The sequence below is a fragment of the Callorhinus ursinus genome, unplaced genomic scaffold (genome assembly GCF_003265705.2).
Source record: "Callorhinus ursinus isolate GAN/ISIS: 27379988/994484 unplaced genomic scaffold, GSC_fseal_2.0 scaffold10, whole genome shotgun sequence".
Taxonomy (NCBI): domain Eukaryota; kingdom Metazoa; phylum Chordata; class Mammalia; order Carnivora; family Otariidae; genus Callorhinus; species Callorhinus ursinus.
Window position 1 is genome coordinate 66887729 of NW_027397072.1, and position 72089 is coordinate 66959817.

Genomic DNA, 72089 nt, shown 5'->3' on the forward strand with positions numbered 1-72089 from the left:
CATTGTGGTCTGAAAATATGTAGGGAATAATCCCAATCTTTTGGTACCGGTTGAGACCTGATTTGTGACCTAGGATGTGATGTATTCTGGAGAATGTTCCATGGGCACTAGGGAAGAATGTGTATTCCGTTGCTTTGGAATGGAATGTTCTGAATATGTCTGTGAAGTCCATTTGGTCCAGTGTGTCATTTAAAGTCTTTATTTCCTTGTTGATCTTTTGCTTAGATGATCTGTCCATGTCAGTGAGGGGGGGTGTTAAAGTCCCCCACTAGTATTGTATTGTTGTCAATGTGTTTCTTTGCTTTTGTTATTAATTGCCTTATATAATTGGCTGCTCCCCTGTTAGGGGCATAGATATTTACAATTGTTAGAACTTCTTGTTGGATAGACCCTTTAAGTAGGATATAGTGTCCTTCCTCATCTCTTATTACAGTCTTTGTTTTAAAATCTAATTTGTCTGATGTGAGGATTGCCACCCCAGCTTTCTTTTGGTGTCCATTAGCATGGTAAATGGTTTTCCACCCCCTCACTTTCAATGTGGGGGTGTCTTTGGGTCTAAAATGAGTCTCTTACGGACAGCATATCGATGGGTCTTGTTTTTTTTTTATCCAATCTGATAGCCTGTGTCTTTTGATTGGGGCATTTAGCTCATTTACATTCAGGGTAACTATTGAAAGATATGAATTTAGTGCCATTGTATTGCCTGTAAGGTGACTGTTACTGTATATGGTCTGTGTTCCTTTCTGGTCTGTGTTGCTTTTAGGCTCTCTCTTTGCTTAGAGAACCCCTTTCGATATTTCTTGTACGGATGGTTTTGTGTTTGCAGGGAACTGTACATTTTTAAATGGTTAAAACAGCACATTTTATTTTCTGTGAATTTTACCACAGTTTTTTTAAAAAAGGCACTAGTCCACCTGATCCTCCCTCCCCCCCCTTCCATCCTGCTCAGGTCAGATCACTGCTGGATTCAGATTTGGATCAGGGTTCCAATGGAGAGATCCCTCCCCAAATGTGGGTCTCCTTTTTATGGGTGAAGCATGACAGCATGAGGGCATGGTGCCTGACACCATGTAGTCTGGATTAGGGATTTCAGCAGTTTTCAGGAGTTCTTTGGGAAGGACAACTGCCTAGAAATTGGAGATCTCAGGAACTATGGAAAGTTGCTGTCTCTGCTATCAGAGAAAAGGAAGCTCCTAGTCCTGTAGGGAGCAATGTGTAGGCTCAGTCCTCCCACTGGTAGAAGACAGAGAGCCCCTGATTGTCCATGCAACTCAGAATAAGCATCCAGATCACTTACAAATAATCCTGCTCCTTGCATCACACCTTTGTATGTATGTATTCACATCTCTACAATATATGCGTTGTGACCACAATACATAGATTATCTTGAATTTAATAAAATATTTATAAATGAATAAAAAAATAACTGTAGAGCAAAGACTGCTCAGCTAAAACTGCACCACCAGTTACTTTGGAGCGTCTGGAGGAGAAGAGAGAAAGCACTATTGCCGGAGGATGTCGCACAGTGAAATGCCGGTGACTGTGATTGGAAAGGAGGCAAGACACCGTGTCTCTGATCTTCCACGTCTACCTTCCATTGCTTTGGCAATGGGCAAGAAAGAAAGCGAACTTGCTATCTAACACCCAAAAATGAATATGACCTCCTGCCTCCTGGTCATTGCTGAGACCTAACGTGGAGACTCAAAAGCAAAATCAAAGAATAAACTGTCCATGAGAAAGAGACTATTAGGAAGGCAAAAACTGAAGACTGTGCCATGCTGGCGAGAGTATGATGAAGAGACAGCACAGAGGTGGGCAATACGTTAATCCATCCAACTTACTGGTTGAGTCTTACTCCAGGTCTCCTTCAGTCCAAAGGCATGGATCACAGATGTCATGCAAAGTTCTGTCTTCATTCAGTGGGGAGACACCTATGTTTTTGAGGGGGGCGGGGGATGACCTGTGGGTGGCTATACTTTAAGAAGACAAATTATATTCGGGTGAAGATTATTCTCTGAATTAGGGTGGCAGTAGTGGAAATCCCAAAAGCATTGATAGAGTACATCTTGTCTGCCAGGCAGGCTACACAGTAGATGCTAGAAATGCAGAGTATAAAGACAGACAAGTAAATGCTACAAAAGTAACATGCATCCTGGGGAACAACGGGATAATCAGCTAGGAACAGTTTGTTCTGCTTGGGGTTGGTGGAGGTGGAGCTTCAGAGAGTGTGAAATGGGAGAGGTGTGAAGGTGTGGGCAGTCCAGACAGAGGGTACAGCATGGATAAAGACACAGAAGCACGAATGTGTCTGGAATGTTCTGGAAAGAATGAGTACCTCCATGTGTGAGCACAGGGCATCAGACTGGAGGGAGGCTGTCATACTGAGGAGGCCTTGTAAGTCCTTCTGACGGCAGGGAGGAGTCTTGGGAGAGTTTTCCACAAGGCCGAGGCTGATGAGACTGAGGGGAACCTGCAGAGACCAGTCAACGAACAGGGTATGAGAAGCTGAGGCTGACAGGCCGGTTAGGATACCGTTGCCTGGAAATGAGTGGAGTGCTGTGGTAGTGAACCGAGGAAGGCAGAGGCAGAGGAACTAGGAAACAGGAAACAGATGGAAGAACTAGAATTTGGTGACTGATGGGAGATGGAACACAAAAGTTTCTGACCCCCGGGGTGACCTACGATGCCATTAACTTGAAGGCAGAAATTTGCAAGGGGGAACACAGACACACTGGAGTCTCCTTTGGGCCATAATGAGTGTTCCAGTTATCTACTACAAGACAATAGGCAAGCCCAAACTTAGTGGCCAACAACAATAACCGTTTTATGAGCAGGAGGTATGGCTCACCTCTACTCCCCAGGCTGGGGCCTCTGCTGGAAAGAAAGGTGAATGGCCAGAGCTGCAAGAGCTGCTGCCACGCTTTTTCACTCCTGTATCTAGCTCCCCACTCGGCTCAGCCAGGACCCTGATTGGAATGTCTACATCTGGCCTGCCCTGCAGGGTAGCTTTCGGGAAGTCCTGCTTCTTCCATGCCGACTAAGGGTACCAGTGGACTATGGCTTTTTCTGACCAGGCCTTGGAAGCCTGTTGTCATCGCTTCTGCCTTGGTCTGTTGGTCCTAACAGGAGGATTCAAGGAGGATGGGACATAGACTCCTCTCGATGGGAGAGAAGTTTGAGGTCATGTTTCAAAACCACTACGATGAATTAGAATAAAAACAAGAGGACAAATACAAGACACAAATAGATGATACAGATCTTAACAACTGATTCAATATCATGTCAGGAAGGAAGCCTCAAGGATGAACATACACTCAGAAATTTCCCTCCTTGTAATTGCTAGGATCAGAGGGCAGCCTCCGAGTCAGACTCCGTGTGTTTAAATACCTCTTAACCGTTTGGTCGTAGGCAAATATTACTTAATATCTCTGCCCCTTTTTCTTTACCCGTTATCCCATTTTAATGGCTGCAGTGACAGGAACCTCCTTGAAGGTGTCGGTGAGGATGCTAGTTAAGAAATGTGAAGTTCAGGTAACAGTACCGGGCACCCGGGCCACTCAGCCCATGCTCGCGGGGCTATTGTTGGCAAAGCATTCCACGTGCAAGATCTCATGGACTCCCTAGGACGCTGTGATGTCGTTGTTTGCGTTCTCTTCCTGTCACAGAGGAAGGACCGTGACCCCGAGAGGTTTAGTAACATTCTTGCAGTCACACAGCCGGGAAATGGCAGGGGTGGAAAACCTGCCTGCCTGCTTCCTTAGGCTCTGCTCCTCCCAAGGCAGCTCTGCAGCTCCCAGGCCCCTCCGGTGCTCACCCGCACTGTGGGATTAGCTTCCTGGCAAGCTGCTGCGTTTCTGGCGCTGATGTCGTCCTCCTGGGAGCTGCCTCTGAGGCAGCCTCGGCCCTTGCCCACTATCGGCATGTCTGAAATTTACTAGAAGCAAGATTCCTACAACTGTGACAGCAGGTGGGACTCCTGCAGACACCCGCCTTACCCCTTGAAATGGGCAGACTGTTGCATTTGCTCTGGGATGGGTGTGGGCTGGGGTGGGGTAGGGGTCTAGCCCCTTCCCCAAAGCCAATGGGATCCTGGGATGGGACACATTAGTGCCCCCTCTGCTCCCCCCCGGACGCAGCGCCAGAGCGGATGCCAGGCGCAGATGTTCCTGCCCACTTTCCTGGCCAGAGGGAGAGACCCAGATCGCTGTGTGTGTTGGGGTGGGGGGCGTGTTAACAGGCTGGCTTTTCCCCTCTAAATCCAAGGAGAGCCAGCACCCTGGGGAAGGCTGTCAGCCCCCAGGGTGGTACCTGCAGGCTGGCTCCTCTCAGTCTCTGGGCACCCTGGCCAAGCTCAGTACTTTTCCCAATCTCAACCTGCCCCGTCTTCCTACATGGGGTGCTCAAAATCAAACTAGACAACATTCAGCACAGAGACGGCCTTCCTCTTCATCCTTGAGCAACCTAACACATTGGCACATCTGCAAGAAGATAAATCTATCCACTCATCAGAGACCCTGAAACTGGCTGGAAAGGCACACCCATGTCCGCTGCTTTCTGTTAAAGGGCACCCTTTAGGCCCTAAGGAATTTTTCCTGAATTACAAAGGAGGAACAGATCAAATGCTTGTCATAACACACTTCAGAAAACAAGGAGCAACCAGAAGTTCCCATTCATCTAAGGAATCTTTGGAAAATCCTGTCTTGGGTGGAGTGACATTTGGTAACAATAAAAGCGGTTCACTGGGCAGGCAGCCCGGGGATGGCCAAAGCCGACGGGCAGCCGGTCGCTCCACGGATTGTGGCTCACCTCTCAAGGCTTCTAGGAAGTTCGCAAGAATGTCAGGAACCCTGTGTGGCCTTGGTGGGTCCCAGGCCACCCCCACCCAGGCTTCCTCTCCACCCAAGTCACAAGACAAGGCGCCTCCTTCACAGAACTTTCTTCTTCTGAAGACTGGCGAGGCTTCTGCACCTTTCCCACAGCTCAGGCTGACCACGGTCAGCGTCAGAAGAGTCACGAGGCAGAACTACCCACAGATTGGTGTGTGTCCCACAAGTTGTCTGGATTCCTGCCCAGATCAGATGCTAGGGGTAGAATCCTGGATGGCAAAACCAAAAAACTTCACATCTGCTCTGCAGCAACAAGTCTGAGTTAATAAACTTGCTACTCTTCCTTAGAGGTTTTTTTTTTTTTTTTTTTAAAGCACCAGAATAACAGCTAATATTTGTACTGTTAAAGGAATATGTAAAGTACTTTTTATAATTAACATCTCATGATTTCCTTTACATTCTTACAGAGGTGGTAGGGAATTTTAATTCCTTTCCCTCTTTTTTCTCTGAAAATATAATTTTCACTCTTTTTTTTTTTTTTCTATTTGGTAGCTGGCAGCACAGAAATCTAATACAGGACTAAAGTAGGATGGAATTATTCAGTGTTTTGTGTTGTGTGAATGTACTGACAACAATGTTGGAAGCAAGATGAAGAAGGGAATATCCCACCAGACTACCCTTAGTGGGATACCCTTTATTGCTATCAGTGGGTTCCTTTAACAACTCTGGCAACTTTGGTATTGTTCAAAAACAAAATTCCTCCACATAAACTGAAAGATCAAATTGGGTTTATTCAATAATTCATGAATCAAGCATCATCCCATCCAGCAGGTAGAAAGGAACCCTTTTGAGCTGCAGAAAAGGTTTTTAAAGGCAGAGCGGGAACAGGAAAAAGGAAATTATTAGCAAAGAATGCATTGTTTCAGGCAAGGTCACCCTGGTAAGGGGAACAGAGAGGATCTCTCAGTGGGTTACCTCCTCATGCTGGTTACCTCTTCGTGCTGACCAGGAAACTCCAGCTTGGCCGGTTAAAGGTCACATTCCGTAGGGGGTTGAAACTGCAGTTAGGTTAGGTATTGAGTCTTCATTTGCTGACATGGACCTTAACATAAAGTGACTCAATCTTGGGCCTGTGATTTTCTTTTTAGCAGTGTGATGAGAAATGTCAGTGTCACATTGATTTACAAACTACTCTGTGGCCTAAAAAGAAAACCTTTTTTTTTTTTTTTTTTAAGTAGGCTTCAGGCCCAGCATGGAGCCCAAGGCCAGGCTTGAACCCACGACCCTGAGATCAAGATCGGAGCTGAAATCAAGAGTTGGATGCTTAACCAACTGAGCCACCCGGGCACCTGTAATATATGTGTCATATATATACAGACATATGAAAATAAATGCGCGCAGTAGTGTTCTTTTTCTTGCCTTCAGAACAGTGCTTCGCTGTAACCAAGGAATTATCCTAGTTATTTAAACAACCATTTTTATTTGCCTATTAAAATTTTCACAGGATCAGGACTTCAAAGATAAGATAAAGAAACTGTACACCTGTCTGTTGTTTTACACATTTTAAAACACTTTCAAATAAATTTTTGATTCCAATTTGATCTTTCAAATCACCTGTGATTTAGGCAGAGTGAATGTAACTGCTCTTGGATCATGAAACTGATATTTCTGTGGATGAGCTGACCTGTTCCAAGACCTGCCTTGGGGTTAGAAACCAGATTTTTCAGCATTGGGCTCAGGTTTGGTCCCAGGTGCCTCCTTAGAGATTTCCAGGATTTTTTTAGCCTCCTGAGAAGGGATTACTGTTAGATGATAGGAGTCCAAATGTCCATAAATCTAGGATCATTTCACTTCAGATAGTCATACAGACACACACCCTACACAAATTTTTGAAAGTTTTGTCTATGTCAGTTTCATTTTACTTTTTGGTAAACTGAGGATTTAAGTTCTTATTCTGAGAGGAATATTGTGCTGTGACCCGGGTGATTAAAGGTTCTCGTGGCCAGGTGTGTGTCCTACGCATAAGCTGCACAGCACCACCGTGAGCAAGGGCCAGGAGAGCGAGTGCGTAGCCCCTGGGGAAGCTGCGACTTGGGTCTGAGAGGATGCAAGATTTTCAAAAATGTTGGAAGGACAGTTGGGCTGGATGTGATGGAACTGCCCTAGTGGGGTAGAGTTTCAGTCAGATTCCCAGGTGAGGCAGGGTGCACCAGAGAAGGGTGCCCCACGGCTAAGGGGACACCTGGGCTGGATCTTGGGACTCTGCTGAGCAGGTCCTACGTGTGGGAGACAAAGAATGTGATAGCCAGGAAATGATGACCCACTTCAGAGGGAAACCCCCTGACTCTGGTCCCCTTCCTGGTCTGGGTCTGGCAGCACTACTGGTATTTTATTTGAAACCAGCCATGTATTTAAAATGTTTCTGAATTATGATGTCTTTAGAAAAGGCCTGGACTCCTTAGTTTACTCTAGGTTCAAGCACTGCTTATTGCCTTATTTTTAATAACTTTATTAATATATACAGTTGACCCTTGAACAACATGGGTTTGAACTGAGTGGATCCACCAATATGCAGATTTTTGGGTAAATATAGTACAGTACCATGATTCTTTTCCTTATGATTTTCTTAACATTTTCTTTTCTCTAGCTTTATTGTAAGAATACAATATATAATACATATAACATACAAAACATGTGTTAATCTATTATTAGTAAGCCTTCCATCAACCAGTAGGCTATCAGTTAAGATTTGGGGGCATCAAAAATTATACGTGGATTTTAGACTGCACGGGGGGTTCGGCACCCAATTCCCCCGCATTGTTCAAAGGTCAGCTGTAATCAACATGCAATAAAATATACTGTTTTAAAGTGTGGAATTCAGTAGTTTTTATTACAAGGTTGTGCGTTGATCACCACTGTGTGATTGCAGAACATTTTTATCATCTCAGAAAGAAACCTTGTACCCATTAGCAGTCACTCCCCATTCCCCCTCTGCCATTCCCAGCCCCTGGCAACCACTGATCTTTAGTTTCTATGGATGTGCCTATTTTGGACATCTTCTACACATGGGATCATACAACTTGTGGCCTTTTGCATCTGGTTTCTTTCCCTTAGCATAATGTTTTTTCAATATTTGCTCTTACTGCTGCATAACCTTCCATACTATGGGTATGCTTCATTTCATGGATTCGTCTATAAATTGGTGGACATTTGGCTGGTTTCTGCTTTCTACCTATTAAAAATAATGCTGATATGAGCATTTGTGTGTAAGTTTTTGTGTGGACATATGTTTTCTGTTTTCTTGGGTATATTCCTACAAGTGGGATTACTGGGTTGTATGTTTAACTTTTTGAAGAACTACCAAACTGTTTTTACAGTGGCTGCAGCATTTTATAATCCTACCAGCAATGAATCAGGGTCCCAATTGCTCCACATCCTGGAAGACACTTGTCGTCTTTTTTGCCATCCTAAGGAGGATGAAGCGATTATTCACTGTGGTTTTCATTTGCATTTCCCTAATGTCCCTTGATGTTGGGAATTTTTTCATGTGTTTATTGGTCATTTCCTTAGAGAAGTTTGTTCAAGTCCTTTCCCATCTTTAATTGGGTATTTTAATTGTTGTGTTTCCGAGTGGTTTATATGTTTTGGATACAAGTCTCTTCAATGCTTTGCAGATATTTTCTCCAGTTGGTTGACTTTTATTTTTTTGACGGTGCTCTCTGGAGCACAAATTTTAAAGTCCATCTTACCAATGTTTTCTTCTGTTTCTTGTGGTTTTGACATCATACAAATCATTGCCTAATCCAAGGTGATAACTATTTACACCTATGTTTTATTTGTAAGTGTTTTTTTAGTTTTCACTCTGACATTTAGGTTGTTGATCCATTTTGAGTTAATTTTTGTTAAATGTAAAGAAGGGGTCCAACTTTATCCTTCTGCATGTGGTTATCCAGTTGTCCAACACTTTGGTGAAAAGACTATTCTTTCCCCGTTGAATGGTCTTGGCACCCTTGTTGAAAATCAATTGACCATAGGTGTACGAGTTTATTTCTGAACTGTCCAATCTCCACTGATCTTTATGTCTCTTTTTATGCCAGTACTACCCTATCTTGATTCACCATAATCTTGTAGTAAATTTTGAAACCAGGACGTTTGAGTCCTCCAACTTTGTTCTTTTTCAAGCTTGTTTGGCTGTTCTGGGCCCCTGGCATTTTCATAGGAATTTTAGGATCAGCTTCAATTTCTGCAAAAAAGGCACCTGGGATTTTGAAAGGTATTGTGTTGACTCTGTCAACCAGTTTAGGGAGCGTTGCCAGTTTAAAATTATTTGTTCCAATCCATGAACGTGCTCTTTTTATTTATTTAGATCTTCTTTAATTTCTTTCAACAACATTTTGTGGTTTTCAGTGTAAAAGTCTTGCACTTTTTTTTGCTATACTTATTCCTAATTATTTTATCCTTTTTGAGAGTAGGATGGGAACAGGGCAAGTTAAAACACCACAAAGCTTACTGTTCTCACAGAGACTGAGTCATTTTTATTGAATAAATGCTCTTCCAATTGTTGTAGGCCTTTGGTTAATTTTCGGAGTTTTGAAACATTTGATTTCAACCATTTTTGCCCAGTGTTCTCATTTCTTTTATGGAGGAGTGGATTTTTAGAAGACTTTTCTCTGATGTGCCAGAAATCAGAACTGCCCATTGTTTATACCACTGTCTTTCTTAGATCATCTGCCTGGTCTCTGAGGATATTTGAGCTATAGAAGCAAGTGACTGGCAAATAAAGAGGTATGATACAGAAATTCATTGGGCCACAGGGCATCTTGGTGGATGTTATATATCAACAGGTATACTGGACCAAAATTCTCATCACTGAGGTCCCAGGGAGAGTGGTAAAACTGAGGTATTAGAAGTTGTTCCTCAGTGACTTAGAAGTGAGAGAGCAATGAAGTGTCTGATAATAAGGCACATTTTTCATGTTTCTTGGTGGAAGCTCAAACCAGGAGGAATATTGTTAAATCTCAAATCTAGGAATGACAACTATATTTCAAGTGTCAACTTGAATCAATTCATAATAATAATCTGGAGCTCAGTGTTGCGTTAAGAAAATTCTGTGATCACATGTGGCCTTAGTGCCAATCACTGTATTGGTCAAGTCTAGCCAGGAAATAGTGGCCAGTCAAATCAGGTGAATGAGGAGAATTTAATAAAAGGATTATTTAGGAAGCTGTGGGCAGAGTTGAAGTCTATGAGGGAGCGGTGCTGGATATAGGACAGAAATTGTGATTCCCACTTCCAGGCCTAAAGGACCTTTAATAGGATTGATTGAAGAAATGAGAGTTTTAGTGATTGATCTAGAGTTCTTTTGGCCATCTTTTAGTACCATATGTGAGATTACTTGTAAAATCAATATGTCCTTAAAAATTTCAGAAGTTCTTAACTAAAAATGTTTTGGAACATTTTTAGAGCAAAACAAATACAATTTATTATTAACTTTTATCAAACATTTCAACTTTAATATGGTGAGAGAATCCACATTACCAAGGGTTTTCACTGTAGATGTCATTATCTTACCTAATTTTCACAAATAAATCCGTATTGCGAGGTTTGAGAATCCCCAAGCCCAGCCTGACTTCTGACATCAAATTTGGGGGTTGTCACGACCACCCTCACATTTGTTAATTTGCTAGAAGGACCAAACTCACTAAAAGCTCTTATACTCACAGTTATGGTTTATTACAATGAAAGAATACACACTGAAATCAGTGGAGAAAAGAGGCACATGGGCAGAGTCCAGGAGAATTCCAAGCATGAACTTCCATTTGTCTTCTCCCAGTGAAGTTGTGAGCAGTGCTAACTTCTCTCAGTAACATGTGATGATACACATGGAATATTGCCAACTAGTTTGCCTTGCTGAGTTTTGGCGTCCAGAGTGTTTAATTGAGCTTGGTCCTATAGTCATGGTTGACTGCCAACCTGGCTGACCTTAGTCTCCAGCCCCTCCAGAGGTCAAACTAATACTGTGTGGCCCAAGACCTCTCCCCCCACCAAAAATTGCACTGTCAGCATAGACTTTCTGGCATGGCCCAGGGTCCCCAGATAAACAAAGACACTCTTATCAAGCAGGACATTCCAATGTCTTAGAAGTTACCTCACAGAAGTCAAGGGCAAAAGCCAGACCTCTCTTTGGGCAAGGTTAATCCTTCACTACACAAGCATGTACTAAGGTTATAAAAGCCTAATATAAAAACAGGATGGAGGAAATCCTACAGGTAGGCAGACATCTGATAGGGATTTTCCTTTTGTCCCATAGCTCAGTGATATTTTTTAGTGTATATAAGAATTGTATACAAAATTTTGTATACTGGACATCATGGACTATATAGGGGACTTTCAAAGGAATTTTGACTTTATAGGCTGGTGCTTAAAAATACCTTCTCAAGGGGCGCCTGGGTGGCTCAGTCATTAAGCATCTGCCTTGGGCTCAGGTCATGATCCCAGGATCCTGGGATTGAGCCTTGCATTGGGCTCCCTGGTTGGGAAGAAGCCTGCTTCTTCCTCTCCCACTCCCTCTGCTTGTGTTCCCTCTCTCACTGTGTCTCTTTCAAATAAAAAAAAAAGATAAAAAAAAAAATACCTTCTCAATATTCCCAACTCCTTCCAAAGTGAAACACACAGACTCATAAAACAACAAAAGCAAAGGGGCGCCTGAGTGGCTCAGTCGGTTAAGTCTTTGCCTTTGGCTCAGTTCATGATCCCCGGGTCCTGGGATTGAGTCCCGCATCGGGCTCCCTGCTCACTGTGGAGCCTGCTTCCCTCTCCTCCCTGTTTGTGCTGTCTCTCTCAAATAAGTAAATAAAATCTTAACAACAACAAAAAAGCAAAGCAACAAACAATAGCACCCTAAAAAAATTAAATTGTTTTTACAGAGAACTTAATCTGGAAATGCAGTTTCTTTTACTGCCACAATTAAAATTCTAGCATGGAAATTGTGCCAGGTCATACATTTTTTTCAAATCATTTGCTTATGATTGTGAAGCAAATTGCTGGGAACTCTGGGGACCATTTTTGGGGTATCTCTTTCTGATGCAAGGTAGATAGAGAATGGGAAAATTGTGTGAGACCTATAAAATTAAGAGTAAAACCTTTGGCTTTCTTAATCTACAGCGTTAAAAAGTTTACAGAGTAATTTGAAGAAAATTTTATAATAGTTATTATTACAAGTAAAACGTAACATATATTCTCTATTCCTCACAAAATTCACTCCTTCAGAAGTGTTCTATGTGGTTACCCATCTTTGATTTTGGTGGGCATGTAACAGCACTGGGCTCTGCCTTCTGGGCTGAAATATTGTAGATCACCTTGATATAATTTAACAACAAAAAGCATTTTCTCCATAAACCTTAATAAGTTAGCAGTGAGTTTCTGTGGTGGAAAGGGCTTTTTTTCTCCTTTGTTACATTTTGATTTATAGCATGGCCTTCGAAGGAGCCATGTTTGAGGAAAATAGCAATTCTCACTAATGGTTACATGCAGGCTGTCCTTCTCACAGAATGAACACAAATAACAAAATATACTAATACCATTAAATATTTTTTTGTATGACACACCAGTAATTAACTTTGCAAATTTGCTTTAAAAAAAAAACACACACACACACACAAAACAAAAAGCCTTTGTTGCACAATAGATCAATGGTTGCCAGACTATGATTTCACAGACTAGGAAAATTACCAAAATTTTGGGGGAATTGACATAGAGTAGCCAAATATTTTCTTTTGCCAAATAAAGACACTACAAGAGGAAAAAGTCCCCTAGAATCTAATATCAGAATTATTTCATGAAATAACATTTTTGTAGTCAGTGTGAGTTGATCCAGAGGATTTGCTGATTTAGTTTTCTTGGTTTTCTGCTTACATCCTACTTGTTCTGTCCAGGTTCCATCAGTCTTCTGCATGGGATCCTCACCCAGGGGCTGTGCTAGTCTTCTCTGTATCGTTCCAGTTCTAGCAAATATGCTGCCAAAGCGAGCACCATACCAATCTTTTAAATGATTTCAGTAGTGATCTCACTGAAGATCTGTGAGTAAAAAACTCTATTCTATGAGTGATTAAAACCATGGAATCTGAAACAGGATGCCTGTGCTTGAATCCCAATTTGGCTACTTACCAGTTGCGTGACCTTGGTTGAGTAACTTAACCTCCCTGTATCTCAGTTTCATCATCCTTAATATAGTAATATTAATAGTATCTACCTCAGAGGCTGCTTGTGCAGATTACGAGTAAAAATATATAAAGCACTTAGACCAGTGCCTTATAAAGTTGCATTATATAGGTACTTGCTATTATTGCTAAAATGTGTATGTCTGGCAAAGTCCATATTTTGTCCTCATTCTTGACTTATAGTTTAGCTAAGCACGGAATTCTATGTTGAGCATTACTGCCTTTCAACATTTTCAAGGTATTATTCCATTTTCTTCTTGTATCTCTCATTCTGGCTGAGAAGTTTGTCTTTCCTTATGGGCAACAATCTCTTTTCTCTCTGATTTGCTTTTAAAGTTTTTCTCTGTACATTTGATGTTCTGTGGTTTTATTATTCTGTGTCCATGTGTGGATTTAATTTCATTTTTTCTAGCTCAAAATTAATTTCACTCCCTTAAATCGAAGACTCCCATCTTTCTTTAATTGTAGAAAATTCTCAATCAGAAGTTACAAATAGATTCTGCTGCAAGTGGTTTTAAAAAACAACTCTAAATCAAAGTGGTTCCTACAAGATAGAAGTTTATTTCTTTTTCACATAGATGAGGCTCTCCAGGTGGTGTTTGATAGTGTCAGGGGCTCAGGGACCCTTTTATTTTATTGTTCCACCATTCATTCTCAGCAAGTAGATTCTCTAATCAAACTTAAATCATACCGTCTGCATTTGAGCTACTAGGAAAGAAAAAGTAGAGAGAAAAATCCTACTTCTTTAAGGACATTTCTGGAAGTTGAACATGCTGTTTTGGTTACATTCTAGAACACAGTCATATAGCCAATCCAGGTATAAGGTAAACTGGGAAATATTGTCTTTATTCTGGGCAGCCTAGTTCTTAGCTAAAAATGGGTGATTCTATGAAAAAGGCAGAGGGGGAGACTGGTTATTGGGAACAGGTAGCAGTCTCTATCATAGCCGTTTTTGTTGCAGATTTCTCTCATATTCCCTCTATTGTGTCCTTCTGGAACACTTAGTAATGTTCTATTTTCTCTGTGCCTCTTTCTTTTTAATATTTCTTTTTTATCTTTTTGTGTTTCATTCTGTGAGATTTCAACTTTGCCTTCCAACTTTCTTTTAAGCTATGTTTAGTCTACTAAGTTTTTAAATACTTTTTTTAATCTACTAAGTTTTAAAAAAATGATTTACTTTTTATCTTTGGAATTTATATAGCTTATATCCCCCCCTGAAATATGCCTCTTATTTTTTATGCTGTTCTGGTTTTTCTGTATAGTTTTTATTCCTTTATGTCCAGAATCATTTAAGCTTACTTACTTTATAGTCTCTTTGCTCTGTTGTCTGTAATTCTCAGGGCATGAATTGTGCTAACTCCCTCCCCTGGAAGATAGGTGATTTCCATCTCATCTTTAGGTATTTCTTTCTACCGTGTCTCATGTCCCCAGGGTTGTGGAGTGTGACTATGGGGCAGTAGTGTATTTGTCTATACTAGTGTCCTCTGGGTTTCTCTGATTCTTCTGGATCTTTGATTCTCAGGTTTTTCTGTTGCCACCTTGGTTTGCGTTTTCTGTGCTACTACTCAGGAATTCACCTGTGGCTCCTACTTTGTGCACAACTTAGTTCGGAAAGTGTGTTGTCTGGGAGGTAATCAGTTTGCTTCATCCCCTAATTCTCAGGCTAATGGGAGAGAGATTCTAGAATCCTTTTCACAACAGCTGAGCTCCAGCTCCATTGCACGTGGGGCCTCAACTCCCATTGTAGCTCCTAAGCTCAACTTCTGATTGTACTTCTCCAGTTGCCTAGTTAACCTTACCTCTTGATCACTACTTTTTAGTGTTCTTTTTTCTGGCACCTGAGGATTTTGCTTTCTTGTTTTAGTGCTTGGTTGTGTATTTCGAATGTTTTTGTTTATTGAGCCTTTGTCGGTGTAGGTATGATAGGTGCTTCCCACAACAACTTAGACCATCATAGTGATAAGAAGTCTAACAGAGAGTACTTTGAATCCCAAAAAGCAGTAAAGTGACAATCTCTTAATAAAAGTTTTGAAATTGCTTTTATACTCCTTAACCTTGTTTTTTTGTTTGCAATGGGCCAGCATTGTCCTGTGCATTGACATTTGGGAATGAATGGACAGAGCACTGAGAAACTTAGGTTCTGGCCCTGGTTTTGTTGCTTGCTAACTGCCAACTTGAGGAAATTATTTAAGTTCTCTGAGTCTATTATTAGCTGGAAGATTGACATACACAGTATTATTTTCCCTGCTCCATAGGATTATTGTAAAGATCCAATGAGATAATAGATTGGAAACTGCTTTAAACCTTAAAACACACAAAGATTTATGGTATTAATAGCAATGTTAAGGACTGAAAACCATTAGCTCATTCATTAAGGTATTTTTTAAAATATTGAATTTTATGAAGGACTTTTTGTTTTGTTTTCTTTGGTAAACAAAATAATCCTCATCTTGGTAAAAGCTATAATTCTAAGGAAATACCTAATAAAGGGACTACTTGAAAATATTCAAATATTCTTGTGAAATTTAAGAGCACTATTTGTACCAATAGGCAGTTATAACTTTAAGAGACTATGGAATTCATTGTGGAGAGACACACCCTTAGCAGTTAAAAAAAACCAGAGAATTGAACCTGGAAATCATCACTGCATTTTGTTATTATGTGTTTTCTCAAACAATGGATACTAAAAGTTTAATTACACTTTGTAAGGAATGATAAACTCTTTTTAAATGCAGAAAACATGTCCTTATACTTGAAAACGTTGAGAACCACCAATCTAGCCTATGGTACTAGTCCACTAACTGGGCTGTTTGGCCCCAGACCCTCCATCTTTCACTAAAACACATTCCCTAAGACAGAAGGACTATGACAATTCTTACCTAATGTCTGCCAGTCAATTGTGAGGTCTATTGCAGAAAATCTGTGATTTACTAATGGCCACAGTACTAAGTTTGCAAATGATTTACTTAAAAGAAAATTAGAGAATGATTCACAATGGCAGACTGGTTATACACATCTACCACTTACTGCCCACTGAATCTCACAAAAATACCTGTAAATAGATATTGATAATAAAATATAGTTTAATAGCATTGGAAACCAGGTAAACCTACTATCAGAAGAAATAGATTTTTATTAAGTTCTGAAAGATATTACCAGAGAACTCTACTCTACTTGTTCTCTACTACCAGAGAACAAATGTTTGGAGGAACAAAGCTAAATAAAAGAAAAACCGAGGGGCGCCCGGGTGGCTCAGTTGGTTGAGCTTCCAATCCTTGGTCTCTGGTTGTGGTCTCAGGGTGTTGTGGCACCAAGTCCTGCATGGGGTTCTGTGCTCAGTGTGGAGTCTGCTTGTGATTCTCTCATTTTCACTCTCCCTTCCCCTCTGTTCCTCCCACAACTCATACACACTCTCTAAAATAGATAAATAGATGAAATCTTAAAAAAAAAAGAAAAAGAAAAATCCAATGCATGTCTAGAGATGTCTGCTGTAGAGGGAGGTTGGATAGAACTACGAGCTTAGAGCTAATGGATATTAAGAAGTGGAAGGGGGTCAGGGGCATTTATCAATTTGAAAAATTAGGGAACTGCATGTAGAGCAGCAAATTAGTAACCCCTCCCTGTTCTGCATGTGCTAAGCGCTGCGCAGCTGTGGATGAATTGACTCATTCACTAGGGCTAGAAAAACAGGGCAGTGCTCAAGTAGCTACTGAACTCCATGAAGGTCAAAATCCCATCACACAAATCATCTTCAGATCCTGTCTGACTCATATCCTAACCCTGTCCCAACAAAGTCAGGTGCAGCAGACAAAAACAGTTTACACTGATAGGGATCTGAAAATCACATAATCAAAGAAGAGTATACAACCAAGAATCACCACACATTTGAGGGAAAAAAGTATAATACCAAGAAATTAAGGCATCATGCTCAACAAACAAAAATTAACAGAATTAAGATTTTAAGCTTTATTATGTTCTAAGAATGATAAGAGAAACTATCATATCCATAATATAGGAAGGATCTAATGTATTAAGGAAGCATTTATAGATCTTAAAAATTAAAAAATAAAATTCTAATAAAAAATGTTTTCCATAGATGGCCTGGTATAACAATTGACATGGCTGAAAGGCAAATTAATTAGTCAGAAGAAAATTAGTGTCAAGGGATTCTTGCATCACTTAGTGGTAAAGTACCATGAAAAAGATCATGAGAGAAAAGTTAGGACAGATAGAAGATAAATCTGAGGGTCCATCATTCAGCTGGGAGCTGTTCCAGAAGGAGAGAAGAGGATGGAGGGAATAGAAATAATAGAAAGGCTACAGAGTAAAATTTTCCAGAATGAAAGAAAGACAAGTACCTTCAAGTTGAAAGTATTTAAATTCTACTACCTCTAGTTTTGAGGTTTAACCATTCTCTTTGTTATACTGCAGACTCCTACTCAGTTTGGTTTTCTTTTTTGTGATCTGTAATTTTTGTTTGTGACCTTACCTTTAGCAGGGACTGTTTCTTCTGTGGATTGTGGAAATCTCTCTCCAGGGGGTTTTTGCATTTGCATTTTACCAGCAGGACTAATTTTTATGTTAATTTTGTGGCCTATAAGATGTTCTGCATGTAAATTCATATTCCAAACTGGAATGTGGCACAACCTTGAGGTTTTACTTTCTTACAAAGATTTTAACCACTATCTATAGCTATAGGAAGATGCAAACTTTTTTGCTGTCTGCCTGGTTATACAAGTGAAGTTCTTCTAGTCTGCCTTGTACCAAGATAGGCCAATTATTTGAGGGTGCTAGCTTTATGTAGGTTTCAATCTATTGATTGAAACTCTATTTTGGAGGCCATAAGGTTCCATCTCTGTTCCACTGAGGATTGAAATTCAAGAGGCGCCTGGGTGTCTCAGTCATTTGAACAGCTGCCTTCAGCTCAGGTCATGATCTTGGGGTCCTGAGATTGAGCCCCGCATCAGGCTCCCTGCTTAGCAGGGAGCCTGCTTCTCCTTCTCCTGCTCCCCCTGCTTGTGCTCTCTCTCTCTCTCTCTATTAAATAAATAAATAATCCTTAAAAAACTTCAAGTCCTTAGCCTTTAAGACCTCTTTCCATATTTGCTATCAAACTTCCCCCACCCTTTCCCACACATACACTGAAGCTTGCATTCTTTGTGCTTCAATTCTATAGTAGATCTATACTAAGGAAGATTATGCAGCTCTTAAAATAATGAGGTACTCTACACAAAAGATCTTTAAGGTGTATATTGATACACAAATAAGCAAGTTCTTATTTGAGAGTTTCTCTGTTTTGTGACCTTGGCTATCTATTTATTTGTTGTTTTATTTTATTCAGCATTTCAAGGTGTGTGTAATGAAAGGGGTTCACTATTACCCTTAATCTGCTGTATTGTAAGAACTGAAAGTCCCCAATACACAAATATATAATAATGGCATTCATTCATTTGCAGTCTATTAAAATTTCTTTAGTGGAAAAAAAGGGATGAAGACACACCTATTGTCTTATCAACACTACAGATAATGGTGTGCAACTGATATATTGCCATGGAAATTTGCTGAGCATATAAATACTCTTTTGGCAGCAGAGAGATATTCCACCTACTCCACTTGTGTGCAACAGAACACAGACTCTGATAGATACATTTTGGCACACCAAATGTGCCAAATAGAAGAGCTGGTAGAATTAACCACACCAAACTCTTGTAAAAAGCAAAGATTGAGTTAGTGCTAGAAATGATCTAAGTAAAGTAGAAAACAACTTAGGAAATATTTTTATATTCTAGGTATCCATAAGTCTTTGAATTAAGAGTATGTGTGTGTGTGTGTGCATGCGTGCACATTTGTGTAACTAGTACCAGGAGAAATGTTTTCAGATTTTTCACACTCTTAATTGTATACAGAGGGACTAAAAGTTTTAGAATGAGGAGGAAAATTTAAGGTTATAGGAGAACATTATTTTTAAATTGAAACTTTAATTATAGTAATAGTGATAATGTAATCACATTGGTTACTTATTAATCAATGTACATAATCTCATGCTCACTAACCTTGGGAAATCGCTATTATCCTGATTTTACAGACGAGGAAACTGAAGTCTAAAAAGGTTAAGTAATTTACCCAAGGTCACACAGCTCATAGGTGTAGAGGCAAAATTCCAACCCTGCTTTGATTCCAGAGAATGACTATCCCATAGGGCCTCTCATAAAAGTTTTATATTGTTATTATGTTCATTTTTGTGCAAAACAAAATTGTTTGGTTTATAAATAATATGACTTAGAAATACGTCTTATTATTTACCACTCATTAGAGACCACTCTTAAATTTTTGGTGCACTTTAATTGTCTTTTTTCATTTTCCCATTTATGTAAATTGAATTTTTTGAGGTTATTGATAACAGAAAAAGCAACTGTGATGGTTTGTATGATTCTGCAATTTCTCTCCATTCCAAGGATTAGATTTTTATCTGAAGAAGGTAATTTATCCTGACTTATCCTGACTCTTTATTGGTGGATTGAAATGATCATGCCCGGAGAGAAGAACGTTTACTGCAGTTACTTGGAAGATGTCTGTGACCCTCTCCTTTCTCTCAGGACTTCGGGGGCATGCCTTGGCTGCCTCTCTGACATCTGTTTCTGCTAAGGGAGTTTCAGTGTCTGACAGCTCTGGGGAATTTTGTCGGCAGAGACCTGGTGAGATCATTTTGCCTTCCGCTGAGTTTCCTTTCTCTGTTTTTTTGGACACTTCTGATGAGCATGACCCTGGAGCATTCTGTAATACCTCTATTCCTGTAGGAACTATTGGCCTACTCCCTGGTTTTATCTCTGTCTGCACAAAAGCTCCATGTCGCTGGAAAAGAAAACAAAGTTGACATTAACCAGGGCACACAAGTTGCTGGAAGATGCAGCTGTGAACTCAGTTCATGTGTTAGCTCAAGTTCTGGCAAGGCAGGCCCTTATTTCTGCCTCTGCACTGGTTGTCACCTTAGTCTAAAACTGAAGACAGTGGCATAATAATTATTAGTGAAATTTTAAAATCAATGATAAAGACAGGGTGTGCCAGAAAAATAAAAGGGAAAGGCAGAAAGCCAAAGAATCAGCATCTTGTTTCCCCTTCTCAACATTTCTATCAGTTGGATTGTATAAGACTACACATATCAAATTTCATTTCTTGCTCTATAGTTTGCTGTGGATACAATAGCAACTACAGTTCATAGACCTCAGGATTTGTGATTGCAGCCTAAATATCAGTTAGTTTCAATGAAAGACTTAAAGTAAAATATGAAAACAAACATCTGCAGTTGGAAAAAAAATCCAGCAGTTATTGTAATATGTAATAACATTTACATTTGGCTTTGTAAATCTTAGATGCATTCTCCTGCCTCACCCACATGAGCATATCCAACAGTTTATCAAACTGCTTTGATATTACCTTAAGTGAATGATTGTAATAATTGAAACCAAACTCCAAAGACTGTGATCCAAAATTATGACATCATTCCTTAATTTTAACTATGACATGTTGTTGAGATTTTACCCAACAACCACGTTAGTTTGTTGAAATAGACTTTTAGAAAGATGGTTATGACTTGGAAAGGCTTAATGTTCTAACATAAATCTGTCCCATCCTAAAGTATTAAATAATTGATTCTGAATACTCTCACCTTTCCCCGGATGGGCTCATTGGGATTTTTCCTAGCATCATATTGATGTAAAAAAGAGATGTGCTGTATAAAATTCTTTTGAAGTTCTGCTGATGCATCAGGAGAGGCAAGTGGAACTGAGAAAAAAGATTTTGTGAAGTCAGGACAAAAATAAGATTTCTATATGGAAATATAATCAATATTCATAATCATGCTTTTTAAAAAATGTTAATAAAAGTTAATTTTTTAAAGTATGGATAAATATAATGGATGCATCATTCTTTCTCCATGCAAAGAACCAAATCAAAACAACTGAATTAGCCCCATATATGGAATTACTAGTACTTTCTAAAACTAATATTAATGCAATAATGGCTTTAAAAGTCTGTTAGATATGTCTTTTGCACATATACCAAATGAAGTTTTAGGAAAGGTGTAAGTACAATTCATTTGTCAACTCATTTTTTACTACTAGAAAGGCTATGTGAACTTTATCATACATTGCTCCCAACTAGTACTAACAGAATAACCTGGAAGACTCCAGGGTTGCTGTAGTTATAGTTGAACGTGTGATTCTTTTCATTTCCCTTTGACAGACGTTCTGAAAATTTATAAGACTGTTAAACCCTTTAAGAATCACTTTTAAATAATTTTTCAAGCTAGGTGATGGGTATATAGGGATTCATTCTATTGGTCTCTCTCTGTTTCACATTTTTAATAACTTTTAAAACTCACTTTATTTTTATGTTTAGCATGCAAGGTTATATAAAGATCAGAGCAACTCCCAGTTTAGTGAGGTAAAATTATGGCAAGGAAAAAACTTAAAATTTCTCCCTTTTATAAAAAGTCATATATAAGAGGTTATGTCCACCTACCATATCTCTGGAACAATATTCAAGAAATTGCTAAAGTGACTGCCTCAGGGGGAGAGAATTAGGTCACTGGAGGACAGAGGTGGGTTTACTTTCACTGTGTATTCTTTTGTGCCATTTGAATTTTGTACTATATGCATGTATTAACTATTAAAAAATGAAATTTAATTTTTAAAAAATCTTGCCTTTAAAGTTAGGGAGAATATATAAGAAGGAGAAATATGTTAGTAAATTCATACTTATTAAGCATTCATGAATTCAATTCAATATTCAGACATTGATATAAACTAATTTTGCTAGCAGGAATGATGAGTCTCTATTTATATATTATATGACTTGAAATGGCAATCTTTTCCCTGTTAGCAGGGAAAAAAACGTTAACTGATAACATTTTCTTGATTTCTAATTGAGATCAGTTACTCAAAACTCATTTTCTACATAATCATTACCCCCCCCTTTTTTTTTTAGGATTTGCTAGTGTACAAAAGAACAGCAGGTGCCAAAGATTTACTAAAAATGTATGGGCAACTATGACATTGAGAAAATTCTAACCATAACATACATATTTTTTCTACCATTTGGGAAAAGACTGTTGGGTTTTGGGTGAATGCCATGGTCTAGATCACAGAACATCAGTGTTTTCAGAAACATGGTTTGATAGATTCTTGAATAAAATAGCTCTAAATTCAGTCATTAATCAGTTGGGGTTAATGGAGTATTGAAAGCATGGGCTTTGGGATAAGATAGACATGTTTTCAAATTCTAGCCCTACCACATTTCCTAGTGGTGTGACTTTGGACAAATCAACTTCATTGAGATTCAATTTCCTCCTCTCTAAAATGGGGATAGTAATTTGCTTTGAGAATTGAAAGATACTGAGATCAAATTAGAGAGGGTCTTTCAACCTAGGCAAGGGGCCAGTTCTTTTGTATCTTAATGAAAGGGAAAACTTTGGAAGGGAGAAGTATGAATCTGAGGAACTATTGACTGTTAGAAACCCAAAGACTTTAGTGGGCTGGGGTCAAAAGTTGGTGGCAGCTTGGGCTGGAGGGTAGGAAGGTCAGATATGGCTAAGAGAGAATATGTGGGGGAGAGGTTTTAAAATCTTCTCTTGACACCGCCTCCCCCCCCCAAACACACACACACACACACACACATTGCCTGGGAAGATCATTGCTTGCCTCAGAGGGAAGAAACTGGCAGCAACTGGCTAGCCATCTGTTGTCAACTTAGTAACTTGTGAACAGCACAGAAGTCTCTCTAGAGCTGATGAAACGGATGCATGCTGCCCCTTTGGGTATTTGCTCTGCTACCAATCCCCCAGCAACCATCAGTGCTGGTGGACTGAAAACATCAAGAGATTGCATCTTCTTGTGATGTCTCTTTTTAAGAGTTTAAAGTGGAGGGGAGGGGTGGTGTTCTAACTAGAGGACTGGCCTAGTACAGTGACAGCATATGGAAATGGTCAAGTTTGGTTTTATGGGGTCTGACACTCTCTAGCCTGACCCTCATTTTCTTTCCTTTAAATTCACTGGGAGGCACACAAGTCAGACCCTAGTCTTTACATTTTGCCTCCACAGGGCTGTTGGATTCCCTTGGAGAACATGACCTAAGACAAACTAGAGAGACACTATAAAGAAAGACAACAAAATTTAAAACATATACTGTGTGAGGCTGAATAATTAGAACCGGTACTCCAGGAATTTAAAATAAGCACAACAAACATGCTCAAAGACACAGAAAGTATTATTAATATGAAGCAAGAAGAGGTCATTAAAAAAGAATCATGTATATATCAGAAATCAAACAAAATATAATAGCTGAATTTAAAAAGATGAGGTAAACAAAAAGACTCATGAACTACACAGACTGAGAAACTCTCTCAAAGGGCAGCAGTAAAGGATAAAGAAATTAAAATATAAAAGAAAAGCTAAAAGACATGGATGGTAGAATTCAGGAGACCTAGATAAAGAAATAGAGGGAAGGAAGTAGTTGAAGAAATAATGATGATAGGGTGCCTAACTGCTCAGGTGGTGGAGCACCTGACTCTTGATCTCGTGGTCATGAGTTCAAGCCCCGCACTGGGTGTGGAGCCTACTTAACAAGAAAAAAAAGGAAAGAATGATGATAAATATCCAATTAGAGAAAGATCAAAGACTTCAGATTGAAAGGGCTCATAGATTACCAAGGAGGGTGATAGGTCCAGGAGTAAGATGAGGCAAGTGAGACCCATGTGCTGTAAAAATTTAAGGGGGCATTTACATAGCCCTGGGAGTGAGTGCCTCCTTAAGTTTTTCACCTTGGGTCCCTCACTTGCCTCACTCTCCTCCCTATCCTGCAGGATACATAAGGAAAAACTAATATCCAAAGACAATTTATAGAGAAATTTAAGGTTATCTGGGGCAAAGAAAATTCTAAATGCTTTCAAAAAGAGAAGGTAGATTACTTACAAAGGTGGAAAAAGCAGATTTACATAAAAATTGACAGCAACAGCATTGGACACAAGATGATAATTGATTAATATTTTTTTAAATGTTAAAAAGAACTTTAAGCCTCGAATTTTTATACCCAATCAAACTGTCATTCAGCAGCGAAGCCAGAATAAAAAATATTGGGAGGCAAGGAAATCCTCAGAATATTTTCCCATAAAAAAGCCTACTCCAAAATTCCAAGAGGAAAAATCCAAATAAGGATAGAAATAAATCAAGGGAGGTGTGTGCCTAAGATATATAGAAGAAAATAACAAAATGTTTTATTTCTTTAAAAAGTCAAGGACTAAAGAACAAAAAAATAAGTATTACACACATAACTCAGAACTAAAATTCTACTGTTATTAACATATTAATAGAGATACTGGTAAACTATATGTATGTAAAGTATATATATGAAAGAAATAGTAAAATGATTTCAAAGGAAAAAAAAACTCTCATTATTTGTAGGTAACATGATTACCTGAATAGAAACACCACTGGAATCAACAAAGTATGAGAATAAGGGTATAGCAAGGTAAACAGTTAAGTGTATAAAAATCAGAACTATAATCTAGAAAACAAAACAAAAAATAAGATACACTGTGGGAACAACAACTGTACAATATCAAGTTTTTAGAAACTAACAACTAACAAGACCTCTACTGAGAAAAATTTTAAACTGTCTTTTTTTTTTAATATTTTATTTATTTATTTGACAGAGAGAGAGAGAGAACACAAGCAGGCAGAGCGGCAGGCAGAGGGAGAGGAAGAAGCAGGCTTCCCGCTGAGCAGGGAGCCCAATGTGGGGCTCGATCCCAGGACCCTGGGATCATGACCTGAGCCGAAGGCAGATGCCCAACGACTGAGCCACCCAGGCACCCTGTCTTGACATAAAAGTAGAACTGAATAGACTTTCCATACTATTAGATGAGATGAAATAGTCTGTTACTGTAAAGGTGACAATTTTTCCTAAATTAATCTATAATGCCAACACAACCCAATCAAAATTCTACCTGGATATTTTGAGGGATGTCATAAATTCCAGAGTTTAAATGGAAAAATAAAGGTCCATAAATAGGTCAACTCTGAAAAGGAAGAGCAAAGAATGGGGACTTTCCCTATCAGATATTAAGCTAAAAATCCAGAAAATTAAAACAGGTTAGTACTGATCCAAGAACTAAAAATTAAAAATAGAAAGCTCAGAAACAGACCAATTTATATAGGAAACTCTAACATACAAGTAAGGAGGTTCCACAAGTCAACAAGGAAAGTATGGTTTAGTAGATGGATCCAGGAAATTTCTTCACTTCATGGAGAAAAATGAAATAGGTTCCCTATTTAACATTGCACATAAAGGCAGATGCTAGGATTAAGGCTTAATTATGGAAGGTAAAATTATAAAAGCAAGGAAGAAAATGTAGGAGAATATTTTTGTGATGTTAAAGTAGAAAAACTCTTCATAAACACCCAATGTGCAATTCATAGGTGAAAAGTTCATAAACTTGATTACATCAAAGTTTAGGACTCCTGTTCAGTGAACACGCCACAGACAAAGATAACAGTGAGATTAGGAGGAAACATTTTTAACCTGAAAACTAAAAGGGATAGGACATCAGTGAGAATGGTAAAGAACCTCCAAAGAGCTGTTCCTCTGTAATAGTGATGAGAACACTGGCAAAAAAAAACCAATCAAAATCAACTTTTTGAACTCTGGAAAGTAACCAAAAGCTTACAACAATCCAAGAAGCATTTATTCAAGAAAAATGGCTTAATTTCTATAGTGAAAGCAAGCTTTATGGCATTTTAACTTGCCCAGTTTTCATGCCTCTCTCCTGTACAGAATCCTTGAAAACCAACAGCCCTGCAATTACAGTGAAACAATATTTAAAAATTAAAGGCTTAAGGAAAGAAAGATTTTTCATTTGTAATATTAAATCTGGGATATTAATATAAATCATAAGTAACTATAAATAACTCTTTCTATATATAAAGGCCCCCTTCGAACATTAAAAATCTTACATCAAAACATATTACTCTCAAAAGATTAACAATTGGACTTCCTGCAGATTTGATGTAACAATAGGCTCCAGAAGACAATGGAATAATATCTTCCAAGTGTAAAAGGTAAATAACCATGAACCCAGAATTCTATATCCAGCTCTACTCACACCCATTAGACAATCTGAAGACATTTCAGACAAAAGTAAAGTGAAGAGTTAGCTACTCCTAAACTCACATGGGAAGAACAATTTAACAATGTGTGGTAGTCCATTACATTGATGGCTCTACTTTATTGGTCTCCCACTATTCACATCCTTGTACAGTCCCCTCCTTGTGAATGTGGGCTGGCCTTGTGATTAGCTTTAACCGATAAGATGTAGCAAAAGTAACACTCTGCCAGTTCCAAGCATAAAAAATATGCTTGAGAAAGCCTTTCAGTTTCTGTTGCATTTTTGGGAGGCCTGAGGTGCTAGGTAAGAAGTTCAGCTACCCTACTGGAGAGCCCATATGGAGGGACCACATGTAGAAAGAGGGGCCTGGTCATTCCAGCCTCCCAGCTGAGTGTAGTCCTCAGGTGACCTGCCAAGTGAATGCAGCCACACAAGTGTCCACCACCAAGACCAGCCAAAGACCTGCCCAGCTGAGCCCAGCCTAGATTACAGGATCATGAGCACATAAAATGATGGTTGTTTGAAGCAACTAAATTTTGGGGTGACCTGTTATGCAATTACAAAACAAATACTTCAGAAGCAAGTCAATTAAATCAATTAAAATGAATTATCTTTTAATTAGTGATCTAGGGGCACGTGGGTGGCTCAGTGGTTAAGCGTCTGCCTCTGGCTCAGGTCATGATCTCGGGGTCCTGGGATCGAGCCCCTGTGTCAGGCTCCCTGCTCATGGGGATCCTGCTTTTCCCTCTCGTCCCCACTAGTGCTCTCTCTCGCTCTCTCTCTCTCTCAAATAAATAAAATCTAAATAGTGATCTAGAACCTCCCAGAATCTCAAAAATAATAAAAAAACTTCTTTATGGGAACTAATAGAAAACGAATCTGCACTATTAGAGGAATTCCTTGCTCAGACATTATATCTATTAAAATTAGACATAACTACCATATTAATTTATGCAAATATATGAGACTTTTAAAGAAGCCCACAATAGTGAAGAACATCTAAGTAGGAAAACATCAAAGAAGATATTCAAGTTCTTAGTGGTTATTCTACTTCAGAATTCAAACTGAACCCAAAGTAATTAATTACTTAAAAGAAGCCTTGTTACATGAGGATTACAAAACATAAGGCAAAGTCCATGAAGAGTGTTTGAAATCCACTCTCTGTTTCTTGGAAACTTGATCTAATTAAAATAGAAATTTTCTAAACAAGGATATGCCAAACAAGTTGGTGTCAGGCCATCTATATTTTATCAACAAAGCCAGGATTTATTCAAACACACAACTTGATCCTTTTATTGGTGGGAACTCAGCAACTTTTACTTTGTGAAATTTTCTTAACTTTTTGTGTGTGTCTACTTAAAAAACATTCATCAGTAATATTTTTCTATCAGAAACTCCATTTTTCTAAGTAGTATTTATTTTGATCTTATATAAAAGTATTACTAATGTAAAAAATAACGGTATAGATTTTCAAAATACAGTGAAAAAACTTGAACATAACTGTAGCAAGAAATCATTATTAAGCTACACCTTGGTGCAAAAGAAGCAACACAAACTAAAGTCTACTTCAGAAAACTATTTTTAATGATAATAATCTGATTTTGCAATTCAGGAAAACACTAAAATATCAAGTCATTGATAAAGACTCAAAGTTTTATTTAAGTAGGACTTTCCTCACAAATTAGATCAGCCTTTCCAATTTATAAAGTTTTATGATATAAAACCCAAAGTGAACACTTATTCTTATAGTGACTCAGATATGATGGAGCCCAGCCATTTGTTGAAGTGTCCATGGATGGCAGCCAGAAATTGTGTGGTGGTACAAGAATAAAGGGCACTTTCATTATCAGCACAAGATGACATTGCCGAAATGCCAAAGACTAGGCGTAATTAAGTGGGCTGATGGAACAGAATGACCAGGAGATGACTTTTAAGTGGTACGATGCATGTTTACATCCACAGTTTCTATGTCTGTATGCATATGCACATATATATACATATATGTAAAATCTGGAACATACAAACTATATATATATATATATTTTAAAATGTCATGCTCAAATATTCCCTCTTAAAAACCCTTTTCACTAGTATCCAAACACCATCCAAAATATGAATAAATTGCAGGCCTGTATTGTAGTGTGTATGTTTATTTAAATTACATTATGTCTTTAATCTGTTGAATAATATGTAATTATCATTAAATTAATCCATAAATATTTGTTGAATCTGGGGATCATTATTAGGACCTGGGTTACAATAATGAATTTGGCAATGAGAAACACCAATAAAAGAACAGAGAGACAGAGACAGAGGAGGAGAGGCAGGAGGAGGGGTTGGTAAGGAGGAGGGAGGGCGAGGAAGGAAAAAATGAGACTTCCACACCTAGTTTCCAAAGCTAAATTCCAACTAAACACCTAACATAGTACAATGCAATAATTAATAAGAGAAATAGCTTCCATTTGTTTTCTCCTATGTACCAAGCACTGTGGTAGGCATATTTTTTATTTCTCCTAACAATCCTGCAAAGTAGGGATTATTATTCCCACTTCTTGAATTGAGGAAATAAAATGATGAATTTAAGTAATGAGCCTAGGATCAAACCACTATAAGTGCTAAATCAGTATTAAATTCTACGGGGAGGGAGTATTGATGGTGATAAGATGACCACGATTTCCAGTTAAACATGACAAATTCAACATCTGCATTTCCCTCACTCCCTCCCAAAACACCAGTACAATGATAGTAAAGACCTTAAAAGGCTTAAATCCTTAGGAAAAAAGAGAACTAAATGAGAGCAAAAATACTAACAAATTTGGAAACTGGAAAGCAGATGGTTAAATGGCAATGAACTTGAGTAGACCACAAAAAAACTGGAAGCTAAGTGCTTATGGGAATGGGGTGGGGGTCCCAGTAAGGCTCCAAAAATGGAGGCATCTGACAGCTCTGGGGCAGGGAGCATGGGACAAGGTGAAATTTCCAACAGAGGATTATTGGAGAAATTCCCAGATTTTTTGTTCCTCACTCCAGCAGAGGTTTGGAGGATTCCACTCTGGGAAAATAGACTGGCTCAACAGAACAGACCTATAGGCATTGATGTTGGGGGGTGGGGGGGGTCTCTTATGAAATGGCTGGGCCTTTCCTGGTAATCCTAGAACAAAACCTAGCTCTCTGCTCTCATCTTCTACCATGTCCCATACTGAACTAGAGTAGAAGCAACCTCACTTTATGAGAAAAAACTGGGATCTGACTGGTTACTTAACCAAAAAAGTTAAAACAAAGAATCATGGAGTATTATATATACTAAACTTAGATACTTTATTCTAACCAGTTCAGTCTCCAAATTTTTACTGGAATGCCAATGCATTTCCTTTGCGGGAATATCCATTGATTGGAATTGCACTGTGTGTTTCTTGCATAAACCACACCCCTAATGTAATCTTTCTAGTTTGTTTCTTTAAAATAGAATGGAAACTTAAAGACACATCTGAAATAAAATGACTGCAGAATCCTTCAAGATTTAAAAAATTCATTCCAGCTCCTCTCTTATAGTGATTTTGTCCACACCTAATTAGCACTTTTAAAAGTTAGTGACTTTGGGGGGCACCTGGGTTGCTCATTTAAGCATCCGACTCTTGATTTTGGCCCAGGTCATGATCTCAGGATCGTGAGATCAAGCCCCACATCTACTTGTCCCTCTCCCTCTGCTCCTCCCCCTGCTCACGTTCTGTCTCCCACCCCCCCCAAATAAATAAATAAAATCTTTTTTTAAAAAAGTTAGTCACCTTTTGGCAAGCCTTTCCAAAGTATTCAACTATGAATGTATTCTAGAAACTCTCTTAGTACTCAGATTTTAATTTATAAGAATAAGTTAATTATGGAAATACAGTAACAAAAGCACAGGCATAAATCATTTTGGAAATAACCATGACTTTCAGAGAACATTCTCTGCCTCCTTGGCCTGAGTTATTTGCCCCTTCTTAAAATGTCCCTCTCATGATATCATGAGCAATGGGGGATAGATTCCATAGATTAAACAGGACAGTGTAGACCATGGTGAGGAATTTGAAATCAACTTTACAAACAATGAGAAGTAACTCATCTAATGGAGGAAAGCAATATCATTTGTGTTTTTAAAAGATCCTTCTAACAATGGTGTGGAAAACATATTTTAGAGGAGAAAGAGAGAAAGTAGGGTAACAGGAACTGTACAACATTAGAAGATTTGGAGTATATTTTGGAGATAGAGGTGTCAAGATTTGCTGATGGATTGGCTACAGAGAGTAGGGAGTTTTGGAATGACTTCTAGGTTATCCAAACTTGAGGGGGAATAGAAGTGGCATTTATTGAAAAGAGGAAAACTGGCAGGGACAGGTTTGAATGGGGGAAAGGAACCGGTCTATCTGAGCCATGTTAAGTTTCAAAGGAGATTAGCTCTCCAAGAAAAGATGTTAGGTAGGTGGCTGGATGGGAGTTCGAGGTTCAGCAAAGAGGCCAGGGCTAGAGAGAGAAATTGGTTCTTATATTAGTTCCTTTGACTTCAGCCTTAAACTTCTATTCCTTGTTTCATCTGCTTTGGGTAGTATCTCTTGGGCACTCATGTTAAACAAAGATATTAGCAGCCTTCTTTCTACTTCCCATCTTCTGTCAACTATTGATGTGCTTTTCTTGTTAAGGCTAATAACATAATTCTGTTCTGTACACACATTAAAAATGTCCATACTGTATCTATATAATGCTAAAAGTTGAAAACTACAAAATAGCATTTATAATATAACTATATGAATTTTGTTCACTTCAGGGCCAAATATTGTGCTGGGACTACATTTTTTTCTCACTGTGTCCAAAGCCTGGTGCCACTTGAAAAAGAATGGTTCTAGTATTTGTGTTAAATAAACCCTCTTTTCTAAGTAAAAAAAAATTTTCCCCTGGAAACTTTGAAGACATAATAACTCCATTTTACTTTTGCATCAGCACTTCTTGATTCCATACTGATTCTTATTTCTTAGACAGTTACTAATTTTTCTTCCTCTTTATGGAAACCTACAGAATCTTCTTTTTGTAATTATTGCTTTGCAATTTCATAATGATATATAGGTTGTATCTTTTGTCCCTTCGTACTTAGAAGCACTCAGTAGACTCCTTTAATGCCTCACTCTCTTATACTGGGAAACTTTTTTATTATTCTAGAGGCTGTGTTATTCTATTATTCTAGAGTACTGGTTTTAACTGGAGGTAGACTGAGTTCAAATACCAGTTATTTGCTCTGTAGCCTTGAGCAAATTATTTAAACTCTGTGCTTGCTTTCTTATCTGAAAAATGAGAGTATTAATAATATTACCACACTAATATATTCCTTAGGGTTGGAATGAGAATTGAATGAGCAATATTTAGGAAGTTCCATAAAGTGCCTGGCAAATAGTATGTGCTCAATAAGTTTTATGTGTTGATAATTATCTCCACTTTCAATTTTATTCCTTGCTCTTCTGGAGCTCCAGAAAAGTTGGACCTCCCAGACTGATTCTCCACTTTGCTTTTATTCTCTCATATTTTCTAGTTTTTTGTTGTTGCTGCTGTTGTTGTTTTATGTTCTGTGATGTTTCCTTGACTTTACCCTCCAAACATTAAAAAAAATAATAATTTGGCATAATTGTAATCTTTGGCTATCCATTCATAAACTAAGAATAGGATAAGAGATCAACTTGAATTACAAAAAAAAAAAAAGTAACTGGTGTAGTAATTGACTAGCTGGCTGAGACACTGGGCTCCATTAGTCTTAATGTTGGTGTCGAATAGAATGTTCATGACTGGAGTGATTATTTAAAAGACAGACTTTCAGGTCACCCTTGGATTCTCTCCTTGGATTCATTCTTGCCTTCTGCTTTGCCTGCTGACTGAGCCTCCTGCTACTTTGAGGTTCTTTCGGGTAGATTGGCTCTTTGCTGCCTTTCCCTCTATCTTTTCTGGGCTATTGCTTCTTTGCTTTCTTTAATCCATCAACAAGTTTTCGTTCCTTCCCACACTGCAGAAAGTTCTTCTTTCCATTCTCTTCATCTTTATGGGTTGATTCCTTTACTATCACTTAATAGAGGCTTGGGAGGTGGGGGATTTAGATGTCTATGTTCAGTCGACCATCCTGAATCAGAAGTGCAAACTTCATTACCTTTCTAAAGGAGAGATCACGTTACAGATTATCTAACAGTCCTCTCCATTAACTACCACCCTTGAAGTGGAAATCATGCTGAATATGACCATTTTGTAATGTTCTGATCTTCAATCTACCTGCCCTTTGTGTCCTTAACTAAACTGGCCAGATCACAGAGGCCTGAAGGTTAAAATTAAGTAAGGGACAGCTGACTGATAAAAGTAACCCTTTGCTATCTACTGTCATGTTCAGAAAATTATTTGAAGTTTAGCTTATGAACTTTTATATGGAGTGACAACCAGAGTGGGTACTCAATAAATACATTTTTGTTTTGACTTGATCCTGCACTTCTTTAAGACCTGCTAAATTCTACTCCAGCAGTAGAGATGACTAAGACATGTGGTAGGAAACAGATAGAAACTGACTAAATGTGAAAGACTTAGTTTATTATAATAACGTTGTCAGGTAAATAACTTTAAGATCTGACAATATTTTAACAGTCCATGTAACAGTATTTCTTACATTGTTTTATGGGATACCAGTCATGTGAAATAATCTCCTCGAAAAAGGGTGAGGTGGTCAATATTGGGGAAAACAAAACATTCTTTATTCCTCTTCTTGGAATACATTATGCTTGTGCTTACAGTAAGGGTTTTAAGAGTTCTGTGGCTTAAAAAATCTGTTTAGCTTTATAAATTCAGTTTTTACAAAACTTATTTGACCACTTCCCTCTTTTTTTGAGCATCATAAGGAACTAGTGTCCCTCAGAGTGCGCTTCAAGAAATACTGCCTACAATTTTACTAGTTATACTTTTTAAAATTTGGTGGCAACAATAATGAGCAGAATGCTACTAAGTATGTGACTTGGAGGCTGGTGTTATCAATGATCAAGCCAATTTTTTTATGTTATAGTAAATATGTTTGGAGATAAGCTGTCCACCAAGAAGGGGTAAAGAACAAACTTGTTAAGGGTTGCATTTGCTGTATGTGTATTTTCAACTCCTATAGAGAAGTAATTTTCTCAGGAGATGCCAGTACATCTAATACACCTTAATTTGATAGCAGTAATGTGAGAGAATGGTAAAGAGGTTTTATCAGAGCTAAACTTACCTATTCCACAAGAAGGCTTTTGCAACTTGCTGTGTTTGACTGGCAAAACCAATGGACATGCTGGTTTTTGAAAGTCACTCCTCTGGGTGCTCTTAATGTCATAAGATGGTTGGAAGGGATGCTCCAGTCTTTTACCATGTGACCACCAGTCACCCTTTATGGGAAAAAAATTGGAAACACAAAATTGAATACCTTAGAACATTTTCATGTGCTGCTTGATATCTGAATGTTCAGTGATTTGATTCAATAAGTTATTGGATATTCTAGGACTAAAATGGAATCCTGAAATCTAGGAATAAGTATATTTTTACAAAGACTGAATTTTTTAAAAGGTACTTAAAAGTGAATTATCACATATTTTTAGCTAAAAGATAGCTGCTAAATTCTTAAACTACTTCCTGTCAGCAGAAGTGGAGTGGTAAAAATCAACCAAGTAGTTATATTTCTATATTTTGTATTACCATTTTATTATATTTGTACATACACGTATATATATATGGCTTGATTTAATCTAAAAATTATGTTCTATACTTTTCATTATGAAAATACAAATAATGTATTATCATCTAAGATGGTGCTTTTCATAGTTTTCAGTCCATGATCCACACCATGAAATAGATTCTGCCATGCAAGAACACACAATGCATACACAAACATAAAACTCAGTTTCACAATATTTATTCTTACTACATGCAGTACACTTGACTATTTTTCTATTTTATCATTTATCTCTTCCATTTCATTTTATAATGCTAGTTGCAAACCACAGTGCTTTATAACCCACCTAATGCCTCAGTTTGAAAAACTTTGTTCTAACGAAAAATATCTCCAATGTTACTGAATTTTTGATGGTAAAACCTGACTTAAGTACCCAGGAAAGGGAGAATTGATAGATTCTCCATGAGCACATATTAGAATCTGATCTCTTAGAAGTTGTGAAAACAGTGAGGGGAAACTTACTAAACTTAATTCTAAGTAAACATTTTTTTTTTTTTTAAATCTGGTTGATCAGGTAGACTTAAGACAACCTTGGGAGGGAGCCTGGGTGGCTCAGTTGGTTAAGCAACTGCTTTCGGCCCAGGTCATGATCCTGGAGTCCTGGGATCGAGTCCCACATCAGGCTCCCTGCTCGGCGGGGAGTCTGCTTCTCCCTCTGACCCTCTTCCCTCTCGTGCTCTCTATCTCTCATTCTCTCTCTCTCAAATAAATAAATAAAATCTTTAAAAAAAAAAAAAAGACAACCTTGGGAAAGGGCAACTGTGACACCTGGGAGTTCTTGGACAATGAAAGAAACTTTGGGTATAATCGAACACCTACTTTGGGCTTTGAGGAGAGAGATCGGGCTTTTAAAAAATCAATCATGATTTTGTAGTCAAAGACTTGAAAAATATGATTCAAGGGGGATGAATATGAGATTCACATAAGTAAAATTCTGACAGTGCAATTGAAGCTACAGTTCTATGAAAAGTAAGAGGCATTTGAAGACATCTATCTGACTCCACAGGGAGTCAGCTCCCAAAGTAGCTTAGTTTCTAAAAAGACAGGCATGTATAAAAGAGGTGTACAATATCAAATTAAAAAAAATAATTTCATGGAGTCACCTTGTCAGGAGATTGTCAAGAAGCTTAGAAGAAATTCATGAAATACACCAAAGGCAGCAAAAATAGGGTATTCTGGGAGAAAAAAAAAATCTTATATCAAAGAAATCACAGAAAGTCTAAGAATTTGAAGAAGAGTACACAATTCAGAGCTAAAAGTCAGAGCTCCTCAACTTAGGTTCTTCGTTAAGGGAAATCATCTTCAAGCTGAAAAAGATAGGATTAACATGGACCTAAGAGGGAACTGAACCCTCACTAATGCAAGAGAGAGTTAGACCTCACTTGGCAACTTTACATGAGTGCTAGTTTTTAGGCCAATGACAAATTGTAGCCCCGGGGTAATGAATACGTTTGCAGAGATCAAAGGAATTTAGGAACCAGGGAATTTTGGAGAACAGGAGAGATGGGCTGAAAGGTGAATTACAAAACTTAAGACTACTTGATGTCGATCCTGGGAATTCTAGAACAGATTACTAAACAGATGGTGTCTTCTCACTATCTGGCTGAAAATAGTCACATCTAACTGTTGTCAGAATGCCTGCTTCTTGCAGGCCTCCTCCACTGCACAATTATGATAGTGCTTATTATGCCCCAACGTCTCAGATTTATAGGCCTTTTCTCATTTACCCTCACCATGATTCTGCGAGTAGATATACCCACTTCATAGATGAGAAAACTGCTGGGAGATTAACTTCCCCAAAGGGTATCCCTAGAAGGCAACAGAGCTGTCCAAGTCAGACCCCTGCCCCCATCCATGCATGCCTCTAATTTCTGTGCTACATTGCTTTATCAAATCTGCTGTAGAATGCAAAGCCACAGAAGCACAAACCTACTTAAATTATTTCAGAAGTAACAATTGAGAGATTTCAAGTATATTGAGAAAGATTTTCTATGATAAGGTTTTAAGGAATACACTGTATATTATCTTCTTTTGTTGATCAGAAACTTATTTTGCTAACACCCAAGTTACTGGGTAAGTGACTCTGGGATGAGCAAACTGCTAGCAAATGCCTGGCAGCATTCAATTATTTTTTGAACAAGAGTATATTGCAAAAGTTACCCCAAAAGCAGAGATATCAATTCACCTCTCAAAATTTCTTATGAATTTAGAATTTTACCAAAATGGTCTCTTTAGTTTCACAAAATATAAAGGAAATAATGAACAATGTTTCCTCAAGTGTGACTGATGACTTGAAGATCTCAAAGCTGGAGGAAGTACTCTGATGAGTGTTGTAAGTGGGATGAAGCTTCACTTCAGCAGAATGAAATCCTACAGTTCAAAAAATGCTGTTTTTCTGTTTTCTATTTCTGGATGGTCTGCCCTTTGCCTGAAAAGTCTGGTTTGTTCCTGGAAGAGTGAAAATGTATATGGGCCTGCGCACATGTGCATGCCATGTTGGTACAAGCATTTGCTCATAAAAGATTATAAGATTAAAGAGATACGTGGGAGCTTGTTTTCTTCCTTCACCCCATGTTGAAGGGAAAGACTAAGTATAAAAATTTACTGCACCATCACTTGAAGTGGATTGTGAGGGTTGATATGAATTATTTATGATGAAATAAGCCAAACTGGGAAAAGTTCTCTACTGTGATTGCTTTGTCTAGGCTTCAGGGGTCAGTCCAATTCCTGCACATTGTGGAAGGGGTTTTACCTAAAGAGGTGGTTGCTTTCAGTTCAAAACTTTGGACCCAGAGAAAGCAGGATGCCTCCCCTTCTAGCCCAAGACGGTCTTTCCTGCTTCAGGGTAACAGTCATTGCAGCTCCATGGTATGGAGACATCTAGAGATCCCTGAGGAAGAGACTCCCACTAACCCCCACCCCTGTAAGACCTGATGGCCATTATACTGTGAACTCCTTAGCCACCTTTGGAAACCACTGTGAGGCGGTCTTTGTTATACTTCTGCTATCTCTAAGCCTTCAGAAAGGCATTAGGAGACATTAATTCGTTTTCATTCTTTGGGAAATTAAGGGAGAGTCTTGGGCGGAGAAGTAATAAAGGCAATTGGGGCAACCTGGAGAAGCCAGTTAAGAGAATGCAAGAGGTGGTAGGTAGAACTCCACAGCAGCCTGACAAAAATGGCTGCCGGTGGTGGCGGTCCTCTGTGGAACACAAAATCCTCCTTGGGGGATTCCTAGGGAAATACGGACTTTTGACAACACTTTACAGAGAATCACGTTTTATTAGTGGAGCTCAAAGGCTTTAAAACATTGAAGTGTTATGGGAAACACTAGAGGTATGTTGTATCTATGTTCATCTCTATTTTGCTGTAGATACCGGGAGTGCTGAAAATACCTCTTTTTAAGCAACCCATAATGTCCCTGATAAGTTGTTCCTAAATTGTGTTCTGTGGAATACTAGTTCTGTGGCATATTAAAAGGTGTTATATAAAAGAGGTTTCCAAAGTTAAATAAATTTGGGAAATAGGTAAGTAAAGTGAAATAAGTTTATCACAGGATTTCTTAGAACCTTTCTATACAAATGGGATTTGTGAAGCTTTAAGATCTAAATATATAGCTTTTCCAAAATGTATTGACTTTGGAATGTTACTTTATTGAGCACATAGGCAGGGCTAATGCTCTGAAACATATACTTTGGAACATAATGACCTAGTATAATCTCTTTTAAAAACACAAGACCACCAAACTCTTGTGATTGGCAGTGACTGAGCTACAGCTCCTTTTTACTTTTTCTGGCACCCCCAATTTTATGTCCCTATATAGAACTGTGTGGTTGTTTTATTTAAATATCTTGTAAATAAGTAAAACCAACCAATCTGGTGTTAGGTTCTTAAGCTGTTATCTTAGCAAAACACATGAGAGCAGATGTGTCACTTTAAATATTAGGCAACATTATTTTCTTTACTCTTGCATTAAAGCCAGTACTACTCTAAACCAGTTAATTTTTTAAAACCACCAAACTAACCTTTAAAAAGAAACCTGTCATCTTAAATAAAGGAACAAAGTGTGCAGATACGTGAAACGAGCATTCTTTCATTACTCCTCGAGTCCATGGAAGTGAGTACTTATATTGCTGTTTCTGTTTTTTAAATATGAACAGTGCCTTCACTCCATGCCCAGAACAAATACGCTCTTAACTCTGTGATGCATCTTCTTTCTTTCTTTCTACCTCCTCACTCATGTCCACAAGCAGCCTCTCCTCCCTGTCCTCTTCATCTCAAACTTCCTTTTACCATCTCTTAAAGATCTCTGACTCAGTTAGCCTTTAGTACCCATAAACAAGGATCCTGCCCCTACTATGTTGCCGCATCTGGACAGCAGCTCCTAATATTACCTTTCTCAAGACACCTATAAACTAAGAGTAAAAGTAGTTGATTGATTTTTTGAGAGTTTTACATTTTATATCTCCATTCTCAAACCCATTTCTTTTCCTTAGTATCTCCAAGGTAAGGATGGGTTCAGTTAACAGGTTTTAATTCAGCCCTGACTTAGAGCTCAGGAAGTCACTCATTAACTTTTTTAAGAAACATGGGAACTTCACTAACCTGGATTTCTGGACCAGACTTATTTCCCCAGTGTAGGCCTGGACTAGCAATATCTCTTAAATCCCCCCAATAATTGCTTATTTATAAAACAAAATAGCCTTAAAATTGCCCACATAAGGTTTTATTACATGACATTAATGCATATTTGACTACATTAATTCCTGCCCCAAGAAGATCTCCCATTCACACACAGTGACCTGGTATGTTATCTATTTTAAGATAAGAACATTGGTTGTTACTGATGTGAAGATAGGTCACTAAAAGCAATCTCCATTTAAATGTTATATCACAACTACACATAAACTCATGTGGCAAAAGGAGCTTTGCCGCTGAGATTAATTTAAACATCTTGGTAAGAGGACATCATCCAGGATTATCTAGGTCGGCCCAATGTAATCACACCCATCCTTGGAAGAGGGAGGCAGGAGAGTCAGAGAAAGATTTGAAGATGCCATGCTGCTGGCTTTCAAGAGGAAGGGGCCATGAGCCAAGGAGTGCAGGCAGCTTCTAGAAGCTGGAAAAGGCAAGGAACTGGATTTTCCCTTAGATCCTCCAGAAGGAAACCAGCCCTGCTAATAGCCAATGAGACTGATTTTGAGCTTCTGAGCTCAGGAAATGTTGAGAATAAATTTGTTACTTTAAGCTAGTGTTTAAATTTGTGGTAATTTGTAACATTAGGAACAGGAAACTAACAGAATAAATTATACCTCAACAAACCTAAGTTTAAGGAAAGAAGATAATGAAATATATTTAGTACAATAGTGAATAAAAGTGTGATTTGACTAAACCAACAGTCCTGGGTCAGAAACATGACTGTGACATTTGCTCACCGTGTCATCTCAGGTATGTTAATTTACTTCTTTGTGGTATGTTATCATCTGTAAAATACTTCTAATACTACCCCCTAGAAACTGTTCCACAGATTAAAGGATATAACTTATAGAACACACTTAGCTCATCCCTAGCACTTCACACAATTTAAATAAATGGTAGCTATTATTTTATAGAGAGTATCATGGGAATTTTTTATATTAGAGTATGTGACACAAATACAATATTATAGATTTTTTCAGTATCTGCCAAGCACTCCTAAGTGGCTATAATCTGACCCAATCTAGAAAAATGGTTATTTGGATTCCTTCCCTTTTTATATATTGTTTATATGCAATAGTTATTTGGGAGAATAGTCTCAGGTTACTGCTTTTAACTATTGGATTATAAAAAGTATTAGTCTGAAATATGTCACATCCTTTATGTAGTCTGTGACCAAATTATCCTGCAAAACAGCTTCTGAATCTAAATCTGTATTTGTATATAAGGAACATCCATCCAACCTGCTTTTCTGGCCCTTTTTTGGGATCTATGTAGGGAACTGGTTCATTGAATGTTCTTGCATTTGTATGAATGAATTTCGCGTAATATACACGTCCTCTCCCAACACATGGTTTTGAATGTTGTATACTTTTTCCAGGTTTTTTGTCATGTTTGATTTCTTCTTTTTTTTCAGTTATATACATTATACCAGCATCTTCTATTTTATGCTCTCTGAAAAACAGAATAGTAAATGTATCTCAATGAGCATTTTAGGACTGTGTCATAATTGTATAAAATAAAATTTAAAAATATTTCAAGTATCAGTCAAGACAATTTAGGCTTTATTAATAGTTATAAGGGACTTGTGCAATTAAAATATGGAAGGGTATCTTCTCATTTTAAATCATATAAAAGAAAAAGGGATTTGTGTTAATAATGATTATTCATAACGATACACCAGCGCAGTGTACAGACTTTCATTTGCTTGGAATAAAGAAAGAGTAGTGATTTGATCATGGTTACAGATCCTGTTTGCAGCATTTTTCATGAAGGTGAGTTACATGCTAATCTTAACTCATCTTCTTTAAAAGTTAGTTACTTAGGGGGCGCCTGGGTGGCTCAGTAGGTTGAGTGACTGACTCTTGATTTTGGCTCAGGTCATGATCTTGGGGTCCAGGGATGGAGCTTGACTCTTGATTCTGGCTCAGGTCATGGTCTTGGGATCCAGGGATCCAGTCCAGCGTCTGGCTCCATGCTCAGTGGGGCGTCTGCTTGAGATTCTCTACTTCACTCTCTCCCTGTCCCTCCTTCCCTCAACCCACACACATACTCTCCCTCTCTAAAATAAATGAATGAATCTTAAAAAGAAAAGTTACTTAGTAAATTCAGTCACCTGGACAAGGATAGCTATTTAATTTTAAAAGTTCACTTGGCAAAACTTATAAAAGCTACCAAATGACCACTATTATTTATCTTTTCGGGAAAAGACCACTGTGTAGGCATGAGAAAAATCAATTCAATCTCATCACTTTTTGCTTTTAATAACTAGACTGGTACCAAAATGAACATTATTGAATTTTTTTAAATATTAAAAAATGTTTAGAAAGAATTTATAGAAAGTTTCTCTTTTAAATAAAGAGTGATAGACATTATTATAAAAGGCAGTATTTTAAAATTTCACATTCTTGGAAAATAAAGGAAAGAATTAAATAGATGAATGTGAATACTTTTTACATAGAAGCTTTTAAAATCAAAGCCCCAACCCATGGAAGGTGAGCAAACAAGATTCCAAATTTATAGAGAAAATGAGCAGTTCTGCTTAGTCTTGGCCCTTAAAATATAACCCCCATGTTACTTCAAACCAAAGCCAGGTTCATCTTTTCTATCATGTCATTTTTTTAGTGAAAACTCCCAAATGGCTTTGTGTTGCATTTACAGTGAATACTGTAATACTGCTTCTTTATCATAGCTCTGGGGCCCAGGGACCCAGCTCCAGCCAATCTCTTCGGACACACTGAGACCTCTCTCCCCTCACTTCTCCAGACAGCACGGCTGCTTTCAGTTCCTGGACACACCAGTTTTTTCCCTTCAAGGCATTTGCACACACTGTCCCCTCTGCCTGGACAGCTCTTCCCCAGCTCCCTGCACCACTGGTCCATTATCTTCAGGTCTCCGTTTAAAAGCCATCTCCTCAGAAGCTTTTCCTAGATTTCTCCCTTCCTGTCAAATGTAGTCTCTATTTTAGTACTTGCTTTCATAACACCATGATTTAGAATTTATGTACCTAGTTTTGTTTTTGTTTTGTTTTTTGGTAAGCACTACAAATACCCTTGACTAGTCAGTAACCTCCATAAGGGTGAGGTTGTGTTTCATTCATCATTATGTGGCTACCTGAGGAAGCATCTCGTTCACCACAGGTAAATGGACCGCCATTACAGTATTTGCATATTTCTGGTGAATCTGCTGGGATTGTTTTTTTGTCTGGCTTAGTGTAGCTGTATACTCCCAACCCCCACTACAGTACACATACAAACAACATTCGGCACCCTTGGATTCTAGCTCCCTGCAGCCCAACAAAAATTGCTCTCTGTAAAGGTTTTGGAAAAACTGATTACTGGTCAAGTGTGAATAATTTCTAAGGCTTTTTCTATTACCTTAAAAAAAACACATATCTCTGGAAAGGTCATAATCAATTTATTATATACATCTGATATCAGTTTTTTCCATCTGCTTCTCATGGTTGTAACTCAGCAATACACTTGCACTAGCATCACATACTTGAAGGAAGGTCTGACTGTGGCTACATGCTTGCTTACATATGCATTTGTTCAATTAAGTATTTGTGGTGTGAGTAGTTATAGATTAACACATAAATGTGAACTATATGATTCTGTAGTAATTTCTTACTAGAAGGAAACACAAAAACACTAATGGGCAGTGAAGAAAGTCAGACCTGGGTTGGAATCCCAACTCTGCCATTTAATATCGGAGTCTTGGTTTCCTCCTTTGCATGGTAGGGCAAGAATGCCTATTGAGAGAGATGTGACAATAACATTGAATAATTCATTCTTTCAACAGATATTTATTGAATTTTGTGCCTGGTGCTGCTCACGGCACTGAGGATAGAGGAGTGACAAAACAAAAATTCCTGCCCTCACAGAACTTACATTCTAGTGAGGGAAGGCAGATGGAGAAATCAAATAATAAGTAAAACATACAGTCTTTTGGATGGTGTTAAGTGCTGAGGACAACAATAGAGCAGGGAATGGGGAAAAGAAGTGCATGTATGTGAGAGAGAGGCTACATTTTTAGACAGGGTGGAGGCTGCATTATGAAGGTGGCAACTGAAAAAAGGAAAGAGGGGAGTGAGCTAAGAGGATATTTGAGGAAGGGCATTCTAGCAGAGTGAACTGCAATTGCCAAAGCATTGCAAAAGAAGCACCTGTCCTTAGGCGCTTCTCAAAGTATGGTCCCGGAAGTAGCTGCACTGACATCAATTTACCTTGTTAGAAGCACAAATTCACTGGCCCCATCCCAACCTGAGGCAGGTTCCCAGGAAACTGTTTTAACCAGCTCTCCAGGTGATTCTTATGTTGAGAACCACTATTCAGTGACAAAAATATAGGCTTTGGAAGCAGATACCCCTGGCCATGTGGTATTAGCTGTAACACCTTGGTCAATAGTTCTTAAAATTTAGGGTACATCAGAATCACCTGGAGGCTTCTTAAAACCCAGATTATTGTTCTCAACTCCAAATTTCCGATTCAGTATATCTATGGTGGGGAGCCTGCAAGAATATGCATTTCTAATAAGCTCTCAGGTGATGCTGGTTGGGGGGAAGAGAAGCGCACTTTGAGAATCACTGCTAGCACGGAGGCCTGCGTGCTGGAACCAAGTGGAGTCAGGGGGCAAGCAGCAGGTAAGACCCGATAAAGGAAAAGGGGCAGTTTGTGTAGGTCCCACAGGCCACTGTAAGGACCCTAGCTCTTACTCTGCAAGGGCCAATGGAGAATAGTGATCTAACCTACGTTGTTAAAAAAAAAAAAAAAAAAAACAGACTATGTTGAGGACGCTGCAGAGAGGCAAGCGGAGCAGCCGAGTCTGTTAACATCCAGGTAAGAGACGCTGGTAGCTGGGCGAGGGTGGGGATGATACTGGAATTCTGGATATAGTTTTAAAAGTAAAACCTACAGAATTTGCTAATAATTTAGATGTAGGGTGTGAGAAGGAGTGGATGATTCCATGGGACTTGAAGAATGTTGGGCCAGGCAATGCATGTAAAGTGCCCGACACACAGTGGGTGCCCAGTAAGCACTGTGTTTTAAAAAAAAAAAAAGCATCCCGGTAAGAGCGCTCAACTACTAGGATGGAAGAAGAGAAGCTCTAATGATGGCCCGAGGACCCACCCCTCGGGTCTCACTTCACCCTCCCCGAAGGAAGGAAGGAAATATTTTCAGAAAGGGAAAGAAAACCAAACCCCAGCACTTACTGCTGCTTATCCTCCTTTACCTCCATGGGCTCCCACGGCCTGACACGAGGCAGCGAGGAGCCTCACGGGAAGATCTGGGACTAAGCCCTGCCGGGAAAAGGGCGCGCGGAAGGCCGCGACTGTGACTCGCGAGTTGCTAAGCGACGGCGGGCTCCCGGCGCGCGGCCTCGGAAAGCGGCTTGGAGGCGGAGCCGGAGGGCGCAGGCGCAGTAACCCAGATCGGCCCCGCAAGTTAACGGGTGCGGCCGCAGGGCCAGGCGGGGGCTGGTGGTCGGATCTCTGGGCGTCCTTCCGGGACCCGCCCCAGGCTGAACGTTCTGTGTTTGAACTTGGCCTCTCTTATCGTGCCGGGCGGAGTGTTTATTAAGGCCCTCTCTGGCCTTGGGGATCAGCAAGGGGCGGTTCCCAGAGCCTCCCCCGCGGCGCTCGGCTCTGGTGCTGGAGGCTGTACTGCCTGCGTGCCCGCAGAGCCTGGCAGGAGGCCTCCCCGGCGTTGCCCACGTCTGCCGGAGGTGGCTCCAAAAGTGCACGCAGGCAGGAGAGAAACTTGTTTACGTGAACCGTTAAATACTGTGCAAGTCATGATTCGCTGCTCCTGGGCTGACTAGTCTTTGCTTGAAAAAGCTTGGCTGTCGCTGTTCTCCACGATTTCTGGCAAATCTTCCTTCCCCGGCCCGGCAGCAAGCATTAAAATAGAGCAAGGGAACACTCATCTCCTGCAAATGAGACTCCCTGCGGTGTGTGCAGCTGCTCCAGCCTGAATGGGGTTCAGAATCGGGCGGAGGGGACGGTAGGCTATGGCAGCAGGTTGGGGTTGGTATTAGTAGCGCTTATCCAAAAAGAGACAAGTTCCTAGGAAAAGCAGTTGATGACTTGCGTCCACCTTCTGGCCCCGGATTTTCTTACCTCATTTCACCATTGCTTCCCAGTTTCCACTATCAGAGCCAAATGTCTTTGGCATCAGCCATGGTAACTCTTGCCTTTGCCTGGATATTGGGAAAAGAAAAATCCTTATTGAGTTGAATTCTGCTGTATAACCAAGCTATGCATGTGCGCATGTTTTGTAACCCAGGGCCAGTATTAGTATGTATTTACATTTACCTGGAGTAATGTGGAGAGAGTCGAGTTTGGTCGCCGGTCTCATTGTACATGTGTGAGCATAAGTCCTTCCTATGAGGAAGAAGAATATATGACTAGAAGTTTGATATCTAGTTACCTACACAACTGAGTTGGTAGAAAGAGTGGAGTGTGTGTAAATACATGTTTGGGGAATAAGGATTGGGTGGGTAAATATGTATGGGAAGAGTGGGTTGAAAACCCCAAAATGGGGGAACTAACAGTTGAGCTCCTGCTTAAGAACCAGGCGTTTGTTCAGCACTGTATTAAACACCACATACTTTCCTGGTTTTATCCTAGTCATCATTCTCTGGAAGCATAGGCCTTCGGCACAGTCAGTGTTTGAATCCTTAGTTCCACTCTTTAGTAGCTGCTTCAGTTGGGCAAATGATCTATTATCTCTGAGCTTCAATGTCTTCATCTACAAAATGAAAATACGCTTAAGGTTGTCTTCAGGTGTGGATGATTTAATACAGGCAGAGTACTGGTGTGGGGGGCCGCATACTCATGGTCAGTCCTTGGTCATTATTAGCTCGGGTTTTGATTGAGCAGTTTGATGTGATATGCTACCCTATGTCTTTTAAGACTTAGTCAACTCTCTCGTCAGTCCCTCTGATATTGATTCCATCCTTCACCAATCTCTTCAAGCTCCTAAAACCACTTACCTTCAGGGACATTCCCAACTGCTTGCTGTGAAGAAATGAGGAATTTCTCAACTTTGTCCCTTTCAAAATAAATTCACCTGCATCCATACAAAATGACAGTTGTTTGGTTCTATTTTGAGTCATGTAGTATAAGACTAAAATCTAAATATATTTATGTCAATCTCTTTCCAATTGTTAAGCAGTTCATATATATGTAGATTTATTGAGGGATGTAAGAAGCATTTTAAAAAGATAATTATGGGGGCGCCTGGGTGGCTCAGTTGGTTAAGTGACTGCCTTCGGCTCAGGTCATGATCCTGGAGTCCCGGGATCGAGTCCCACGTCGGGCTCCCTGCTCAGCAGGGAGTCTGCTTCTCCCTCTGACCCTCCCCCCCCATGCTCTCTCTATCCCATTCTCTCTCTCAAATAAATAAATAAAATCTTTTAAAAAAAATAATTATGCCTACCACAGAAAAGTCACAATCTAGTTAGGAATACAAGACATACATACTAAAAAAAAAATATGAACAGTGATACACAATAGTAGTATGTAACTAATTGTCACAAAGTGTCAAATTTCAGTACTGAGGATAATACAGTATTATAAAAATGTGCCAATTATTTGAAAATGCCCATTACTTATGATTGGTACATCCTCTGTAGGGCACTGCAAAATAATGTGGATTTTAATAGTGACTTTTTAATGTAGAAAAAGCACTGGAATGTTAGTTTTTTCTACTACTAACTAGCTACTTTGACCTAGGAGAAACACTTAAACCTGTCTGCTGTAGATTCTCATTTGTTTAAAAAAAAAAAAAGTAGATTAGATCATCTTTATGATCCCTTTCAGTGGTAAAATACAGTGATTCTGGGGGAAATCTATGTCTGAAAATCAGTGAACACACTAGCCTCAATAATACATGTAATTTTCTCATGTTAGGTAGTTTGGATTCTTGTCAGCGAAGAATAATTCAAAGTGGCTTACTAATATTGTGCAAGTTAAAAATACCAGTGCTATTTGAGCTAGAACACCATATGTGAGGAAACACAATAGGATAGAAATTGCTCATCCGAAATGTTATAGATGCAGAAAATTGTCAACACTTTTTTCAAACCATAGGAAAATGCCAAAAATAATGAAGGCACAGTTGTATAACCTGATAGGAAAAGAGAGTCCAGCTTCCTCTCAGTTCTTTATTCAGTGTTGTGATACCAGTGAGGAGCTCAAGAGTATGGCATGAAGTCAAATCTATCTCTACTTTTATTTTTTTAAAGATAGTTTGTTTTCCTCAATGATAGGTAAAGTTAAATGAGAAAATACAGAGAATTTACCCTGGCACATAGTAAGCACTCATTAAAACTTAGCTGTTAGTATTCTTCCTGTTTTTATAATTAGTAGGGCAGACTGTTCATCAAGTACATGTATTATGTTGTCTTTTTTTCATTGTCTTTACTTCATTGCCTTAGACTAAGAAATTTTTTTAAGAATTGATTTATTAGAGAGAGAGAGAGGAGCAGAGGGAGAGGGAGCCCCAATGCAGGGCTCGATCCCACGACCCTGAGATCATGACCTGAGCCGAAATCAACAAATCAGCCGCTTAACCCTGAGCCCCCCCCGACCCAGGCGCCCCTTAGACTAAGAATTTTATCAAACCAAAATATACATTAATTCAAGGGCAATGGGAATGAGAAATGTTAGGTTTGCTTATCTTTGAAAATTAATAGGTTCAAATGAATTACAGATAGGAAAGGAACCCCAAGTTTTCCTCTGGTCTAAGTTCAAAACTAATTGATTTATATTGTACTTTTAAGAGAGAGAGAGACTATAGAATATGAGGTGTGACATCTCTGAAAAGGTAAAATTCTCTAGTATAAATCATGTAGATCTCTCTGATATAAGTGATCCTGGATATATGCATGAACATGTTTATATTTGTATAATGTATACATAAAAATCTTAAAAATTTTATGAGATCTCTTGAAATAACTAAAGCAATCACAGGCAGCCTGGGTTACTCCAAAATCATTGTTAGAAATCATGAGTTTGGCAATTTACTCCATTGAAGGAAGAAAACTGTATTTTATGATTTGGGAGCATTCTAGTCACCTCTATAATTTCGTGACTCAAGGTTTATTTTAAAATAATCCACCTCTGGTATCTTACAGAGAAGCCACATAACCAAAGGATGAGCGAAGGTGGTCCTAGGCAGCTGTTAGTGAAGGACCATGTTGGTACTATAGTGGTGTCCTCCATAGAGTGGTCATGTAGTAAAGATTTATTGAATGAATAGCTATGGACATACTACTTCTTGAGAAAGGAATACAAAATGAAACATGGTTGAGGTGGTTACCATTCTCAAAAAGTTAGGAATCCATAGTCTAAGCTGTCTAGTTTTGAGGGTTTTCTGTCTTCTAGCATATTTGCTAGAAGGGGAGGCTGCTTTCCTTGTTTTCTATGAAGAATTCCAGAGATGTAGTAATGACTTGCAAGGAAGATGATCATCACATCTTATTATCTAATTATTGAGCAATCCAACATATATTCCGCACCGTGTGTCCTGGCCTCTTCTTGCTGGACCATGAGATTCATAGTTGATTCATTTAGGGTTCTCAGCTCCCAGGAAAGTGCCTTGCAAACAACAGGTCCTATCAATGAAATTATCAATGAAATTAATCCAGAAAAAATACCCAGAAAATATAAAATATATCGTACTACTTTGAGCTTTTCAGTGTTTTTAATGAACATAGGTAGTAATTGTTCAACAACTCCTTAGAGAATCTCCGCATTTTAAAAAGGGTAATTAAAACTACCTTCTAAACTAAGCAACTTAAGTTCTTAAATTTCTGCCCAATAAAATCTACCTTTGATCCCTTTGATGATACAAATTACTATTCTCTGTACTTGCCCTAGGAGAGGAGAACTAATGTTTATTGAAATTCAGGGTTAGAGCTGAGCTTAAGTCCTAGCTCTGTTTTTAAAGCTCTGTGACTCTGCATAAGTTAGTTAAATTCTTTGAGCTTTAGATTTGAACTATGTCTCTTATTAATCTTTAAAAAATAAATGAATAGTGCTTGCTTCAGCAGCACATATACTAAAAAATAAATGAATAAGATCCCAAAAGAGTAGGGATGAAAGAACTTACCTTGTAGGGTTATTGGATCAAATAAGGCAAGTGTAAAGCACCTTGCACAAAGTAGGCACCCAAAAAGTATCGTTTCCCACCACCCTGCCCTAGCCTTAACCGTGGTGGAAGCTCACTCAGCTGGAAAGAAAAACAGCGAGGATTTGTTTTTAGATCAGTCTTTTTCATACTTCAGTGCCTTTGCCTAATGTTTCTCTACCTCTTGTTTAAATCATGCCAATAAAAATGGAACATAAAGTTCAAAATAGGGTCGTCCTAATGCCACTATGGTGTGAGAATGTGTAAAAATAACTAGAAAGAGTAAACCCAGCAGATGTTTCAGGAGTGGATGTCTTCAAAACAGGAAGGCTCCGATAGGGGAGGAGAACATAATAACCATCAGAGATTGGGGGGGGGCGGTTAAAAAGGGAAAGTTTGCACCGTCTACTTGTAAACTGTCACCATACACAGTGCATCATCACTAACGTGCAGCAGTTGGAACTGATATTGAGGTGCCACAGTTGGTGAAACAGAAACAGCAATCCAAGAATAAGCACACAATCACTAGTCGCCACAGCTCCTGGTGCCACAATGTCAGCCTGGGGTGACGAGCTGCTGGGCGATGGTCATTGTTTTTATACGGATGGGTAGACCTTGAAAAATTAAAAAATGCTTTTCTGCTTTAGTACAAGTGAAGACTTAGAAGCTTCCACTTAAAAATGAGGGTTTTGAGCTAGAAGTTAGAATATCCCTTAAAAAAAAATCACGTGAGATTTTATTTTTTTTTAAGATTTTATTTATTTGAGCGAGAGAGAATGAGAGATAGAGAGCACAAGAGGGAAGAGGGTCAGAGGGAGAAGCAGACTCCCCACTGAGCAGGAAGCCCGATGTGGGACTCGATCCTGGGACTCCAGGATCATGACCTGAGCCGAAGGCAGTTGCTTAACCAACTGAGCCACCCAGGCACCCAATCATGTGAGATTTTAAATAGAAAAGTGCAACACTTTTAGTTAATAAGGGGTAGTTTACCTCAAATACCTCCTAGGCCCATCTTTTCAATCTGACACGGCAAATCAACATTTCACAAGTCATTTCCTTTAAACTATTTTTTTAACCTATCCCCTTTCCCTTATGTAATTATAATGGTATTACGTGCTCCAGGTTATAGTTAATTATTTTGGTGTTTATAAGCTTTTCAAGAGTTTGGAAACTTAGCCATTTTTTTTTTTTTTTTATCATCTTAGGGTAAGCTGGGCACAAACTTCCTGATTTAAATTTCCTTTTTTTTTTGGCTTTCTCTGCCAACATTGCTCTAAGGCTTTAATAATGGGTTGTAAGATTCAGGAAGAGAAATCTTAAAGGACTTTCCTGTATTTTAAGAGAAGGGAAACAGCTTTAGGAAGAAAGCTGGTATTTCTGCAGTTTTCTGTCATGTAGAGGACAGAGTGGGAAATACCATAGTCCTAACTTTATCATGGCTAGTCAGCATCGTGGGGACCTCATGAAGCCTTGCAGGCCGTAAGGAGCTGCCACCATGAACAAAGACCTGAGCTCCCCTGACAGAAACCCAGAGGGCAAGTCTGACCTCTCAGGGTTTCTGTGCCTTTGTCCATACATTGGGGTACCAACATCTACCCTGTCTGCCCCGGCAAGGCTAAGGGAGCAGTTGCACCCCCAAGAGCTTTGTTAAACCACCTTTTATTAGATGCATTGGTTGGGCCAGGCTAGTGTCCTCACCTCACCTTCTTGGGGTGAGTTGCAAGGGAAAAAGCAACTGCCCACATGTTAAGGACAGTTTGCCTCAGTATGCACTTTGGTAACAGACTCTCCTGTAAAACTCGTATTTTCTTTTGCTTTTTGTTTCTATTTTAGCTTCTCCCTTGTTCAGCCTTCTGTTAATCCTCATTTTAAGCTATATTTCATCTGTGTTAAGACTGTTACCTTATCTATAAGATAATCTGCTCCAAACTCTCTGTAGATGGGCCTGAATAGAGTAGAAGATGGGACCAAGTAATTAATGTTAGACTTTTGCTTTGAGTGGAATATAGTTTGATTAGATTGGATGAGAACAGAAGGCTTCACTAATGGGAAAATACAATGATTTTAATTATGTTATTTCCCTAATGAATGTTTGAGGTTACATAAAATAAAATCTGTAGAAGCCATATAATTTCATCTTGGCCATACTTCATGGGGTTATATCCCAAAGTTACTATTTTCTTTTTATCATTTCCTATTCATATATGTAAGAGTCATGGGTTTTTTTCCTTAGAATTACTACTTTTTAAACTTTTTACTTTAAGAAAATTTTTTATACTTTTTAACAGATCCATTATGGTTTTTGTTGTTGTTGTTTAGAGAGGGAAAGGGGGGGGGCAGGGAGAAGGGCAGAGGAAGGGGAAAGAGAGAATCTGAAGCAGGCTCCAAGCCCAGCCCGAAGCAGGCTCAATCTCACAACCCTGAGATCATGACCTGAGCCGAAATCAAGAGTCAGAGAGTCACTTAACTGACTGAGCCACCCAGGCGCCCCATCCATTATTAACTTTTCTTCTGAACTGAATATAGATAGAACTGAAATTCTACTTGTTTTAATATTCTTTTTGCTTCTCATTCAGTATTTGCAGGAATATAGCATAATGGTCACAAACTGTGCCCTGAAGTTGGAACCACTTCTTAATGACATGACTTTGGGAAGTTTTACCTTTCTGAACCTTAATTTCCTCATCAAAAAGTAGTAATAATTATTGTCCCTGCCTTCCTCATAGTGTTCTTGTGAGGCTGAAATAAGATGGTCCATATGTACTGCCTGGCACATGGTAGGTGCTAAGCCACTGATCAGTCAGGATTACCATTAAAAAACAAATGTCATAAGAGTTGAGATTGTCTCATACTCCTCTTTTTGCGCCCAGACCCATGCTTGGGATCCAGCAGATTCTTGGTAGATATTTCCTGAATAAATGGCAAAAATACCCAGTAAGTTTTATATAGTCCTCATTCTTTGTTTACCAGCCCACAGGTTTATTCCTGCTTCTGGAATTTTTCACTGAGAGTTATGGGTACCAGAGATTGGACTCCTGGAGTGTCCTGAAACCTTGGTGTTTAGGCAGGAAAGGTTGCATAAAGATTGCATATTTTGGGGACGTATTTTTCAGCCCTCTTTCGGCTTTGGACTTGGCACTCTTACAAGGCATGGATCTCTGTCTTCACATGGCCCTACTGATCTCATAGCTCCACAGTTTGGATCCTCTAGTCCAAATGGTGTATTTTACCATAAACCATCCTCATTTCTGCATTACTCTGTTTAGTATATGTGCTGCCGAAGCGAGCACTGCATTACTCTGTTTAAAGATACAGTTAACTTACCTGGACTCTGTTCCCTCCTATTTGGAAGAAGGAACTTTGACCTTTGTTCATGGTTTAAAAGGAAACTGTTGCTGCACTTCTAGCATCCCTCTCTCCACCCACTTTCATTCCACCAGGGAACAAACTTGCTCAGCAGACTGTCAGGACTGGACGTTGACTGGGACCATTTTACCAGCGGGTAGGATCACTGCATTAAAGGTCATTGCTCAGGGATGGTGTACTTCCTGTCCCCAGGAATTGGACAAGCCAGAAATAGTCTTTCTCAGCTGGCCTGGCCATTTTAACACTCCGTTCTACCTGCAGCTGCATGGAGCTGATGGAGCAGTCATCCAGAATCATGCAGCTATTTAGAGAGAGGCTAGAACTCAAGGGAAAGCATGGGGGAAGTAAGAGGGCTTGCTTTGGCCTCCTACTCCAAATCAGTTACTGTAATGTAGCTTTTAGTCATAGTCTAGTCTTACTCCATTGTTTAACTGGGTCCTTGTCCAGTTAATGAAATCATGACTGTTTGCTATTGGGCTGTCATTTCTTGTCTATATACTTCTTTGGCAGAGAATCCCAGAGGTAAGACCAAGGCCATGTGCAAAACCAAACCCTTAATGTCTTTCTCCATCCAGTCCAATCTAGTTCACTAAAACTTTTTAGACAACCACTGTAAGGATCTTCTTCTAAAGCTAGACCTTCTGCAGGATTAAGAGAGGTAGCCTATTCAGATCTTCTCCTATTTACCCTGTTAATGAGGGAGAGAGTCTTGCCCTACAGTTACGGGGATGGTTGAACACATGACACCTGACCCTGGACAGATGACACCATCCACAGTTTCCTAGTCACACAGCCACAGAGATGGACACCATGCCTTGCGGAGCCACATGGGGGTTTCATCAAGAATAGAATGAACACCCCGAGGCTGTGGGAGGCAGGCTTTGTAGTGTCAGGAAGATGAGGTCACCCCTGGTTTCCACTGGGGAATGTGAATGGCTTGTTTGACTAATTTTGCAGGCTGGCAGGGAATTAAACTTGCTACTCAGGGATAAGGAGGAAGTGCATCTGGTCCCTTGGAAGGGAGGTTGTTAGGCCAGCAAACCTTTTCCCTGGGAGCAGATGGGGAAAGAGAATTTGCAGTTGGGCCATTTGAGCTCCTCCTGATGTCATCCAGTGTCAAGGCAGTGCATAATATTGGGCCTTAATTTTTTAGGATTTACACCACACAGACTATACTAACATAACATCATTCATTCATTACCTTGGAATTTTATTCTAGATGTGTGTTTGTGAAGGTCCGTCATTCCCAGTAAGATTGTGAGCTATTCAGGGACAGCCAGCACTTAAAAAACTGTGCACATTATGGTTTGGAAAAACCTGCTTTGCATTAAAATGACCTGTCCTATCTCAAAGTGATATTGTCAGTTGTAGTCCTATGAATACCATTTAATACACCAAGTTCTGTCCTTGGATGTGGTTAATTTTTTAAATGTAGCAAAGCTTGGAGCACTGAAGGATGTGCTAGGTAGAACTTAAACTTGTATCGGTGAAGAGCTTGAACTCCTGGCTGGCGACGTTGCCCACATACAGCCCTCATTCCGCTGACTTCAAGCCCTGTGACAGGCCCTGAATTGACAGCTCCACACATTTAGAATTACCCCCATGTGCTGACATTCGAGAAGAGCTGATGTGGTTTTTTCCCCACTCTGTTTTCAAAACAATGGGTAAAACAATAAAACGAATGGAACACTGGCATTCTTTTTAAAATCAGAGTTAAGCTAAGGCCTAAATACCAGAATGCTGATGTCTCAAATGTATTATTCGGGCTGCATATTTTAGGCACTAATGGGGCCAATTAAGAGGTCTTATTGTTGATAAATTGAAGCAAATTGGTGTGAAGTAGGAAATGTGAGGAGGTCGCAGACAGATTGAAAGAATTTACAGTATATTCCCTCAATTTTCTAAAAATCTAATATTAAGTCTTTTATTAATCTCAATTTAAGTCCATTAAACTAATTTTATTTTCTACTTTATTAAAATATTTGTTAATTCTACACAACCATAAACAAAGCTCTTTCCCTTTTAACTGTGATATACTTAGACAAATGACTGAAAGTTTCAAAATTTCACTGATTTTTATATTGTCTGGATAATCCATTATGTCTCTGAGATAAGAATGCCTTTCTTGTACTTCTTACAAATAATCCTATCTAGATCCATCACCGTACAGAGGAGCTATTGTTGTAAAGAAACTCTTCATTTCACTCACACATGAAAACTTGAAACTAGTTCCTTAAATTCAAATGAGATTTCCATTTTGCTCAACTCCTCATTGGCATAGAAATTCCTATCCAGAGACGAACCCTGCTTTTAAGGATTAAGTGCTAACTCAGTTTCTCTACTATTAGAGTTTAATCCTAAAAACTTTCTGGTGAAATCACCACTTAAAAGTCCAAATTAGGTATTAGGAATTTGATGTACATATGTTTTCAATAGTTTTTTTTTTTCATATTATAAAAGAATATCTGCTTATTATAGAAAAATTTGGTAAACACAGATATAAATAAAGAGCAATTTGACCCGCTAGAGACAACCAGTGTTCGATTTCAGCGGATTTGTCTCCATGTTTCCCTCATCAGTCTAGAGCTGTGCTCATATGGTAGCCACTCACCACCTGTAGCAGTGTCCCCCTAAACCGCATTCTGTCTCTTCTCTTCAGCAGGGCTTCCACGCACTGTGTGGATTCCCTCTTCCTGCTCCTACGGTCTAGAAATTGCCTGAAGGCAGAAAATAATGGCAACTGAAGGGCTCACCTCATTTGTTGCCCTTTCCTCAGGGATCATGGTCCTGCACGGCCTGTGGTCTGATGTCTGGAAATAGTCGTTCTATGTATTTTGTGCAGTGTTCTAGTGTTTACCATGCGAGGTTAAGTCTAGTGTTTGTCACTGTATCACGAATGATAGTGGAAGTTGTTGTCACCTTATTTTATGTGTCTCATAATCAACATGTGATTGATTATGGGAGAAGTGTTTATAGGGGAATTGAAAACATCTTTCATATATTTTCATGAAGATAGAGTCTTCGGTCATCTTAGTTTAAGTCTTTGGGGAAATATTTCCTTTTCTATATTAGGTGCTACAGATATAGCAGGGTACAAACTTAGAAAAATTCCTGCCCTAAGGTGGCTTACATTGGGACAAAGACAATAAATAAGTATAGAATATTAGATAGTGATAGGCACCATGGAGAAAGAGAGAAGTAGATAATTAGGAGAATGACTGACAATTTAAGTAGCTGAGCAGGGAAGGACTGGTTGATAAAGTGACATTTACCCAGAGACCCAGAGTGATATCTGTGGATGTCTGAGAGAAGAGCATTAAAATCAGAGAAATTAGTAAGTGGAAGGGATGCAGAGGATGCCTGGAACTGCCCAGAAACAGCAAGAAGTTCCATGAGGCTGGAGCAGCTGAGCAAGGGGAAGAGCAGTAGGAGATGAGGTCAAAGACATAAGGGGAGGCCAGAATGGTATATGATTGTAATACATTGTAACCACTGTGGCTTTTATTAAAGTAAAATGGATGGCAATCAGAAGATTGTAAGCCAAAGAGTAACACGATCTCATTTCTGTTTTAACAGTATCACTCAGTGCTTTGTTGAGCACAGGCTGAAGAAGGACAAAGGCAGACACAGGGAATTCAGATAGGAGCCTACGAGAGCGTGGATGGGCACTGGGATCAGGGGTATTGCTCCGGAGTTAGTGAGAAGTGGTTGAATTTGAGCATCTATATTTTAGCTTTTTATTATGGAAAATATAAACAAAGGAAAAGATAGGGAATGGCCTAATGATCTCCTATGTGCCCACTTTCATATTTGTCAACTCATGTTTAATCTTGTTTTATCTATACCTCCAGCCACTTTCTGCCCCTCCCTTCCTCCTACTGGATTATTTTTAAGCAAATTAAGGACATTTGAAGAAAGAGACAACAGGGGAATGAATGAAAGAGAAAAGTCAAAGATGACTGTCTTTTCACCCCTGAATTTTTGCCCTTGAGCATCTCAAACTGGTGTTGCCCTCATTGACAGAGATGGAGAAGTCTGTAGGAGGGACCATTGGTGGGGTGGAGAGTCTTTTGGGGGAGAAAATTTGGAACTGAGTTTGGGACATGAAAATTTGAGATGTTTAATAGAAGTCCAATTGGCAATGTTGAGTAGGCTGTTGGTTATATGAACCTGAAGTCAAGAAAATAAGCCTGAGTAGGAAATGTAAATTTTGGGGTTGTCAACAAGTGCATGATATATAAAGTTAGGAGACTGGAGGGGTGTCTGGGTGGCTCAGTTGGTTAAATATCTGCCTTTGCCTCAGGTCATGATCCCAGGGTCCTGGGATTAAACCCCGTGTTGGGCTGCCTGCTCACTGGGAAGCCTGCTTCTCCCTTTGCCACTCCTTCTGCTTGTGCTCACTCTCTCTCCCTGTCAAATAAATAAATAAAATCTTTAAAGTTAAGAGTTTGGATGATATTGCCAAAGGGATGAGTACAGATTAAGGAGATGATGTCCAGGACCTAGGCTCTTGGATCCTCCAATGGGACAAGGTTAGAGGAGGAGAAATCACCCAAGGAAGACTGAAAACGTGTAAATAATGAGGTCAGAGGGAAATAAAAAAAGGATGATATCCAGGAAGCCAAAGGGAAAAAAGTGCTGATGGCTTTAAGAGAAGACTAGAGAAAGGAGCAGTGGATTTAGCAACAATGAAACAAAATCATTCAGGTTAAGAGGAGTGTCCCGGAGCAAAAGCCTAATAGAAACAGCTTCCAGAATGGAGAGACTGGATTACAGCCAGTATAGACCACTTTATTGGAGGAGTTGATCTGTAAAAGGAAGAGCTATGTGGGGGTAGAGGGAGGGGTCAAGAGAAGGAGAAATAATAGCATGTTTGTAGACTGATGGCAAAGATTCATTCAGTAGAAGACACAAGTTGGTGGTGAGGAGTGAGAATCGCAGGGGCGGCATCCTTGAGGGTGTGGGATCCTGGCATTGCCTTCGCTGGGGTGAAACCCTAGATGGTTCGTCCGGCGACAGTCGTCAGCAGGAAGGTCGAGGAAGTACTTGGGTACCGGTGTGGGAGATGGGCAAATGGAACAGTAGGAGCTTGTGGAAGTTCTCTTTTCTGATGGAAACAGGAAGCAAAGCCACGGCTGAATGAGGAGTAAGTATGACATCATTGTTTAGGAAGGTGGGGATAAGAGAAATAGAACAGTTGCTGGGCAGCGATTAGGTTCTTTTCGAGGTGAATGCCAGTGGGCCTTGCCTTGTTTGTCTTATAATTATTTTTAGAAAGATTTTTATTTATTTATTGAGAGAGAGAGAGAATGGTAGAGAGCACGAGAGGGAGGAGGGCCAGAGGGAGAAGCAGACTCCCCGCCGAGCAGGGAGCCCGATGCGGGACTCGATCCTGGGACTCCAGGATCATGACCTGAGCTGAAGGCAGTCGCTTAACCGACTGAGCCACCAGGCGCCCAATAATTATTTTTAACCAGACTTTATGTATGGGCTTCTTTACAGTAATTTTTGCTTAAAACTTAAGTCCTTTCTAGGTTTATAACTTTATACTTTGTAGCTATATCATTTCACTCAAGAACGTTTCCTGTCATAACTGAGTTTTTCCTTCTGTTCCAATCATTCTGGCTTTTTTTTTTTTTTTTTTACCCTGCACTTTTATTGATTTATGTGCTCCCTTTCTTCTAAACCACTCATTTCCACTCTTACATTTTCTTTTCATTGTTCTTTCTTTCACTTTCCTGATGACGTTTTCAGATTTAATTCTCTATACCAGTGTTTCCAAAGCCTGCCTGATTGTCAAAATCACTTGTGGGTATTTTTAAACATGCAGATTCAGGGACAAAAGCCATGGAAGATTCTGATTCAGTAGGTCTGGGTTGGGGCCTAGTAATCTGTGTGTTGAAAAGGCTTCCTGGGTAATTCTGATAATCATCTGGGATTAGTGACCACAGCTCTCCATCACCAATGACACTGGCCAGTTCGTAATTCCAAAATGGATTGCAATTCCCCTGTTCCCTTCTGGGTTCCCTGTAGTCTGTCCACAGCTTAAATGTGTGTCTGTATGTGTATGTTGCCTTCTCTTCAGAATGATTTTTAGATCTCAGCTAATTTCCCTTAATCCATATATTTTATTTTAATCTGCACATCTCCCCTTCCCCCACAAGAGCTCCCTGCTCTTCTTTCAAAGATCAACTTTTATTACATGCTGTCAAGGATAAAAGCAGATGTTCCCTGAAGTTTTTTTCCTACAATAAATAGCTTTTTGAGGTATATGCTTTGCCTGACTCTAAAGGATGATGTTCCATTCACCTTAGCTGTAGTGCTTTTTTTTGGTAAATCTTAAGGTTAATTTTGTTTACTGTTTATCTTTTAATGTGGAGAGTTTAGTTATATACTGGTATTTGCCAACAGAGGGTGGGTATCCCTCCCAAGTATAAAGGCCCAGAATAGTTGATCTCGCCCAATCCAGTATTTTGTTCTTTTCCTATGAGATTTCTAGGAGACTTGATTTTTTTAATTATGAGATGCACATATGAAAGGATATATAAAATAATTTATAAAGTTCAAATCATTATCAAGGGAACATGGAAGAAGCTACCTGGCCTCATTTCCATGCTGTAAGTAAAGGGACCACCCAGGATGCCACTGCCTGTGTCCTTCCCTTTCCTGCGTGCTATGATTGAGAAGCAAGATGATCCCAGTTAATGGAGAAAGAATAGTAGTTGGGATCAGAGAACAGAGAGAAGGTTGGATTCTTGTTTTGCCACCTCAAAAAATAGTACCCGAAAAGTAGGATTTCTATTCCATTTATTCTGGTTGTTGTAGATACTGCATCTCAAAACTAATGGTACATTGTGTCTACCTGTTTATGCCAATTTCTTGGTGAAGTATTGCAAGCATGTTGTTAATCCAGATTAATGTGCACTGAATTCAGTTAGAAATTCGGCTTTGATGCTTGCAAATGACCAAATGACTGACGATAATCCTTGCTCTTAATACTTGTTTTGAAACAGAAACTCTGTTTCCAATACAATTAATCTCTTGCATCTTCTCTTTCCCTACGCATTTATAGTATTTGTAAAAAATACGAAGGGGGTGCGGAAGCAGCACTGCCATATTGGAGGCTTGTATTCACTGATACATGCAGAGTTTTCCATGCCACCATGGAAAATCAAGCTAATAAAAGAAAAACATAGTTTGAGGATAAAAGCAGCATCTTGGACATCCAACCAATAATATATACAGATCTTTTAGCAGCAGAGAGAGCATAAATCATGTCTCTAAGGGGGGGGGAACCCACTTTCTGTAGAAAAACCTGCTAATAAGTTCACATAGTAACTAGACTTTTTTTTAATTCTAAAGTTTAAAATTTTTATCAGACTTTGGTTTTATTCCAAACAATATGAATCCGTTAAGAAAAGGAAAATTACCTCTTACACATAATTCTAAATGTCAGGTTAAAATAAAGATCTCCAAGATATGCTTGTAAAATACATTTTAATTAAGCCACTAATTATGTATTTATATTTCCTCTTGCATGTTTTTCATTTTGGTAACATAGAAACAAAAGATCACAGAAATCAATTTCAGAACTATTTTAGCTACCATGGACCTTTATGGAGGCCACTGTGAAAACGAAGAATTTATTTCCAATAGTACTTGTCATAAATCATGCACGCTTCAGTGGAAGGGGCTGAAGGGAGACCGTACGTGCCACACTGGCTTGACGAGAGAACAGGACATGAGTTCGAGTTTAACATGTTTAGATACTTAGAACAGAAGACCCCAGATCCTAAATTCAGTGTTGTCTTGTTGTTGTTTGTTTTTGTTTCTTTGAGGAAGAGTTCTTCTCAGATGCCTTAGGGAGAATCCTAATGCATGGAAGAGAGGAGAGCAGGGCTGCTCTGATTGGAGCAGATCTTGGGACCTTCAGCTGTCCATCTTCCAAATGGCCCTTCTGTAAGGGGCACCACCTCCTGGGAGGCCTCTGGCTTACTGGAATCCTGCAAAAAGTCTCAATTTAGTTGAAATTCATGATTTTGCAAATGCACCCAGGCATACAGCTAATTAATGGATGGGTTGGGCCCAGAATGCATGTCTTCTGATTCCTATTTTCTACTGCACAAAATTGCCTATTTGCAGTTCCTGAAATTAGTTCCAGATCTAGAAATCTCTTCCTTTGAACTAAATAGTGAACATTCTTTGATATTTAAATTAACTGACGCCAGAGAGAGCTACCATACAAAATATATTTGTGAACTATAGACCTTCCAAATACAGGCTAACTTTTGGAAGTAGATTCTGGTTTTCTGTTGTCTGCAATTATGAGCTTAGAGAGAGGTGGTGCTTCTCAAAAATTCCTTCAGTAGGCAACGTTGAAAATATTTAGTCATAACAATAGTGACCAGCTTCCAGCACAAACTAGTGGGTGTGGCTGTCCCCACCCCCCACCCTCACCCCACACCTGTCAATTGTCTTCCTTCAGTGCTTCTCTGCCCTACCTTTGAAGCACTAGGATCCTTCAGGCTGCAGGATATGCCCCTGAACTGAGATTCCCAGTGTCAGATGAAACCTCCAGTGCTTCTTCTCAAGGTCAGAAGCCCATACCCTTCCTAATGGGAAAATCTCATGTTTCTCCCACACCCCCGTCGCTTCTATGTGCCCCATCTGGTAAAGAGTCTCTCTTTTGCATATTCCCTCCAGCCAAGAAGATTGTACTGAGCTTTACTTCCTGAGCTAGCTTTTTAAAAGATAGGCATTTTTATATGAATATAAAAAATTGTATTTGGTATGCTCTTACAAATCATACCCCTGATTCTGAGGGTGTAGGCATGTGGAGTGTCGTGACACCTGGTTGATCGTCACTGAACTAGATACCCATCTTTTGCTTAATTTTTTTTCTTGGCTTTTAAAATGTTTAATTCTGACAAAACTAAACCTGTCAAGGTTTTTTATTATTTAAAATATGAAATTCAAAATTCCCTGTGTGAGTTCACTGTGAAATCTGACATTATCAAGTTTACTGGTAAGATGTGTTATCTAGTCTCGATAACACATGTGTATAATTGTTTCACCGTTTTCTTTTCTTTCTACCCATTCATGAAACACTGACTTTTAATCATTATTTACAACATTCTTCATCCAGTAATAGAATTTAGTTATGTGTTCATCACTAAGCAGCCTTGACTAATGTGATTCACTTTGTGAGGTGAGAAGATTGTGCCAGCAAAGTATGATTTTCTTATAAAGAGAGCTGGGAAGGGAACTAGGAGAGGGTATTGAGGTAATAAAAAGTGACATATTGGTGTCACTTCTGAGGTGGTATTTTTCTAAAATCACTTAGCCTTTCTATGTGTAAAGAGATACAGATTTTGTTTCAAACTTGAGTGTGCAAGAAATGTCTTGTTTTGTTCTCTGTAAATCAAATCAAGCCTGTTTCAAGCCCCATCCTGAGAGGTGGGAAATTCTCAGTCATCCCTGGGGTTTTCTACCCTCTTCCAGAAGGACCACATAAAGGGTCTCATGCAGAGAGAACATTCAGGAAAGACTTCCCTGGTTTCCAGTCCATTCCAATTACCAGGAGGACTGTCCAATCCACCATGGTCCCTTGTGGCAGGATGCTTTGTAGCACTTTTGGGGACAGGAATCTTGCCTGGTGAGGGACTCCCTGGGCCTGGGATCCTGCTTCTCCGGATGCTCCAGCTGCTCCCTCCTCCGGTGCAGCCATCCTGCAGAGGGGCCACTGGGGAAAAAAGATGCAGGTCTCCATCTCTTGGGAAACCCACAGCCTTTGGTCCCTTTCCAAAGTCTTGGATAATCTCCTTCTTCCCGTGGCTCTTGCCACTTCTGCTTCTCTTTTACCTGATAAAGGTCTAGAGTTTATCTCTGTCCTCAACTCATAGCATCATGCCCTCTTTAAAATAAAACCTTGGAAGAGAAGTTGTCTTCAGGAGACTAGCAACAAAGCCTTCCCTGAGCTTAGGGAACACAAAGGCTTTTCTCTCTTCCTTCAATCAGGAGTAGGGAAATAAAAGGAGACCAAAATTCAAATGAGTATCACAATAGAGTCTCCTGTATGATATCTAACACGTATAATACTCAACATGATGATAGTAGAATAACAGGAAAGTTCTTTATTCCTTTAAGTGTTTTTGGAAAGTTTAAAAAATACCTTTGTCATTCGCTGATTTTGTGTTGTCATACATATATTTGATACCAATATTACCATTATCCATAGAGTTAACCCTTCAAAGGAACAATGTCAGCCCCACTTCATTTCCTTTTCTCAGTTCTAGTCTTTAAGCAGGTGAAGGAGAGAGGCCTGCAGTCTTTCTCCATGCTGTGGAGAGGAGCAGCAGAGATTGGTTCCATAGGTAGAACGGTGGTTTCTTCTGTGTATTCCTAGGGGATGTGAAATTGCACAAGGCAGACAAGATGCAGGAGAGCAAGTGAGACCAAGTGTGCAGGGATCCAGGGACCTCCATGCCCATTTCAATCATACTAGTTGTGGTTTTTCACTTCCTTTATGTATTTAATGTAAAATTTTGTTTTCATGATGGATTCCATTGTTGTAAAAATTGGAAATCTTTGAAGGATATATGCCTCTATATACCTACAACATTTGAAACTCCCCAGTATATGGAGTTAAAGATCCTCCTTTTTTGATAGTATAATTCGATGGTATAGAAATGAAACTTCCCCTTAAAATACTCTCTTGCTTAATTAATTACCACTTACATGTGAAAATCCCCAAATGATAGGTCAAGGTTAGGGGATAGTATGATTTATTTAGACTCTCAGTTCCTTTTCTGGTTAATAGGACATCCATTGTAGATAGTTGTTGACGTAAGTCTTGCTGCTCGTTATACTATTACTGTGGGTTCTTATCAATTCCATCACCCACCTGCTCACTATACAGAACAGTACAGTTCATAGAAAGCATTAAGGACTAGCCTAAATACTGAATCGTGTCTCAACCAGGATTTTAAAAATTAATTCTTTGATATGATTTTATGGTTATACTAATCATCATACATTTATATCTAACGATTGGGTCTTTATATTAAACAAATTACTCAACTTCAATAAATTATTATGCAGAAGATTTTAGAATTCATTTCAGACAACAATGATTTTTAATTTTTAAATGGTTAGCTTTATTTTATGCCTAGCCAAATAACATGTTTGCTAGAACATTCATTAGACTTAAAGATTCCATTAGACAAGTTTAAATATTCATATTAAATGTTTTGTAGTGACATTTATTTTATAATGCTAAGTGTTTACTTTTTAAAAACATAGTTGAGTAAAACTTTCAGTGTCAGACATTTTTAGGAACATATTCTGTTGTAGCTTTCAGAACAGGAAGTTCCTTTTAACTTACTCTGCTACTAATATTCTAATACATAGACTTAGGAATATCTAGTGTTTGTTGTGCAATATAAGCATTAAAATTTTTATTGCTCTTCTTTTAGTATCGAATACTAAAATTTGAATATTCAAGTTTAGAGATGGTTTTCTCATTAGAAAAGTTTGTGCGGTCAATGCGAGAACTAGGACTTCCAACTTTGCTCAGCCAGGACATCCTACAAAAAATAAATAAATAAAAATTAGCATATAACGTGTATATGGGCTGGCTAAAATGATCCTACCCCAGGTCCCAATGGGAGTTTACTGTAACTTTTGCATCTACTGTGAAATAAAATTTTGTTACATTGTATACATCATGTATATATCAGAGTATCAGAGAGTTTAATACATAATTAAATATGGACAAAAAAAAGCTAATAGCAAATTAAGCACAATAAACTGATGATTTCATATTGGGGTTATTTCCCCCCTCTTAAGACATCCAAAGCCATTATAAACTAGCTCTCATATGTAAAAGGATTATATTTTTACAAAAAGATAAGTAATAATAACAACTCATCATTGTTTTTTCTCATTATCCAGCACATGATAGATCACACACACACACATATTTGTACAGACTGAAAGAAAAAAATGAAAAAAAGTATAAAGAATGTGGTTTTCCACAAACATTAAAATGAAATTAGATGAACATTTTCTCATCTATTCAAAAAAACCATTTCTTACTACATATATTATCAAAGTGACTACATTAAAGGGACAAGTTAAATGCTCTGAAACTATTTTTCTGCTTCTGTAGTGCATTGGTTTTTCTTTATTAGCAAAATATGTGGGTCTAATTTATGCCTTTGGGTACTTTATCTGAGATGTTTCCTATACAATTCAGGCTTATTTTAATATTGTTGACATTTGAGATATTACTGTTGAAGACTTTTCCACACTTTTTCTACCTATTAACAATTAGTTGCAACGGATGACAGATTAAGTGGGACTACAGGTAAACAACGTGAGGCAGTTTTATACAAGTGATGACGGCTACCCAGCTGTTGCTGTAGAAATAGTCGGCGAGTTTGCTCAATCCCCAGAATTCTTTCAAGTTGCGAAGCTAGTTCCATACTCAGCTGCGTAATATAGTAAGTAACAATCTCATATAACCTTGAATTACAAATATTTTCTAGGCTAAAGTCGTCTAATTAGCTGAAGTTTACTCTTACTTAGGCTAGAAAATTCCAGTGACTCAAATTGCCATTGTACTATTTAACCCTTTCTTTGGCTCTTATGACAGTTTGGGGTAAGGTAAAATTTCATGTTTCTCCTCCTTAGAAGCTAAGCCCAGTAACACATCTTACTTTCTTCAATTCAGTTAACATCTTAAAAGGTGAAATTGCATGTGTTGAACAAGAGAATTCCGTTATTATAAAAAGGGGCCAATGGCGTCAATTTTACTAGTCCTATCTCCTTGAAATCTTCTCTGAAACGGAGACCAGAAATAATAAAAGTGAAACTGTATTGAGCCCTGTTTGCTCAGCATTGTGCTGAGCTCTTTACATAGACTCTTAACTCTGGTCCACACATTAACCCTGTACGTTATAGTCCATAGAGAGCAGAAGAGTTACATAATTTGCTCAGGGCAGTACCAGTGGTGGGGGTGACAAATGGTCAGATTCTGTAGATGTGTTTTGAAGGTATAATCAATAGATTTGCTGACAGATTGGACATGGTGTGAGGAAAAGAGGACTGAAGGATGACACCAGGGTTATTGGTGAAAAACTACTTGGTTGTGGTCGTGATTCACTGAAGTGAAGAGACTGTAAGAAGAGCAGAGTGGCGGGGTGGGGAAGAGATCAGAAGTTCAGTTTTGGAATGTTGACTGAGGTAACCAGTAGACATCTAAGTGAGATATTGTACAGGCAGTTGGATCTTTGGCTGGAGGAGATAAAGTCAGAATTTGTCTGCAGGCAGCCAGTACTGAAAGTCATAAGATTGGATGGCATCACCAAGAAAATGAATATAGAAAAGGGAAGAGTTCTGAGGATTGTACTTTAGGTGAGACCACCACAAAGTTCAGAGCCCAGGAAGCAGAGGAAGAACCAGCAAGGAAAAGCAGCAGCATCCGGAAAAGCTGCAAGGGCATCCTGTCTTAGGAGTCAAGTGCAGCCCTCCAGGAGCAAGGAGGGATCAACAGGGTCCCTGCAGCTGGCAGGTCAAGTAAGGTGAGGACTGAGAATTAACCATTGCATTGGCAACATGCTAGTCACTGATGACCTTGCTAAGAACAGTTTTGGTGGAGTGAAAGCTGTATTTAAATGGGCTCAAGAGAGAATGCGAGGAGAGCAATTGGAACCAGTGAATCTTGGACCAGTACTAATGGCTCCATGAGGTGGCAATGACTAATCCACCTAGGATGGTAACTTAATGTATTTAGCTAGTTGAGAACCTGACTACCTACTTGTAGGGTCTTCAACACCATTAAGAACTTCATCAGCCAGAAGTATGGCCAAGGAGAAATCTATGCCCACTGGTAGGGGCAGAATGGTTGTGCTGTTTGGGGATTCAGCTGTCTTTACACTGTGTGTAAAGTGGAGGGCCACTTTGTTCCATGGCTCCAAGCATGGAACCCCTGTTGCTAGGAACCATCCTGCCTGACCTGCCTACTTACCTAGGAGTGTTCTGGTCACCTGTCACTTTGCAAGCTCTAAGACTTCACTCATGTGCTGCTCCTGCAGTCAGCACTTTATAGGTGTGGCTCAGGTCTGGAGATGGCAGATCTAGGAGTTCTAGCTAAAGTGCTTTAATTTCACCTCTTTGTTTCACGAAGGGTATTAAGAACCACCTAATCCAACAGTACCTGTTAATTCATTTCGATTCAATAAATATTTAAGTAGCACTGTATGCAAAGCATATCCTTGACACTGGAATGCGTACACAGATATCTAAAAGGAGGTTTCTTCCCTCGGTAACTCACAATCTAATGGAAGAGTTTGGAGAATGATAAAAATAACTATAATTCAGAATGTGATGAGCAATGTGATTTTACTATAAAGGGAAAGGAATTGGATGGGGTTAATTTCTAGACAAGGTACTCAGGGACATCTTTGTGATAGCAGTGGCATTGAAGCTAAGTTTTAAATACTAGGGAAATTTCCAAATGTTGGAATAGGAATGCCAATTTAAGCATGGCAGGAAACCAAGAAGCATTAGGGAAAAAATTGATAATGTTAAAAATGTAAAACTTTTGAATGATTAAAAAATGTCTTAAGCAAAGCCAAAACAAACAGCAAACTGGAAAACTTATTTGCAGGTTTCTTACTATACGAAGAACACTTAAAAATCAATACATAAAAGATAGCCATCTAATAAAAAAAATGGTCAAAGAACATAAACAGATGAAAGGGAAAGAAATATAAATGGCCAGTAAATATGTGCAAATATCCTCACTCTTACTCATAATTTTAAAAATACAAATCAAGCAAGAATGAGACACCATCTGTTACTTAGGGAATGGCAAATATTTGAAAATTTGATAATATCTAATAGTGACAGTTAAGGTGTGGGAAAAGGCACTTTTCTGGATTGTTGATGGAAATGCAAAGTTGTACAGTCTTTCAAAAGGGCAATTTGGTACCACTTATCAAATTTTTAAATGTCCATGACTTACAGTCTTGCTGTCATAGAGAGGGGAGTCTGGAATACAGACTCTGCGATGGAGACTAGCTCCTAGGGATGCTCTCAGGCTTAAGAACTGTGGGAGGTAAGGAAAGTAGACAGGATTGGAATGGGGAAGAAGTTGGGTGAGATGCAGTTTCATTGAAACCGACACATGAGGAACTCTGAAGCTGGGAAGACCCTTCAGCATTGTCCCAATTTACAGTGAGAGGGCAGGGTCTTTATATCTCCCCCCACCACCCCATGAGCCAGTCATTAGAGAAGAGCTGCCCAGAGAAGGAGATGTGACAGTGTGGTGACTTCCTTCTGCTGAGGCAACTCCTAAAGTGGGCTGATGCCTGGGGGCCACCTTCCACCAGCACTCCCAGCATCTGGAGAATAAGTCCTTCGGTCCTGAAAGGGAGTCTGAGTGGCACATCTCAGTACTATTGCACATATTCTCACAAGTGGGCTGAGGGAATGGATTGAAGATGCAAGACAAAGTAGTAATTGGTGGGACAAGGCTCCAGGGCAGGTTGGAAGAATCAGGATCATTAAGTAGACTCATTAGGTTTAGAAATGAAGACACATCTTCTCTGTACAGAAGAGAAGGAGTTAAAAAAATGAGAGCAACTTGGATGTGAAGAGGTATTGGCATAAGATAGCCTCCATTTTCTTAATAAAGTAAGAGGTACGGTAATTCACTAAGAATTAAGGGAGGTAAGGTAGGGTTAGAGGAATTAGAGTGAAAAGGTGTTAATAATTGCTATGGAAGTTCTTGATAATGAGCAGGGAGAGCAGTTGAGGGTGACCAGATGGCCAGAAGCAGCATACACGCCTGCCTGCCTGCCTGCACTGCACTGCGCTTTCTTAGACACCTGTCCTACAAGCATAGTGGGACCAGTGGGGCCAAGGATCAGTGCTTGGGCCAAAGACTTCTCCATAGGGACATCCATCCCATCTTAGGGGCAGAGTTAACAATTCAATCAGATGTTTCCTAGAGTGAACAATGGAAGGCAGGACTCCCCATCCCCCAATCTGGAATGGACTTCTCTTTAGCCAGAGGCAGAGCTACAGTCTTAGGTTTACTAGAGGGAGGTGAATAAACCATTTCATGGGGCAGCCTCCAATTTTGGTATCTTTGTATCTCTTCTCTTGGACTGGGCAGATCCTCTAGGGAAGGTGTGTCCAATGTCCCGCCTAGAGTCTATCAAGGAAGAAGGGTAAGGCCTCAATATTCACTGTGTAACTTTAACTGAACACCTGTTTTCAGCTGTGTCTAGGAGACCTTCTCTAGAGCATGAAACTCCTGCTTCCACCTAGGTGGGCAGGGAAGCTACTCCGAAGTGTAGGGGTGAGAGAGCTTATTAAACAAATCTTAAATCCTTGTATTTTGACCCCACCTTTCTGCCCCCTTCCAGTGGCCTGAGCCTTGGGGGGGTTTCCACTGTGTTAAAAGGGCCATTTCTTTGCTTCCCCCACTGGACCCTTACCATTCAGGTCAGCGTGACCACTGGCTCTTCTGCTTTCTAATTTCCAAAGTTTTGTTGCCCTGTCTTTCAGAGTTTTGTAGCTTTCTCTCCCATTCTTTGTTCTTGTGGGTGTTTAAACCTTTTAAAAAATCAATTTTACTCATACTTAAGTGGGGTTTAGGTGGGAGCAGAAGTAAATGCATATGTTCCAAATGTAACATCTTTAACTGAAAGTATGGCTTTATCCTTTATATTTAAATCTTTAATCCATCTGGAATTATGTGATTGCATGATATGAAAAAGAGGTCTTAAGTTTTAATGCATAGACATTTTCCCCAGAACAACTATAATCATAGATTGAATCTGTGTATATGCCTGAATATTTTTCTAGACATTCTGTTTAACTCCATTGATACCTTTGGTTAATCCCTAAACCAGCATCAAACTATATTAATTAGAATATATATTAATGCTCAGCAATCCCTACACTTTCCCACCCCATAACCTAATAATTCTAATTGTCCTTGTTTATCCAGAGGTCTACTAGATTTTAGCATAATTTTGTCTAATACCTTCAAATCCCCTTTTAAATCTTAAAATAATTCAGAAAGAACTGGCATTCTAACATTTAATCTTGTCATCAAGAGTAACAATTTTCCCTGCTTTTGTTCCAAGTCTTTATGTTCCTCATCAAAATTTTGATTCAGGTCCTATTTCCTGATAATACTTAAATATGTTCTATTTTTCTTGCTATTTTGAACAAGATGCTTTTTAATGGTCATGTTTCTAAATGGGTACCTAGGGAAACTAGTGATGTCTTCACTGTAATCAGATGCCTTACTGAAGTTCCTTAGTAGAATAGGTTTCTTTCCTTTGGGGTTCCTAGGTAAACCACCCTATGTAGTTCTCCAGGATTTGTTCTGTTAATCCATTTTTATCACCTTGGTTGGATAATTGCAAATTACTCTTTACTGTAGGCTGTCAAGCCACATTTCAGCTATTTCCGTGCCTTCGAGAGAATTGCCTTAGTATGTAAAGAAAGAATCATGAACAGTGTTCACCCAGCAAGGGGGCCAGCATACATGGCTCAGGCTCCAGGATATTTTGTCTATTAGGTTAGTAGACTCAATAAATACTGAATGGATGGTTGGATGGATGAGTGAATTACATTTGCTTGAGCGACACTGAAGTCTAATATTTCTGCTGTAAATTTCAGTCGCTTTGTGTGTGTATATCTTTCAGGTATTTTAAATATGATCCACTGATAGGCTAAAAAAAAAACAAAAAAATAAGAAGGTTCAACAAATAAAAATGGAAGGATAAGATGTAAAGTGGAAAATTCTATTAACAGGAGTCGTTCCTTGATCGTGTTCTCCCTTCACTCTAATATATTTTAAATGCTCTTTGTAGAGTTTTTGAAAATGAAACTAATTTCTATAGTGTTTAATTATTTTACCAAAATCATGTTGTCCTTAACAATAAAGTAATGAGGAAATTTCATTATAGATGCACCTCTTACATGTTTGAATAGGATTATACATAGTTGTAAGAATAATTTTTGTGTAGAATGGCAAAAGACAATGATCTTCCTCGTATGTTAAGTATTCTTCACGCCATCTTTGCATAAAAGAAAATGAATAAAACACGGTGCTGATAAATGTTAGATGATGGAGGAAAAATTTATTCACTTAATAAATTAACTGCGTTGTGTTTTTCCATTCCTGCTCAGGCAGGCACCAACTATGGGTCCCCTCAGGGTTTCCACGGCACGCTGATCCTTCGGTGCAGATGGCACACATTTAGCTCTCAAGTATAGTAAATGCCACACATTTATGGCCTCAGCAGCCAGCAGCTGTGGCCTTCTAAAATGCACGCAGGTTTCTACCCTCCTAGAGAGCCTTTGCTGACTGCCCCTATCTAAAAAGGACCCTGCCCCCCACTATGGTGTGCATCATGGGAATGATCACATTCTGTAATTGCTATGTTTATGTAATGCTTGATGTGTTCACTACGTGCCTCCTCCACATTAGAATGCAAATTCTAAGAAGGCAGAGTAGGAGTCTAACTCACTATTGCCTCCCCAAAATCTCGCATGATGCCTGATAACAGTGGACACTCAATAAATACGATACATACTGAATGAATCCTGCCTGCCTTCTTCCGGTCTGTAGCTTCCGTGCATGAGGAAAGTGGGCATTTCTAGGGTGCTCCATAGTCCACACACACGAGGAAGCCCTGGGCACAACCTTTTAACTCTGATTTTATCTCACATGAAACAAAACACTCCCATTTTTTACACACTTTGAAAGGTAGACAAAGAGTTGCTCTTATTACAGAAAAATGAAAAAATTCATGGCAGTCCCTATGAAATAACATGAGTAATGACTATATTCATCCTCCTAGAGGAAGCTGGAGGTCTGTGGGTCTGACCTAATAACCTGGATGTAAGCATGTGAACCAAGTTTATTTGTGGAATCTGTTCACCTATTTTTGCCAGCCCCTAAATGTTACTACAATTCTTGTCATTTTAAGTTTACTCATTATATAAGAAAGCATGGTAACCGACTTCACCCAGAATGCAGAATGACTATTAGGACAGCCCCGGAGGGCCAAGTCCATCCTGCAAACCCAGTCACATGACCTGCCGCCATTTAAGTTCAGGGCACAGTTGGTTGTATATCCTCAGATATACAAAAGTCTTTAGACATTGTTCTTAGTATTCCAAAGATTACAACTACGACAGCAGGTGTTTGTACGTCAAGATTTTTAAGCTTTTTAAAAAGAAGAGTCCTTTCTCCCAACATAATCTTGCATGAAAGCCTGATTCTTGGAGAAGTGAAGTGCTTCTCTGAAGCAAGGGAATGGTTGGGGGTGAGGTGCAGAACCTCCCCCTCAGGCCTCTCTGTTTCCCAGCTCTACCTGGAGCACCTCTGGGGAAACCCAAGGGCTCTGAAGAGCCCAGTGTAAAAATTGCCCTATTAACCTATCACTGACAAGGATATAGGGAGTGGAATGGATAGAGAATCCATCCTAAGTACAAGGAGAAATCAACATAGGACTGTCTCTTCTATTACTCAAGTCATTTAGTGTTTCCTATAAAATGTAGTAAGCTCCTGTCGTGATAAGAAAAATTGCATTTAACTAATATCGTTCTTGAAAAAAAGAGGTAGAATTAAAGCACTAGAAAGCCAACACTATTAATAATTCATACCAGTTCTATTTCCTGGGTCTGAAGTGGGGCAGAATAATCCTTTTGGATATCTCTGCAGCACTGGTGTAAAATGTAGACCCTAGCAAGAAAGCAGGCAGTAAGAAGAGACAGCAATGAATCAAAAGCAAATGTGGTACATGCTGGAAAATATTGAGTTGTCTGCCCATTTCAAGCTTTTAAACTAGCATTAATAATGGAAGGAGAGCACGTAATATTTTTGCTATTCTCCTTTCTTAAGCAT

At 39.1% G+C, this 72089-nt stretch overlaps 2 protein-coding genes and 1 non-coding gene across 6 annotated transcripts in view; all 3 read right to left on the reverse strand.

Moving 5' to 3' along the window:
* Window positions 1–12750: 12750 nt before the first annotated feature.
* LOC112821753 (U6 spliceosomal RNA) lies at window positions 12751–12857 on the reverse strand. Its single transcript, XR_003207534.1, has one exon. It is a non-coding gene; the product is annotated as a U6 spliceosomal RNA (small nuclear RNA).
* A 6510-nt stretch (window positions 12858–19367) lies between these two features.
* Window positions 19368–45033, reverse strand: CIMIP6 (ciliary microtubule inner protein 6). 3 transcript variants are annotated; one of them, XM_073897707.1, is made up of 6 exons: window positions 44959–45033; window positions 43884–44843; window positions 39896–40106; window positions 33460–33613; window positions 20712–20827; window positions 19368–19897 (listed from the first exon to the last, which is right to left on the reverse strand). In XM_073897707.1, the coding sequence occupies exons 3-6, from the start codon at window positions 40076–40078 to the stop codon at window positions 19529–19531; spliced, it is 822 nt and encodes a 273-aa protein (XP_073753808.1). In that variant the 5' UTR covers window positions 40079–40106; window positions 43884–44843; window positions 44959–45033; the 3' UTR covers window positions 19368–19528. The 3 variants fall into 3 exon arrangements, with proteins under 3 accessions (XP_073753808.1, XP_073753806.1, XP_073753807.1); XM_073897705.1 differs by having other exon boundaries at window positions 43864–44843; XM_073897706.1 differs by lacking the exons at window positions 43884–44843; window positions 44959–45033 and adding an exon at window positions 42328–43653.
* An 18249-nt stretch (window positions 45034–63282) lies between these two features.
* ACYP2 (acylphosphatase 2) overlaps window positions 63283–72089 on the reverse strand; it is a 165732-nt gene continuing 156925 nt past the window's right edge. For both annotated transcript variants that reach the window (XM_025868840.2, XM_025868841.2), the window contains one exon: window positions 63283–63735. In XM_025868840.2, coding sequence (XP_025724625.1) covers window positions 63621–63735 — 115 coding nt within the window. In that variant the 3' untranslated portion in view covers window positions 63283–63620. The remainder of the gene's footprint in view (window positions 63736–72089) is intronic.

Bases quoted from the DNA above. Each gene is read 5' to 3' on its own strand.
- CIMIP6 (XM_073897705.1), bottom strand. From the start codon at position 43,889: ATGGAGGTAAAGGAGGATAAGCAGCA. The intron at 40,107-43,863 runs GTAAGTGCTGGG...TCTGTTTTTCAG, and splicing joins GTAAAGGAGGATAAGCAGCA to AGAGCATAAAATAGAAGATG. The intron at 19,898-20,711 runs GTGAGAGTATTC...TTTCTTTTCCAG, and splicing joins ATGAGCCCATCCGGGGAAAG to CGACATGGAGCTTTTGTGCA.